The sequence below is a fragment of the Adiantum capillus-veneris genome, chromosome 1 (genome assembly GCF_014529385.1).
Source record: "Adiantum capillus-veneris isolate H3 chromosome 1, ASM1452938v2, whole genome shotgun sequence".
Lineage (NCBI taxonomy): Eukaryota > Viridiplantae > Streptophyta > Polypodiopsida > Polypodiales > Pteridaceae > Adiantum > Adiantum capillus-veneris.
In genome coordinates, this window is record NC_140931.1 from 126,410,445 (window position 1) to 126,482,533 (window position 72,089).

Consider the following 72,089-nt stretch of genomic DNA (forward strand, 5'->3'; position numbering starts at 1 on the left):
ACTTGCATACGCCATGACTGGACACAAGGCACATGGTGCAATAATTTATAGCAAAGTTCTTCCTGTCTTCAGAGATGCATTTCCACATTCCCCTTGACACTTGCATACACCATGACTGGACACAAGGCACAGGGTGCAATAACTAGCAAAGTTCTTCGTGTCTTCAGAGATGCATTTGCACTGGAGCTTGCATATGTCATGCTATTGCGAATCACAAATCATCAAAATCTCCAAATTCTCAATCTAGCAACTACTGATATATTTCACCCTGTTCCACTTCATATTATACACGGAACTCATTAGGAAAGTTTTGGTGGCAAGTTGATCATGTATTCTAATAGTTCACAAAATTTTCATATGACTTTGTTTTGCAACACCTGTGCAAAAAATAATCTATAGATATATAACTGATGTATCAAGAGTTCTTCCATGTTGATCTTTCGAAAGTATCATTAACTTACACACCACTCTTTATAGCATTGTCTTGTGCTCTAATTCTGTCTCAATTCTTATGACCACTTTCTTAGCGGTTCTGCACAATTCTATTATTGGTTTTTTCAGTATGAACTCTAATCATGTCACCATTGCAGGCAACATAGATAACCAAGAATACAAAATGAGCAATTCGAAGATATACTACTCTACAAAACATATCACATTATGTTTCTTTAATGCACACAAAATACTGATCACATTTGTATAACCTTGCAGAGACTTGTTACCCTTTTCAAGCAAAACATTGCCTCAAAGAAAAACCCCCAAATTGAACCACGTAAGTATCCAACTGAGAGGCAAATGCACCTGCTTAACCTGGTAGGCTGCCACCCAGACGCTTACATCAAGGGTTTTGAAAACTATGTAGAGTTGCGATTGTTAATAGACAGATCCGTAAAACAGCTCGAACATGGCACATGTTCAATGGCACATGGTTTCACAAATCCACATTCCCCTTGACACTTGCATACGCCATGACTGAACACAAGGCACAGGGTGCAATAATTTCTAGCAAAGTTCTTCTTGTCTTCAGAGATGCATTTGCATCGGAGCTTGCATATGTCATGCTATTGCAAATCACAAATTATCAAAATCTCCAAATTCTCAATCTACCAACTATTGATATATTTCACACTGTTCCACTTCATATTATACACAGAACTCATTAGGAAAGTTTTGGTGGCCAGTTGATCATGTATTCTAATAGTTCACGAAATTTTCATATGACTTTGTTTTGCAACACATGTGCAACAAATAATCTATAAATATATAACTGATGTATCAAGAGTTCTTCCATGTTGATCTTTCGAAACTATTATTACTTACACACCACTCTTTATAGCATTGTCTTGCGCTCTAGTTCTGTCTCAATTCTTATGACCACTTTCTTAGCGGTTCTGCACAATTCTACTATTGGTTTTTTCAGTATGAACTCTAATCATGTCACCATTGCAAGCAACATAGATAACCAAGAATACTGCTCTATAAAACGTATCACATTATGTTTCTTTAATGCACACAAAATACTGATCACATTTGTATAACCTTGCAGAGGCTCGTTACCCTTTTCAAGCAAAACATTGCCTCAAAGAAAAACCCCCAAATCGAACCACGTCAGTATCCAAGTGAGAGACAAATGCACCTGCTTAACCTGGCAAGTTGCCGCCCACACGCTTACATCAAGGGTTTTGCAAACTATGCAGAGTTGCGATTGTTAATAGACAGATCCATAAAACAGCTCGACAAAACAAGAGCATGGGTATGAAAAGAGCGATAGGTTAGTTCTATACACACATCAACATGAGTGTAATTTTATCTTTTTTTCTTCTTCTCATTGCTTTGCTATCTACAATAAACAGTAAAAACATGCTTTTTTACAAGAAAAAATAAATTTTTCTATCCCTTCTAATACTCTTTTTTTCTAGGTCTAATGAAAAAAATAATTTACAAACTATCTATAGAAATTGACGTGCCTGAGGATCTCATGACAATCGAGGACGGTAATCGTTTGCTTCAATTGAAGACACCAATAAAGCCCTACATTCTTGAGATGTTGCACTATGGCTACGATGTCGCGCTCAAGGACCTGTTAGATACAACGAACAATGACGCAAGTGAGATCTTGACAAGCTTCAAGGGACAGTGTAATGACGAGCCACCATCAATTACAGAGCAAAAGCTGACAAATCTGATGTTCTGTCTGCTAACACAACATCCTATTTCTCTCTTTTTCCTCAATTATTGTGCACAAAAACCAATTTTCAAAATTCCTATCAAGTAGTCTGGTTCATTCATTGTTAAAAAACTCATATCAATCTCTATTGTTACATTTAAAACAATTTTGTATCCTCTCATTAAAAAAAAAACATAACACCAATCCTCTATCTTTTCTCAATTATTGTTTCCATATTACATTTGCAAAATTTACATAAACTATATTGGCTTTTTCATTATTAAAATATTCATATCAATCTCCATCATTTCATTTTTAAAACAACTTTGCATCCTCTCGTAATAATAAATGAAAGTAATAATTTTACAATCATCCCTAAAATCTCTATTGATTGAAGCATTAAATTCTGTCTCTTCTAGGAAAAAATAACATTTCTCAAATGTATATATCTCTTTCACACAGTGCCGCCATTGCCAAATTAGTCATTCTTCTGTTTCGTTCAGTGCACGATGTTAAATGTCAATTTGCATAATACTAGCTTGCGCGACACGCCTACCGGCGGGTCTCGCTCGCTCTTATTATGACACAAATTAAATTAATGACACACGTGCCAGAACTCTGAGCGGCTCTCTCTTTGGATGGGTGTTGTCACACACACACACACACACACACACACACACACAGAGTTTTGTATCCAGTTCTCATGGGTGGTCCTCTCTCTCTCTCTCTCTCTCTCTCTCTCTCTCTCTCTCTCTCTCTCTCTCTCTCTCTCTCTCTCTCTCTCTCTCTCCTCCAGTGTTAAATCACTCGTGCACCTATGTACTCTCTTCAGTTAACATTGGAGAGCAAGACGACGTGTCACGTCGTGTTCAGTGGCGCTCACCGTGTGCGCATGTGTGTGTGTCGTGCTCGTTGTTTGGTCGGGCCGACTCAAAGCACACTCGCGAGATTTTTTCCTGCGATAATGGCCTGCAGTGCAGGTTGTGCGTCCGTGCTGTGTGCGCGTGCCTAGCTAGGCTCAAGACCAAAGGTTGAGCACATAGGCCAGCACGTTCAGTGAGGCAAAAGTCGCCAAGGCAACAGGGCAAGAGCAGAAGATACATCGTCTCTCTCTCTCTCTCTCTGATGCAGTTGAGGCAGCGCCACTATGGACATTGGACGGGCAATGCAAAAAGGGGGGGCGGGGCGTGCTATGTACGTTCTCAAGGAGGGAGGTGGGGGTCCGGGGGATACTGTTCCAAAACCACACAAAGCAGGTATTCTCTCTCTCTTTTTGAATGCAGCAAAGGCCGTTGTGTGTCAGACACCTGGACACTGTGACAGTCGCCGGCTCAGATTCACAAAGAGAGAGAGAGAGAGAGAGAGAGAGAGAGAGGAGAGCGAGGCTTCTTTGCCAGTCTGTGCACTGTTTTGCCTCGTTGTTTACAGGGCACACATGCCAGATGTAAAAGCTAGTACCCTCATTGGATGCCCACTCACCAGATGCTTGTTCATTTGCCGGCCAGGTCCTTTGCAGGACCTCTTCTTTTGCCACGTGGTGGGCCAAAACCCTTGATGTCTGTCCTCCTGATGCGTGGCAGGGAGAACCTCTCTCTCTCTCTCTCTCTCTCTCTCTCTCTCTCTCTCTCTCTCTCTCTCTCTCTCTCTCTCGATTGTCTGGACTTTGGCCAAAGGATGCAAAGGATGACACGTGTCCATCGAAATCACAGTCTACTTAATGTATAGTATAGATAGTATGGCCGGCCACCTCCGACGGCCTCCCTCCCTCTCTCTCTCTCTCTCTCTCTCTCTCTCTCTCTCTCTCTCTCTCTCTTTCTTGTCGCCAGGTGGATGTGGGGGGCGAAACTCCTCCCCCTAGTTAATTAGAATGTGAGGAAACCTACAAATTTTAGAGAAATTTAGTGCAAAAATTTTCAAATTTAGTCAATTTACCTTTTCGCAAGTTCTTAACAACAAAATAATCCTTCAATACCTAATGAGCTTTCTCTTAAGGGAATTTTGGAGAAAGGAGGAGTGCTAGAAAAAAACTGGGTCCAAGGTATTTTAATCACCTAAAATTGCAAAATCCTGGTTACATTTTGAGCTTGCCTTTAAGAGAACCGAGAAATCTACGCATGTTTTAGTGTAATTGATGGCAAAAGCCTGACCTAAAGAATTTCAAGTTTGCCCTTATTTTTGCCAGTTAAGGAAAATGTATGTGTCTAACCTTGGTGTTGACCTGCAACCGTATACGCCATACGTAAGACTCTCTCTCTTTCTCTCTCTCTCTCTCTCTCTCTGTGTGTGTGTGTGTGTGTGTGTGTGTGTGTGTGTGTGTGTGTGTGCGTTCGCACGCTGTCTCGCCTTGCTGCAGGGCAAACTGGTCGGATTAAGGAGAGTACGCCACGTATCTCTCTCTCTCTTTGCGTTCGCACGCTGTCTCGCCTTGCTTCAGGGCTATTCTCTCGAGTCCCAACCCTGTTCTCTCTCTCTCTCTCTCATGCGTTATCTCTTGAGTCGTGTGTGGGTTGGGTTGCAGAGAACACTTGCCAGAGCAAAGAGAAATTGCCACGTGGTCACCGAAATTCCTGTCTCTTTCATATGTAGTATAGATAGATAGTATAGAAGTATAGATAGATAGTAATAGATGTGGTGAAAAAGAATGTCCTAATCTATTCTTTGGAGCATATAAACCAAAGGCCACCTCTGAATTCTCTTCATCAACATAACCGTGCTAGTTGCCAATGAGGAAGCGGGGTCATGTCTAACCTTTGCTAGAATCTGGACCAACGTTTGCTTTGAAATGTTGGACCAGGCAGCTTTAGGAGAGAGAGAGAGAGAGAGAGAGAGAGAGAGAGAGAGAGAGAGAGAGAGAGAGAGAGAGAGAGAGAGAGAGAGAGAGAGAGAGAGAGAGAGCATAGAATAGAGAGGATCGGTTCTCCTTTCCTCAGTACTGCCCTACATGTTGTGCACCAAATGTGGTGTAGGACACAATATTCATGATAGGAAGCTTGGCATACGTGTTGACGTGGAACAGAAGGATCATGGTGGCAACAATATATGTTGTAGAAACTAATAAGATATAGCCTAAACGTGGACCTCCACCTATTCACGCTACTGTCACCAATCTCGTGCAGGCTTGCCGCCCGCCTACAGGCTAGCTCCTGCTCCCCTTCTCTCAGCGGTTGCAAGGAAGCAATGCAGTTAGAACTCAGAAGAGATAAAGGAGCAGTGTGAAGGGGGCGAAGAGGGATGACATTTAAGCTCACCGACTCTCATGATCACCGGGGCTCGTGTAGAGTGGGAGTAAGTCATGAGTTGCTTGGCATCCGGCACTTCAAGAACTCCAAAGCCTACAATGTGTGTGAGCCCCACCATATTTTCTCTGACTGTGAAGGATGGCCCAAAATGGGAAGAAGGGAGGGGCTTGTTTGCAGACATTCCATGCGGCCAAATGGAGCTCTTGCCCGCAATTCAAGAGCAGCACCTAGTTTGGTAAGCATTGTGCTGCTCTAGGACGTGAGAGTGTCGTGAGCAGCCTAGCTTGGTTGGATCGAAAGTAACTGGAAGAGGAAGGCGGAGGGCCTCTCTCTCGCTTTCTCTCTCAAAGAACTTACTCAGAGTTCTCCGCAGGTGCTCTCTCTCTCTCTCTCTCTCTCTCTCTCTCTCTCTCTCTCTCTCTGCTCTGAATGATTCCCCTCTCCTTCTCAACTGTTCATCCCACCTGCCTCTTTGCCTCCCAACATATTGGAGGTAGAGATGTTGTGACTGTTCACCTCCCACCTCCAATCGGCTTCCCAGGCTCACGTACCACCCCCGCACTCACTCTGTGTGTGTGTGTGTGTGTGTGTGTGTGTGTCTCACTGTTTTGCATAGATCACACTGCCGGATAGAGGAGCTTGCGCCACATGGCAAGCCGGGATCCGGAGGTAGAGATGGTGTGACTGTTCACCTCCCACCTCCATTCGGCTTCCCGGGCTCACGTACCACCCCCGCACTGTGTGTGTGTGTGTGTGTTTTGCATAGATCACACTGCCGGACAGAGGAGCTTGCGCCACATGGCAAGCCAGAATCCTTGCTTGCTTAATAGATAGTATAGATAGCAAGGCCCACCAAGCAAGACTAGTTGCAAATTGCAATGAAGGCTTGGAAGCTTTTTATTTCACACGTCAGAATCACAAAGGATACCTTTAGGAACACTCTTCGCCGCGATGGGAAAATTTAAGATTTGACAAATTTTGCAGTCGACAGGGAAAATCTATTGCTACGACAGGGACGAGCAAGCTGGTACCCGCATTGCTCGTCTTCACTGCCTGACTTTCTTTGGTAAGCTTGGTCGCGATTTTGTGTTACCGTAAGCTCCGAAGCTTCCTGCTTTGCTGTTTTTCTAAGCCACTCATTCAAACAGTTACCACTCCCTGGAGTTAACCCTTTCTTGGCAATGCTTAAAAGTTGGGTTTAGGATCAGGGTTTTGAAGGAAGCAGAGAGCTCCCTATTTTGCTTTAAAGGAAGCAGACACTCCTATTTGCGTTTTACGTGCTACTTTGAATCAGATCTAACTCTTGAGCACACCCAGGGACACGAGGGGACAGTGCCATTCCACATTTTGGTAGTTATAAGGCTTGATCCAAGCAGGGAGTTCCTCTGCATCACAAGTTTGGAGGGTGATCAGCATCTATCTTTGACTTCTGCATCAAGAGCCTCGTCACAAGAGTGGTCATCCTCCATTATGTTGTGAGAGCTCTAGCTGGTGGCATACAATGGCCTTCTCTTATTCTCCAGGGCCTTGGTCAGCACAATGTTGTACAATGAGTGCTTGTTCAATTTTGATCAGCCATTCACTGCTTAACCCTCCATGTTACCTGCACGGAACCAAAGATTACCTTCTTTCCTGATTCACAAGTTGTTGGATATCGAATCTCATCTTCTACGATCTACGGAAACATTCACTGCATCGTCCTTTTCAGGGAAAGATCCTTGCTGTTTCCATTGTTCACACTGGAAGTCCAACATAAATTGGTGAGCACCCTCACCCAACCTGTTTACCTATCCTGTATCTAGCATTGAAATTCCATGTTAATCACAATCTAAGGTATGACATGCTTGATCCAAAGCCATACTTATTAGAATTTTTCTGCTCAGCATTGTCATCGATGTGAGGTTTCCAATTAAAAGTAAATTTGTTAGTTTTTCCCGCTTCTAGTTTAAGTGGTAGGTGGTCAATAAGGTTAAAAGAGCCACAACATATTGTGTGTGGGTGACTGTGAATTGGTCTCTTTTCCAGACCTTTGTCACGCAATTTGACTTGCTGTCAGTCAACATAGAGGGGGATGAGCTATCCATATAATTGGTAAAGGGCTGTTTTATTTTCAAGGGCGAAGTGAATTTGTGCAATGGGAGGCTTCACTTCAACCACTGCCTTTGGCTCTAGCAAATCCATGCGCTACAATTACAAACTTTGTTTAGTAGTATGCCATTAGTCATTGATTTTTATTGTGTTACTACGACTTTTGTACCGACTTTCCATGTTTGTTTGATATTCTATGCCTATCAGATTGTATCTTCAATAAATATGTTAGCCTTTCGTATTGCAGTGGCAGGAAGGGCGGTTTATCCCCACTGAAGTGATAATTTTCTGTTGGAAATTCCTTACTTTGTGTATCCATCAGTAAAGTGGTTTAGTGCTTCCAAAATGAGGCGCAAAAATATTGATCCATGGCGTCAACAACGAAGACGCTTTGCTCGGGGTTATCTTGTTGCTGCTGGAGGTAGGTCAATATGCCAAGAGCAAGATTTTCATTTTTGCTGCAGGAATGTTATTACTTGTAGGGTGCTTTCTACTTAAGCAGCTAAAGTGAAGGCTTTGACAACAATTATCTGATGTACCCTTGTTAAACGTTCTGCAGGTCTTGTTGTGATCTTTTTATTGATTATTGTTGCTCAGTACCATCATCCAGGTCTGCCTTCTCCATCTAAGCGGGTATGCTCTGAATGGAATGCCATTTGGAAGGCAGTGTAATTGTTTCACTACTTAAGACTCTGAACTTGATTAATCCTCATAACACAAGATCTGAGATGATGGCTAGTTTTTGAATAGGAGGAGCATCCTGCCGTAATTACTTCTTGCACTTGCATTTTTGAACGCACATCTATAAAACAAGACAGAAACTGAGAATGCAGGCCTTTATAATGATGTATTCTCATCTGCGTACATGGTGCGTGTCTGCTTGGGAGCATATACTGATACCTAATTGTACACCCACTATTGGCCATTGACAAGGCTAGTGGGGTTATTAGTCAATGTTATGCATCATGGAGCTGATTGTTATTTTGTCTTGTGGATGACTATACAATGAGTAAAGGTGTAAATAGTAAATGTATATTTAGGTTATATGTTCATGCAGCTGTAAAGCAAGTGCATAAAGCAACTGTACCAACATTGTGAGAGGGGCGAGAGGGGGGAGAGAACTCAAGGACATTGTGCGTGTAACTTGCATGGGTAGTGATTTAGTCTGTTACAGTAAGCTGCCATTGAGTGTCCTTACATGCAGTAGTTAATATTCATGGGTATTTGTGGTCCAGGAGTCTACAAATTTCCTACCAAACCACGCAGGTTTGTCCTTGAAAGTGGTCGTTTATGTGCAATTAATGCTTGCAAGTGAAGAGTCCATCCCTTGAATAGTTAAGTGAACATTGCAATAAATGTGTGTGAGAAAAAAGTCCATTCCTTGACAAACCTCGATACTGGAATGATTGATATAGGAGTCGCCTCAAGTTTGGTGCTCTTTACTATACGAGCACCAATGACATCATATTCAAATCTTGGATCGAACAAGGCAAGAAATTGCATACCATTCACAGAACCAAAACATTTATGTAAATCACCCTTCTCTGGATGTCCCTTGGGTTAGCTTTGAGTGTGGCATTTACTTGAGCACCCACTCATTAGTGGCTGCTGTATTAGAGCTAAGTTTGGGACACTCTTTCTTTGTGTGCCCTAATTTCTGGCAACGAAAACACCTACCATCTCTCATACACTCTTCATCTTTGGTAAATCTACTTGCTAAGAAATTTTGTGAAACTCTCTTCCAAAGTGAGCCAAACTCATCCTAAGTAGATGCAATGTTCTTTTCCTTGATCTTAGTTTTTTCCTTAGTTGTGGATGCTTCGGAGTCACAAGATTGAGACTTGTGCTTACCATGACTATTGCTTGTGGTCTTCTTTAAAGTCGTCGGACTCTAGAGGATGAATTAGTCTTCAATGTAGTTTTGTTGTTCTTCATCTCTCAAAGTCTTGAAGTTGAGCCAATTGAATAGCCTTGACAAATGTTTGTGAGTCATTGGTCCCTATGTCAGTGTTGCATAGAAACATGTTTGAATAGGTACTTTTGGTCTCTAAGAGTGGAACTTTGCCACTCTATGTGTCCTGGCTAGTGTTTTATTTGAGTTTAGTTGGTGTTTTTCGTTAGTTTTGCACTCCCTTATTGGGTGAGTCACTGGTTTGACTTTGCTCCTGTGAAGAGTCCAATCCAAATCTACAGCAATGGACCATGAAAGTAGCACCTCCTGACGATCAAGAGGAAGAGGATTATGAGTATGTGGGAGAGGAAGTGGAAGAAGAAATTGGGGCTGATGAATGTGACGACAACGAACAAGAAGAACAGCATGAAGCTCTTGATGATGAAGGCAAGGAGGACAGTTTGAGACATAGCATGCGCCACCTCACGTGGAGAAGGCTCGGAAAAACGAAGTCAACATCCTCATGGATTGTCTTCTTGCCTATTCCGGGGATCCACTTAATGTAGAAGTAAATGAAGGTCAAGCTTATGAACCTCGTGATTCAAGAATGGAAGGGTTTGTGTGGTGTGGGTTTGTTCGGGGAGTGTTACTGGGGCTTTGTAATGTTTGAAGTTTTGAAGTGTCATATGTAGGCTGTTTTTGGTGTCTCGCATGGAATCCGACCATGGAATTCTTATGGGGTTTGAACCGTACTTGTTCCGAACTTTCGTATCTGTTTGCGTCCGACTCATGGAAAAACTATGCACCAAGTGAACGATCTTTTGAAAAAGGGGTCGATCTAGCATAGGTCTTCACCTTTTTGTTGATTAGTGCTACTTGTGTAGAAGAAAGACAAATCTTGGAGTATGTGTATAGAGTACAGGGCAACCATGCTTATTGAAACACCTACTGACAAAACAAGAAAACACAATTGTATGTATGAAAGTTCTATTCAAAGCATCATAAGAGTCTGTAATTAGGCAGGTTGCCCACCCCCTGCATCACTTGTTGCCATCTACTTGGATCAAAAGCAAACGTTGCTTTCCACAAGCAACATATACCATCTCTTGAATCAAACAAGTAGCTTTGGTCACAACCGATCATCATGTGCTGCCTCACCCAAGCACTGACCCGTATCTTCCAGCTTTTTCCAATCATTGCATTAGCTTGTAGATTAGAATGAGAAATACATATACTTGATCCTCCCTTCCAACCATATATTGGAATAGTTTTTTTGCAAAGAACCACCTCCAAAGGTTTCCGTATCTGGTGCATAACTGCTTCAACAATTGTCTCTACATGCATAACCATAGTAGCTAGCAATTGCTTGCTAGCACAATCTTGCATTTGATGAGAGGCAAGCCCATGTATAAGCTTTATCACACACCAAGTATCTCGAGATCAACCACTGGGTTATCAAACCCCTAATCAACATCATCATCAAGGCCTGCATGATTAAAAGAGCCCTCATGTGGCTTCATCACATTGATGTAAGCATCTGAAGCTTAGAAATATACCACAGAACGTTATAAAAAGCCATGCATAACATGCTCCTTGCCATAAGACCTGTCATAACATCTCCAAGGACAACAAAAAACATCCAAAGCTTGCAAAGTAAGCCTCTCGTCCACAACAAGGGCTTTACTTGTATTTATAGCCTCATGAGAACAATCCAAAGATACCTTTACTTGCTCAATTGCTAGCGCATTATGAAAACAAGAAGGTTGCTCTTGGCTACCCATAATATCATTTGGCACCACAAAATCACCACACTTAGCATGAACAAAGCCCTTGTTATCACAAGGAGTATGACAAATGTCCACATGAGTCTCAACTTGAGGAATGGTAGGCTGGTCGTCAGTGCTCTGCATTCTAACATATTCTCTTTGACAAGTGGACACATAAAAGCTATCAACTCTATCTATACTTGCAATAGGTTGAGGCTTTTCCAAACCTGCTCGTAGATGCAATTTTCTCTCCTGTCTACAAGCAATATTTAGTACCTCGTGCATAGTGCAAGGCTTTTCCAATTAGACTTTGCTTCCGAAGGGCTCCCACAAAAGACGCATAAACAATAACTCATTGAAAATTAGTACCCCCAAAGAAAAGTTGCTCTCTCATCTTAGCCTTATAATGGAGCATTGACTTGATCCACATTCGCTTTAGAGCATCAAAACGGCTCCAAAATTGAGCCGTACACTCCTTTTTATGCATATACAAGTCCTCGAATGGTTTGCTGTAAGGGGCAACGGAAGTGAAAGTTGAGTGCTCAAGATGAGTGCTCCGAACTGTGCTCAAGGGTTCCTTTTACTTACGGAAGGGGAGCCTTCCGTTCTTAGAGAGAGAGTGCAAGTGCAATGATCACAAACAAAGTGAATGCTAGAGAGAGAGAGAGAGAGAGAGAGAGAGAGAGAGAGAGAGAGAGAGAGAGAGAGAGAGAGAGAGAGAGAGAGAGACGACACCAAGCGGTTCTCAAACCCTCCTCCAAGGGCCCCCCTCTCTATGGCGTGAGGTCTATGCTATAGATTGCACAAATATGGTACAATGGTCTAGATGCTGTGATACTTGGTGATGACTATGTCGACGACAACGATGGAGACTATGACGATGACGACGATGGTGTCGTCATCAAGTCCGGGACTGCGATGAAGGTGTCGTCATCAAGATAGGGATCTGCGATGACGACGATGATGATAAAGGTATCGTCGTCAAGATAGAGACTTCGATGACGACGACGATGATGGTGTCGACGCCGACGGCGTCAAGGCTGAAAAATTAAAACGCTAGATGCTCTGCTGGGGATTTGCTACTATGGCGGTGATCTGCAACCGCCAAGTCGAACTATGGCTGGAAATGCAAAACGCTGGCTGATCTGGCTGAATCGCAAAAACGCTAGGGCTGTTTTGGGCTGAAAACTCAAGGTGGCACTTGCGGCAAGGATCTACTATTGGATCGGGTCGGAACTGACGAGGTTAAGGGCTGAAAAGCAAAAACTCTGGGCTGTTTGGGCTGAATCTGCAAATGCTAGAATGTCTGCTGAAATCTGAAAATGCCAGGCTGATCTGCTGAATCTGGAAACGCTAGGCTGACCTGCTGAGTCTGGAAACGCCAGGCTGATCTGGGTCTTCTTCTTCTTCTTGAGGAAACGCTAGGGCTCCTGTTGAGGTGCTGCCTGACTGTTGGGGGCCTGTCTCCTTGTGTCCCTGCTTCTTCTGCTTCTACTGAGTGATTCTTTTATATTTCTTTAGCAAATTGCTCTACTTACTTTTTCAACATAAGTCACTTATTAATAAATAAGTGAAAAATGTGTATTTTGGCAAAAAGGGGTCAATGCTCTGGAAAATGCTCATGATAAGCCCTGAATGTTGTGTTAATGATCATGCTGCGTGCAATCAGAATATATGCAACTAATCTAAGTGCCTAGACATGCACGACCTGCGCACAGGTTCACAAAGGTGCCAGAACACTTCCTAGGCTGACCTTGAACCCTAGACCTGAGATAGCTTGTCTACATGCACATAGGGTTAGAGATGTGCACGTGACATTTGCCATAAATGCTTGGCTTTTCCAATTAACATACTTTTGCAAAAATGCATCTTGAAAAGCATCCCAATTATCTTATTGTAGATGGAAGCTTTGCATACCACATGATGCACAATCACTCACAATTGAATAGTTTAACACCACCAAGCAACCACAATTTCTCCAAAACTTTCCCAATCTCTTAACTTCTCTCTCCTTTGCTCACAATAGATCACATCGAGGGAGTAAAGGAGAATTTGCACAAAAGCGAGAGAGAGAGAGAGAGAGAGAGAGAGAGAGAGAGAGAGAGAGAGAGAAAACTTGAGATGACACAATAGAGAAAAATCGAGGGCCATGTCACGATGATTTGCATTAATTGGATGTGTACAATGCTGAAGCTCTCCTCTTCAAAGACTGTTCCGTTTGAAGCTCCTTTGCGCCGCTCTTCTCGATCCAAAAACCGCCAAAATAAACACCCTTCTCTTTGAGCTTTTCTTCCTCCTCTTCCCAAAAACCCCCCCTCAATGAGAGCAAAGAGAGGGAGGGTGTTTTTTCGGTAGTTTTTCTTCTCTCCTCTCGAGCTCATGCAGATTGAGAGCCACATCGAGTCACTGTTTGGTGGCAATGTTGGCATTGGTCGTGCTTTGGTTGACATCGGTGGATTGGAGGCAAGAGATTTAGCCAGGGCGGTGCAGACAAATGGGTTTGCGACTCTGGCCACCCCTCTTCATAGAGGCTCTTGACAATGCACACTACTACGTTTGGCTTTTCCTCTTCGGAGGATGTTTTCAAGCAAAGATGTTTAGTCTGGCTTTCTCTCCTCTTGGAGGACTCCACCTACTAATAGGATATCATCCGATTGTTGTCGGTGGAGTCCTATTGTTGAGTCTAGCAGCATATGGTGTCGAAAAAATTGCGGTCTAGCTAGGAAGGTGCGAAACTTCTTGTAATGTGCAATAGAAGTCATTGATGGTGAATGCTCAGGATGAGTGCTCAATGCGTACTCAAGGTTCCTTTTACTAAATGAGAGTTCCTTTTGCTTCATGAGAAATGTGCAAAGATTATAGAGAAGAAGAAGAAGAAGAGGATTTTAACGTCGCTGGAAACTATCCCAAGAGAGGAGAGAATGATAATGTGAGTGAAGGTTCTGTGAGTGAAAGAGAGAGAAAGAAGACTAACACCAGATGGGGTCCCAAGCCCCCCTCCAAGGCTCTCCCCTCTATTGCTAGAGAGGTATTTGCTTTAAATTGCACAGATGCTGATACAACGGTTGTAGATACTGATATACTGATGGGATCTTGCTAGTGATGCTTGGATCCGTGAGGCTAAAGGCTGAAAACTGAAAATGCTAGGGATGCTGAATGGGCTCTGTGGCTGTGACGAGGCTATGGGTTGATCTAATGTCGCCGATGGGCTCAAAACTGAAAAACGCTGGCTGATATGAGGGCTGAATCTGAAAATGTTGGTACTAATGGCTGGATCTGTGACGGTACGGCGAGGTTATGGCTGAAAACTGAAATTGCTGGTGCTGATTGGCTGATCTGGTGTAGAAACGCCAGAGATGCTGAGGTACTACGGGTACTCGAGCTGGTACTTATGCTTGAGAAGTGACCCCTTATATAGGGAATCAAAGCTGGGTCGGGCAACGCCAGTAAAGAATGCCATGATTTCTAAAAATGGCACTTAATAAACTCACTTATGCTCATGTGCAATCAAAGGGTATGCAACTACTCTAAAGTGCTCGGACATGCACGCCCTGCGTACAAGCTCACAAGGGTGCCAGAACACATCCTAGGTTGTCCTGAACCCTAGAAATAGGAGTTACCTTGTCCACATGCACATAGGGTTAGATGTGCACGTGACACTTCTAGCTGTGAGAGTTTGTGATGAGAGTCACAAACACTTAAGTGAAAATGTTTTTATGGTATTCACCAACCCTCATCCTAAAGATAGTTCAAAATCTTAGAACGTTCATGACAGCTAGTGTGTCTCCCTTAGTGGCAACTGATTGCATGGTATTTTTAGATCACCCATTTTTGGGCTGGCCGCCCATTTTATGGCTAGAGCCCAATTTTTGCCCATCTAGTTTCCGGGCATCCCTATTTATTTTTGTAGGGTTTGCTGGATGATTTTCCCTACCTACACCTTTGACTCCTGCTACAAAGGCAAAAGACCACGTCGTAGGCTAGGAGCCCTCACATAGTTTAAACTTTATCTGCCACCTAGTGGCTCTCTACGGTTGATGGTGGTTATGGAGGGCTGGCTAATCAACCCCCCCTCCTCCTCTCTCTGTATGTGTGTGTGTGTGTGAGAGAGTGAGAGAGAGAGACAAAGTTTTGACGATGCATTACCGCACAGAACTAGAACAGGAGATGAGCCGACTCCCGAGGGGGTGCAACAACGGATAAGAGGACCCAAGGTGTGCGGAAATCACGGGGGGGAATTTCACATGGGTGATGATGTGGCACATGGGCGCAACTGCTTTTCTGGCCAGATATTGAAAAAACGTTGGCTTTTTGAAGTGCTAGAGCTTTTGAGCAAGTTTATGAAAGTAGTTACGACGATTATTAAAAGCATATTTTTTTGGCGCTTTGCTTTTAGGAGTCTTGCTTTTGACCTACGGTCTTTAATTATGTGCCCTAGGGGTTCTGAAACGTTTCGTATAAGTTAAGAATGGATGGTGAATCACAATCGCAAACACTTCAATATATATATATATATATATATATATATATATATATATATAGAGAGAGAGAGAGAGAGAGAGAGAGAGAGAGAGAGAGAGGAAGGCGGAGTTCCTTCCCTAGAAGCGTTGGCCCTCAAAATGAGTGTCTTTGAAGGGTATTTCTTTTATCTTGCAAAAGATGGCCAATTCAAGTTGTCACAAGCGCTCAAGGCCTTCTTGATCGTCACAAGTGCTCAAGTCTTCGTCATCTTCAAGAAAGCTCAAAAGCCTTGATCGTCTTCACAAATGCTCAAAGAGAGATCGACCAAAAATTGGTGCTCCGTTCCTATTCCTTACATGCTCTTGAAGGAGTCTCTATATAGGTATTGGCGTAGCTTTTCGAGTGCCCCTCACCCTTGGTTTTTCAATTGGCTCATCTTTGGCTTTTCATTTATCCAACCTTTGGCTTTTCATTTATCTAACCTTTGGCTTTTCATGTGTCTTACCTTTCGCTTTTCATTTGTCTGATCTTTGGTGTTCAGCTATCCAGTCCCTTGGCTTATAAAAAAGAAGGGTTGATTTGTGACATACCCCCCGTTGAGAAAATAGTAATTGTCCTCGATTACATATGCAAAACAGATCGAGGGTAACATAACAATATTTATCAATGAACCATGTACATGCATCAATGGTACAAACCACATGGCATGCATCACATGTGTCTGTCTTGAACAATAATTATCTAGTTCAATCACGAACTCTCAAATGCTCCTGCATTAGAATTGAAGTCCACATATGTCTTTGATGCACTAGAATCAATTAGATTTCTATCTAGCCGTCTCATCCTCATCAAAACTTTTGATATCATGGAGTATCAATATTAGCCATCACAGCTAGATCTCACCGATCTCTGACTGATGTTTTGATGCACTAAAACCACATTTCTAGTTTATCTCATCCAAATTGAAACTTTTGATGCACTAGATTTATCCATGCTAATCATCACATCCAGCTCTAACTTGAACTCCACGGATGTCTTTGATGGATTAGCATAATCATCCAAATAGAATGCTGCAATCATTCCATCCAATCATACAGAATCAAATAGTAAGACATTCTTGTTGCAACTTTCATCAAGATATGTAGTGATGGCAGAGTGCCACGAGCTCAGCATCCTTGAAAGGATAAAACCAATCAGTAAAAACCACTATCAATCGTTTGTGTTGATCTGTGACAAGAGAGTGGAGTAGCTCTCCTCTGTGCATGTTACGTGCACATGGCTGTGTGTGCCATGTGAACATTCTTCATCAACTTGCAGAGCCAATTTTTCACCTATCCCTAGATAGGAGTGTCTAGAATCGTAGGAGGATTAGTACCGGCAATTTTGTGAGACTATTCGCAGGACGTGCATGTCCAGATGAGTCCATTAGATTATGTTTTCCAATTTTCGAACCCTCTTGCATAAATGGATTGTACAAGTGTTTTGACAGATGTTGTTACACTACGGTGGGCATCTAGCATGACATTCATGTAGTTTTAGGCTAGAAGAATCCAACGAGCCATTCCCTGGGTCAATCGGATTCCTGGGTGGACAGATGTGTGACAGTTTCACCCGAAAACTTCGTTTTGGGCAAGTTTATTAATAAGTAAGGGTGAATCTGGGCTTATCATGGATTCAGCTAGGTATATAAAGTTTATTAATAAGTCATTTTTATGATTTATTTTAATAAACTTTGATAGAGGGCTTGTGTGGATTACTGGACTCTCAATAAGATGACGGTCAAGAACAAGTTTTCTATGCCTTGCATTGAGTACATTTTGGAGCGTCTCAATGGGGCTATCGTGTTTTTGAAGATCGACTTGAAGAGTGGCTATCGCTAGGTAAGAATCGCAAAGCGAGATATCTACAAGATGCCCTTTAGGATCGAGCGTGGGCATTATGAGTTCATTGTTATGCCGTTTGGTTTGACGGATGTGCCTGGTACGCTTAATCATATGATGATGCGTATCTTCATTGTCTTGGTCAATAAGTGCGTTGTCGGGCGGTATAAGTTCGAGAGGTGAGTTGGGAAGGCATTGGGCCTTTGGCTTTGAGAGATGCGTGAGAGAGAAAATAACACACACATAGCTCTAACAATCACCTAATGGTAAATAAACCTTGGGTAAAACGTAATCAATAGCCAAAGGGAGCCGTTAACAACACCTTAACTTGGATTAAATGAGAATTAAGGAGTTTCAGCTCCTTACAAAAGTCTAAGCGAAGTTATTAGAGCATAAGCTATGTGAGGGCCAATAATGAAGGAGAGAGCGATGGAAAACTTTATAACCTTCCGCTTTCCCTGTAGAACTCTCCCTTCGTTCCTCCGTTGCTCCAAGAACTTCCTTGAATTGCAAAAAAAAACAGCCCTTCTGGATGTGTGTCCTTTTTCTATTTTAAACTACCTTCTATTTTTATCTTTCACCTTGCATGGTAATCAACCTTTTCCATTTTTGGCTCCCTTGGAGATCTCGGATGCACGAGCCCACCCTTACTTGTCTGGTTGTCACAGCGACGTTACAACCCAAGGGGTGCATGTGCACCCCCTTTTCCTTACCAAAAGGGGAGGCCTCATGGGCCCCCGTGTGAACCAATATTTATCCGCCAACGGCAGGGCCACATCATCAAGTACTCCGTGATGCCGTCGTCATCGCCACGACACCACAGCGTTGGAGGGTTGCCTGCAGCAGTAGCACCACTGCTGCCATCTGCCATAGCATGGCTCTTAAGAGCTCCATGCCCTTCTTGTGATGCTTCAAGAGGCGCTACCCCTCCACTATAAGAACTACACACTCCTAGTGCCCAAGTCTGCATGTGGGATTATGCGGCCCTGCCACGTGGCAACATTTGCTCGACTGGCCACTCCAAGGCTTTTAAAGTCACCATAACAAGCATAAAAACTCGTTTTTCTCCACCAACTTTCCCAACTTGCCACATGATGTCTGACACTTGAATCACTGAGCTGCAAAAACCGGCGAGAACTCCCCTTGCCGACTCCAACCTATAATAACTCCACCGCACTTCAACTTTGCCGGGCCCTCGAACAACGCGTTCCAAAATACCCAAAAAACCATCTGGCACCACAGTGCCAGCAACTACCGCCAACTTCAACTACTTGTATCTCGGCCTTCGTAACTCTGATTGACTGTACGGAGGCTTATTTGGTGGGCTACTGCCTGGCACCAAATCTATCGCATGGTCCTCGGGTCTCTCTGGCGGTAATTGAGACGGTAATGAATTAGAAAAACAGTCACTATATTGTTGTAAAAACATTGACCTTTCTTTATCTAGCACAGATAAATTTGATTCATCACAATGTGACACGTCACGTGCAAAAACCAAGTACGCAGAAAGATGCTTTTTCATTACAGAAGTAATAGCAGAAGCTGATACAGTGGGAATAGACTCCCCTTTAAGCTTTACATCCAGAATGTGAGTCTTTCCCCTGCTCTGTACAGTGATCTTTTTGTTGTAGGCATCCATGATTCCCTGTACACGAAATTACCAAGGAATACCTAACAACACATCACATCCGTCCAGTGGCATGATGTAAAATTCTTCAGCGTCTACATAGGATTGTATATGTAGGTGCAACTTTCCGATGATGGGTGTCACAACCTCTGTATGGCCAGGACATGCCAAACCTGCCTCTGCTGTATACCCCATCTCTTCAGGTATGATTCCCAACTTTGAAGCCAATTCTGGGGAAATGAAGTTGGCTTTGGCACCTGGATCAAAGAAGATAAGCACTGTTTGATCCCTGACCTTTCCCCATGCTCTGCGAAGCTCACTTGCATCTGAATTTGGCTTGTCGCCCACCATATCTGGCACTAGACCAGCCATGGGCTTCTTTCCTTTCCTGTTCTCCTTGTCTTCAGAATCAGCTGGCCTTTTCTTTGTAGGACAATTGTAAGCAATGTGGCCAGGCTGCTCACAGATGAAGCATTTGTTCTCTAATCTCAGGACCTTCTTTTGCTCTTTCGACTTGCGAGAAAAACGTCTTTTCCATTTCTTTGTTGGTCCCTTTTCTGATTCAGCCGTAGCTTTGCCTTTCCCTGCATTGGCTGGCTCCTGAGTCCCTTTAGGAACCTCATTGGGAACGTGCTTCTTCGCTAAATTTTTCTTGGCTGATCCTTCCTTGACGCCAGTATTGAATTCACAATCTTCTCCCTTGAGCAAACCATTGCCAGTGTTTGCTACCTCGATGAGCTGCGTCAAAGTAGTGACTTTGGTCTTCGTGCAGTACTTTCTCAATCCTTTGGGTAGGCCACAACAGTATTTTTCAATCTGTTATGTCAATGGCACAAACCTATAGGAAGTTACTGGAAGTAGAGCTTTCCAAAACTTCCGATTGTAGTCATCGAGATTTTTGCAAGTGGCAGCATTAAGCTGGTACCATTCTGTCATGACATCTGCTTCAAAGTCATTAGATAACCATGCTGCTGCAAAAATCTGCTTGAAGTAAATCCATGTGGACGGAGCTTGCCCTTGTAGCAATAAAGTTGTCCACCATTGTCCCACATTCCCTGTCAAGAAAGTGGCTGCCTTGCGGACCTTTGAAGCCTCTGTAAAGTTCCCCCCTGCATAAGCCTTGTCAAACTGCTGGAGGAATGAGAGAGCCTTCATCCTGTCATCAAACCCTGTAAAGGTCGTGAATGTCACACCTTTGCCACCTTCTTTGTACGGAGTTGGCCTCTCCAGCGGCGTTAAGTTGTCATATGGAAGTGACTGAAAACATGGGAACACTGTTAGGGTTCATTTGTGTTCCCTGACCGCAATTAAGTTGACCTGGAAATGCCATATTTGGCTGCTGATTTGTAATTCCAGCCATACCAAAATTTGCCGGTGGCATCCCAAATTGGCCCTGAGTGCTTTGAAACCCTGGTAGCATGCCTGTAACACCATACATGGGGTTAGGCATCATCGTTTGAGCACCCCCGTACACTGTTCTTGGCATGTAAAACTGATTTCCAGGTGCATGACCAGCCATGCTCTGGAATACCGATCCACCTCCAAAATAGCTAGGGTGTATTGAAGGTGGTGGGAAGACTTGTTGCATGGCTTGTAGGTTGCTTCCCTGCCCATTAGAACTAGCTATAGGCTGCTGAAAAGTGGCTGGCTGAACTCGTATAGCTTGAAAGACTGGCATCTCAGCCACTTGTTCTTGCACCTTAGGCACAGGTTGTGGAGACTGCATGTTCTCCGTCAAGTGTACATGTGTTTCCATTGACTCTGCAGTATGAATCACCTGTGTTGGGAGCCTTAATAGGCTTTGGAATACGATCCAGTGACCCAACTTGTTGAGACGGAAGAGGAGGTTGCAAAAAGGCTAAAAACCTCGGGTTCTGCATTACTTGTGTGAACATAGCCACAACAGTAGCCAACTGGGTCTTGAATATATCATCATCCGTCTGTGGTGGTCTTGAAGACTCACCCACTTCATGTGTCTGTTGACCCTGTGAAGAGGAAACCTCTTCAGTCACATCATCTGCTCTGTCAGCCATAATTGCAATTCCCTGTGTCTGGTCTATGATCCCCTGTGTCTTCAAGCCCAAACTGACCAAGGCTCACTTCTATGGGACAAAGTGATTTAATCTCGGCGATGGAACCATGAAACCGGCTTGTACTTTCGAAAAGGGCGGTAGACCTTAGACTTGAACCTTATTTGCTTTCACCCCTTTAATTTGTCGCCCACTTTACCTGTACTTTCAAGACACAACAAAGGGGAGAGGGATACAGGCTGCTAGATTGCACCTGTATGAGAAGACCGACACCAGATTGGCCCCTAACTTAGGCGCCCCTTTCGGTATTTCTTTATTGTTTAAAAGAGGGAATAAACGCAGTGGTTTTCTACAAGCTGCCCCGCACAAGCTTGGCTGAATTTCAACTGTTCCGGCCCGATTTCGGCAGCATAACTGTACTAGGACCCTTCGCAGTCAGTATTCCCACGCATCGAATGACTTTCCCGACGCATACGGGCACTTTGCAAAACCTGGCGAGAATCTGCAGCACGCTGAATTCTCTGTTTTCAGCTTCGAAAATGGGCCAGATCACCTGTACAGCGGTCCCCTTGCGTCCCCGAACCTCCTGGTGGTATTAGGGACCGTTTAGGGCCAAAACCCTAAACCTGCAAAAATACACAGCAGGCTGTAATTTACTGTTTCGGGCTCCGTTTCGCGTGCCGATCGCATCCGTAGCAAGTCCTCGAGCTCCCGCACCTGTAGGGCTACTTGCCCTTTGAATCGGACGAGATTTCTGGCGTGAAATCTCTCCGAATTCACCTGTACCTGCGGGGGATTAGCCGCTAGCTAATCCAGTACCTGTGCAAGAGGCTCTTGCCTCGGCAATCGCGCATGAACCCACACAGCTGTATATTGGTCAATTGAAAAGCCCACTAGAGGGGCATAACATACTGCCATAGGGGAGAGAAAGGGCAGTGCGTAGCGTGCAGGGCATCACTCCTGGCACCGCACTGTACATAGGAGGGAAAGGAAGCACTCCATAGCTCTTAACCTGTGACCAGATTGCAAAATGAGCCTCCCAGCTATAAATTCAGCGCCACTTCTTGTTGCATGAGGAAAGTGCACAGAAATGTGCCACTTGGCGCATTTACAAGCTATTTCCCATTTCGGGGTTGCCGCCTAAAAATCTCCCGACCGGTTGCCTGGTTGACTTCACTGCAGAGTAATAAAATGTTCCCCTTGTCATTCCGGAGGTAATGACACGAACACATTTTTAGGTCCCAAAATAGCAGTTCCCTAAATTTTAGGAGATGTTGCCATTGTATCTTTCTAGGTCATCTGACCCCCTTTGTACACTGCAGCCACACCCAAAACTGAAATGTAGCCTCTGTAGCAAAGGATTCCACTTTGGCTAGTCAATGACCCCACTTTGGCTAACCATAGTCCTTGTCCAACCTTAGTGCTCTCTTGCCCTCAGGCCTGGACTCCTCTGAACAGTTCCACACTAGCTATGCAATGCAGGGCAGTTAGATTTCCCGAGGGGTGTTTCCAAAGTGAAAGTAAATAAATAATAAGAAAGAAATCAACAAAAAGGATAGATAGTAGTCACACGCTGGTGACATCACGTGACACAATTAACCTATGTGTCCGTGGACAAGCTATAGCATGACCAGGGTTCAGTTCAGTCAAGTCAATCTAGAATAGGAAGTGATCTTGCACTTTTGTGAGTCTGTTCGCAGACCGTGCATGACCAGTCACTTAGATTAGATGCATATCCTCCTGTTGCACACGGCATGACCATCTGATTTCCACCAGAACCCATCAGGAGCATTTTTACAGTGCATAGATCTATTTTCCCTATTTTTGACATTTTTCACTTATTATTTTTAAGTGACTTTTGTTGGAAAGTAGGTAGGGCAATTTTGCTAAGTTTGTATATAAGCAAACCTAGCGCTAGCACTTTCTGGCAGAAGAGGCAGCAGGAGCATCGCTCAACATACACCTTCTCAGCATGACCCCCAACAACATGGCCTAACGTTTTTGCAACTCACATCAAGCTAGCGTTTTTTGCAAGAACAGATCAGCCTTGGCGATTTTGCATTGCAGAGGAGCTTCGGCATTAACAGACATAGCAAAACCAATTCACAACAACAGATCAGCCCTAGCGTTAATGGATTTTATCCAGCAACAGATTTTCAGCCCTAGCGCATGTTGCGTTTTTGCATCTACAGACACTTTAGCATTTTTGCAGATCTTTGCGATGGAATCCCCACAAGCATCAGCGTTTTCAGTTTTCAGCAGTTAGCACTCGCAGAAGAAGTCCCGAACCTCGCAGATCTCACCTTCCCGTAGTAGATCCTCACCGCACGGTCAGATCCCACAGAGTTCGCAGATTCGTCCCGAAAACGCAGATTTCAGCATCCGCGTTTTCAGCACGTCGTAGTCGCATCGTCGTCATCGACAGGCGTCACCGACATAGAGTCAGAATTCAGCAGATAAAGATTTGCAGATTTCAGCCCTTAGCATTTTCAGATTTCAGCCTGTCTCATCGTCGTCAACATCGTCAGCAAGTCCAAGCATTGTAGAGATTTGTGCAATCATAAGTAGACCGCTCTCTCCATAGAGAGTGGGGCCTTCGGAGGAGGGTTTGACAACATTCTGGTGTCGTATTCTTCTCTCTCTATCTCTCAGTTTCAGCACCTTCATTCACAGTGTCCATTCACTTTGTTTGTGTCCATTGCACTCTCTCATTAAAGAACGGAAGGCTCTCCCTTCCGTAAGTGAAAGGAACCTTGAGCACAGTTCGGAGCACTCATCTTGAGCAAAGTTCAACATTCACTTCCGCTGCACCTTACATTGGTATCAGAGCTTTGGCAGTGTTTTGTATTACCTCAAGGAAAGAATCATAGAATTTGTTTTTGCTTGTTGCGGTCTCACGTAACCCAAGTCCACTTGGGCGTGTCGATTCCTAATCGTGTTTTTGAAGAGTGACAGGAATCCCAAGAAAGAAGGGCTTGTCCAACCTCCCCTTGTGCCTCTTTTCACTCATTGAGAGCTAACCGTGCACTTAGCGGCTGGCCAATCGACGTGAGGTGGGAAAAAGCAACCTTGGTGTGAGCGCAAGGCCGCCAAGGAGTGTGCCCGCGGAAAAGAGCAGAACTCGGGTGAAGAGAAGATCCTTCTCTAACACAGATTGCAAGCTCAAGAAGAACCTCAAGAACCTCAAGACCCTCAAGAACCCCAAGAACCAAGACCGACAAGAAACCAAGTTCCTTGTGAACTTAAGAACCCAAGACCACAAGAACCCTAGACTTCAGTGGATGGTCATCACTCGAAGCGGAATGGATACTGCGCTTGGAGGTGGTGAGCATGGGAGTGGCAAAGAAGAGTTTTCCCCACTAGGAGGTTTTTCCGACCCTCCCCCTTCCCCATCTACGCCAAGGATTGTACTAATTCCTATGGAGGCTTTCGACAAGATGATGATGGACAAGAAGTCAGAACGAAAAGCATAAATAGAGCGTGAATATCAAAAAAGAATGGCAGCCATAGAGCGTAAATACACAGAAAGAATGGCAGCCATAGATCGCGAGAACAAAGCAAGACAAGCAGAATTTGATCGCGAGAACAAAGCAAGAAAAAGAAAGAGCAACCAACACATGAAAGAGTTCTTGCGACTCTTTTCTATTGTGCAGGCGCAGTTTGCACAGAATCAGGAAAAGGAGACTCTCTCAGTCTCTTCTTCTCCAAAGCACGACACACGTGATTTGGTTGATAATGACAAGCATGATGAGCAGATGACACTGACAAGCATGATGATTTGCATGATGATCAAGATGTGATTTCTCACAAGCATGAAGATTTGCATGAAGATGATGTGATTGTTCACAAGGATGATGGTTTAGTTGATGCTTTTTCTAGCGAAGCTAACCTCGTTGCAGATTCGATCGATCACGAAGAATCGACCTTGGCTTTCGAGTCGAGGTCCACAACAAACCCCTAGGCAGATTCGATCAAACACGATGAACCGATCTTGGCTCTCGAGCCTAGGTCCAAAGAACCCTTACAAGAAGCAACACGAGAGATCGCGCAAGACTACGAAGCACGAAAGTCGCTTTTTTTCCCGCGCAAGAGCGACAAGTATCTATTGTGGATTCGCCATACGAATTGTTGTCGCGTGTTTGCGTGTGTGTTTGCAGGTACTTCATCCGGAAGGAGAAGCGAGAAGGCTTCGGCCTACGCTTCGGAATTCCGTTATTGTCTGTGGAGTCTCGACTCCGAGTATAGACAGAAAAAGGATTGAGAGCTCGTCTCTCAGATTTCCCTTACGTGAAGGAACGACCATCGAGTCAGAGAACTAGAACGGAGGGGTTTTCTCTGGTTCTTGTGCTTGTAAAAAGATTCTCCCTAATAAAGAATTCTCTTTAAGGGGGGGGGACCAACCCATCTTCTGGTCCCCAGTACTGTTCCGATCTTCTCACTCTCTATCTCTCTCCCTTTATCTATTTCTCTCTATATACTCTGGCTTCGGTATTAAGTGATAAATTCTATTTATCCGAATGTATTTTATATTGTTATGCGTTGTTTGTGACAGTGGTATCAAAGCATGGTCTCCTCTCTTTTTCTGTAAAGGAGGACAACTCTGGGAAGATACGGGAAGAAGCCATGACAAGCCAAGAGAGAAGTAAGCAGGCGGAACCCTAAGCCCTGCAAGAAAAAGCTCGCAGAGTTGGAATTTTTTTTTTCTCTCTGCAAGAAGTTGACACAAGACTTGGGATTCTCTGAGAAGGCAACAAGAGCATGATGCTCAAGAACCTAGAGAATCCAAGGAGCGGAATGCTCGAGATACTTCAGAATCCAGAAAATATCCATGAACATCAATCCATAACCATAGCCAAGAAATCCCGTCATTCCGGGAAGGATATGAAGAAGGTCTTTAGACCTCAGAACACTCCGGTTAAGTTTGATACTTTTGACGGAAGGGAAGATGTCCCAAAAGCTAAAGCTTTCATTCGACAGTTTGAAGTTGCCTTTGCAAGTGGCAATTTCTGAAAAGCGTCGAAGGTGAGACATGTGACCAAACACTTCAAGGGGGATTGCAAGTACTTGGTGGTATACCAAAGCTTTGCAAGGAACTTACAACAAGACTTGGATTCAATTCAAGGCTGAATTTTTGGACAAATTTTTTTCCTCTACGCTTTGAGGCAGGCATTCAAGAAGATTGGGATTGTTTTGCCCAATAGGAACACGAGCGAGTCAAAGCAAGTAGTGGTTCACTCTTGCCAAGGTAGCTCCACTCTCGACCCTCTCTGAGGGAGGAAACATGAAGAAATTCAACGGAGGACTTTTGCCCGAATATTTTTAAACGCATCCGCAAGATACTTTGTAGCGGATGGTGGAGTCAGCAGTACAAGCTGAAAGTGTACACCTTAGTGTACATAGAATCCAATCCCTGTAGTGGGACGGGAACCATTGAACATAAAAAGTTTGGAGTAAGGGAATTCAATCTAAGTCTTGAGTTATGGAATAGAAGACCCTTGAACTTTAAGTGAGAGGGCATGTTTTTAATCAAAGTTACATCTTTGAGGAAATCATAAAGTGTATTATGCTTGTTTGCTCTTTTGCACGAGGTATGGTTGTGTCTAACTAGGACAATCACTCTCGAGTGTTTATGAGAGTAAGGTTGAGTCAGAACATTGTTTATACGATGAACTTCTTTGCTTAACCATTCGGAAGGTCCATGATTGATCTGGTATCCGGTAGTTCTCCAACAAATTACCTGCTATTGCGGGTAGGAAATTATGAAGAAACCATTCTGAGTTTTCAAGCAAAGAAAAGAAGCTTGAGTACTCTTTAAGCCCACACCCCCTACCCGGTAAGGGAAGATATGGTAGTGCTTTTTGCACAAGTGAATGAACACTCTCTTTACGTGGGAAGGAACAAGCGACGACTACGGCCTGCGCTCGAGGAATCCAAGGATTGAAATCCTAGATTATTTGATGAGTGGGTTTTGCTCTAAGATCGAGCCAAGGGATCGTCAAGTTAAGCGTCTTCGCTCTAAGGATCTTACGAAGGGAAGGAAATTTCCCAGGTTCATCGAAACTCTAACACAGCTTAAGAATTATGTACATCTTTGAGTACATGGATAACACATGAAGATGCAGACCTATGCCAAGGAACTGGATGAGAGTTTGTTATACTCTCTTGAGCGCCTTTTTGCACGCAAGGATATTCCGACACGAGAATCTCTATTTGAGATGTGTTCGGTAGAAGGAATTTGAGTTTCTCTACGGAGAAGAGGTTTTCTTATGGTCGTTGATCATTGAGTACGCTATGTGCTTTTACCATTACAGTAGCAACTTTTGGTTGCGGTATATGTTTCTCCATGAGCAGGTCAAGTAGCATTTACATGCTGCTGGAATAAATTCGAACTATTATGTTCATAAGAATATAGTTCGCCAACCGATTCAAAATGGTAAGAATCAAAGAGGGTTCACTCTATCGTGAACGGGGTTTGAACGTACGTTCAGAAAATGCTATGGTTAGAATCCTATCTGCCTAAGATTTTGCAAGGCATCATTGATGCTCGCAAGGTGAATCATTTTTGATGATTTTGTAAGGAAGAGACTCTAATGGGCATATGGAAAACACTGCTGGTGGTATTAACTCGCAGGAGGAAAAGATTGGAAGGAAGTGCCGCTGTGCACAAAGAATCTTCGGATTGGAACCGTTCGCCTACATTGAATACCGGCCCGAAACAAGAACCTTCTTTAATGTTATCGCAAACTCTGTTTGTGAAAGAAAGACATCGAGCTTAATGCTCTATGACTTGGGCATTCCCTATGTGGGAGGACACAAGAGGTTTAATACCCTCTGGACTAACAACAAAGGATTATGCGCAAGGACAGATACCTAGATTGATTTCTAGGAAGATTATTCTTCTCGAATTTGAGAAGACGGAATCAAGTTAACAAAGTCTCGGATAAGGAAACTTTGGATCAGAACAATTGGCCTACCCAAAGCAAAGGCTCCGGAATAAGAACTTACTTTGGTAAGATGGCACACTTTGTCTGCCACAGGAAGATTCACATGAGCTTAATGCTCTCGACATGCCCTATGCGGGAGGACAGAAGAGGTTTAATATCCTCAGGACTAGTAGCAAGATTATGCGCAAGGACATAGACCTAAATTGATTTTTAGGAGGATTATTCTTCTCGAGATTGAGAAGGTGGAATTGAATTAACAGATTCTCGGAAAGACACGAATGACGAGTTCTTACATGGCTCGTAAGTTTGATGAATGGTGAAGGATATCCTCGAAGTACTAGAGGAAGGACATGAACTGGTAAGGTAAGTATTGAATTATGAAATTTTTGTTTAATTTACTTTTTAAGTTCTGTACTGAGAAAGGACCTGCTCAACTCACCATTGAGCAAGATTTGGAATTTTTTCGGCTTCTCCCCGGCAGTTCAGTTGGACCTCTACAGTTGAGGACAACTGTTTATAAGTGAGAGGGATGTTGCTAAATTGGCTTTATCTGACATAAAAAATTCTAAATGAATTATTGGATTTATAAGTGAGAGGGTTTTCTCGCTTGGAACACCAGGAAAAATAATTCTAAATGAATTATTGGAATTTTAAGTGAGAGGGTTTTTCTCACCGGAGACATCCAAGTACAGAGTATTCCTAGTGCGTCATTGAAAGTAATGACGGGAGCACTGAGAATGGGAATATCTGTAAGGCCACCAGGAACGGGTACTTCAGATGCGTCACATCGGATGGGTGATAGGGAGCATCGGAAAGAAGTATATGACCATCCGAGAACGGACATCTCTGATGCATCATAGGATGGGTGACATAGAGCATCGTGAAGGGGATTGTACCGTAAGTTCGGTAGAGAAGGACTAGGTGATGGGTATTCCTGATGCGTCACAAGGTGGGTGACGGGTGTATCGGAAAGGGCATATCCATAGTCGAGAGGAAATCCGAACTGGAAAAGAGGAATACGCGTAAAGACGCAAGCACAAGAACAAAGATGGGTTCTGAGAAGCCTTTCTTAAAAAACGGAAAATTTTAACGAGTTTTTCGGGAAGAGCAAACGCTTTCCCGCGAAGAATCTATGTCTGCATTGCATTTGTGCATGTGGTTGCATCCAGGGACGCCTGGGAAGTGTTGTGAAAAGCATTGTTTTAAACTTATAAGGTTTTATTGAGTTTTTGGGCAGGTTCAATTTAAAATATGCCGGCCGTCCACTTAATAAGTGGGCAGCCACTTAGAAAATAAAGCAACAAAACCAGCCAGTGAATTCTCTCCCCCTATTTCGGGTAGAACAAAAAAAAAAAAAACAGCCGCGATCTCTATGCGAGTAGCTATACGTGCCGTGGTCAAGGAGCTATAAAAGCACCACATGCCCTCACTGAAAAAGAGTTACCAACGCAAGCAAGAGAAGACTCTCCCGCCAGAAGACACGAGAGATCGCGCGAGACTACGAAGCACGAAAGTCACTTTTTTTCCCGCGCAAGAGCGACAGGTATTTATTGTGGATTCGCCATACGAATTGTTGTCGCGTTTGCGTGTGTGTTTGCAAGTACTTCATCGCGAAGGAGAAGCGAGAAGGCTTCGGCCTACGCTTCGGAATTCCGGGAACGGAATTCGGAAATTGTCTGTGGAGTCTCGACTTCGAGTACAGACGGAAAAAGGATTGAGAGCTCGTCTCTCGGATTTCCCTTACGGGAAGGAACGACCATCGAGTCAGAGAATTAGAACGGAGGGGTTTTCTCTGGTTCTTGTGCTTGTAAAAAGATTCTCCCTGATAAAGAATTCTCTTTAAGGGGGGGGACCAACCCATCTTCTGGTCCCCAGTACTGTGTCGATCTTCTCACTCTCTATCTCTCTCCCTTTATCTATTTCTCTCTATATACTCTGGCTTCAGTATTAAGTGATAAATTCTATTTATCCGAATGTATTTTATATTGTTATGCGCTTCCGTTTGTGATAGGAAGCACTTTGTGTTCGAATGATTTGTCAGCACGCATTGTACGAGTGTTTCATTCGTGTTCGTTTCCTATGTTTTAGTTAGCGTCTTTATGTGATCCCTTTTCCTAGGCATGACATATTGTATGTTGAGCACGTTTCGCTCGTGAATGAGCACGGATGTATGCGGATTTCTCATGAAAAGCTGAAAAATATGCATTCAAGGGAGTCACATTCCATGTCTCTTCCTTGGCACGACGCAGTTGTAGAACGAACACAAGAAAGTATGAGCACCAAACATGGGCATTTCCGTTGTGATTTGCCACAGTTGATTAATTTAGATCATAAAGATAAGATTCGATCTCCTTGTTTGCGTGTGTGTGGTGAACGGTTTGGCACTCCGTCTCTTTGTTCATCTACATTGCATGCACGGTCTTTGAGGAAGACGAGCTTTTCCACTCACTTTACATGGAATAGGTATGTTCATGTTTCTGTGTTGGAAGTGGTTTCAAAAAGAAGCATGACTCTAGACGAAGATGAAGCATCGAAGGAGCCACAAAAGACTTTCTGTCGCTTTCGGCGCGGCCCAAAGAAGCAAGCGTTGCAGACCTTTATGAAGTTTAAGTACCGCACGACCCACACATTAGAGTGGGTCGGTGAAGAGTCCCTTCCAGGATTCCGGATGCTATTGGCGATCTCCCTCGACGCCATAGAGTTCGGTACCAGTACCTCACTTTGAAAAGGAGGGGATGTCATGTGACACATCCAACCCTATGTGTTCGTGGACAAGCTACAGCATGACCAGGGTTCAGTTCAGTTAAGTTAGTCTAGAATAGGAAGTGATCTGACACTTTTGTGAGTCTGTTCGCAGACCGTGCATGACCAGTCACTTAGATTAGATGCATATCCTCTGGTTGCACACAGCATGACCATTAGATTTCCATCAGAACCCATCAGGAGCATTTTTATAGTGCATAGACCTATTTCCCTATTTTTGACATTTTTCACTTATTATTTTTAAGCGACTTTTGTTGGAAAGTAGGTAGGGCAATTTTGCTAAGTTTGTATATAAGCAAACCTAGCGCTAGTACTTTCTGGCAGAAGAGGCAGCATCGCTCAACAGGCACCTTCTTAGCAAGACCCCCAACAACATGGCCTAGTGTTTTTTGCAAGAACAGATCAGCCTTGGCGATTTTGCATTACAGAGGAGCTTCGGCATTAACAGACACAACAAAACCACTTCACGACAACAGATCAGCCCTAGCGTTAGTGGATATTACCCAGTAGCAGATTTTCAGCCCTAGCGTTTTTGCATCTGTAGACACTTCAGCGTTTTTGCAGATCTTCGCGACGGAATCTCCACAACCATCAGTTTTCAGCAGTTAGCTCTCGCAGAAGAAGTCTCGAACCTCGCAGATCTCACCTTCCCGCAGTAGATCCTCGCCGCAAGGTCAGATCCCGCAAAGTTCGCAGATTCAGCCCGGAAATGCAGATTTCAGCATCTGTGTGTTCAGCACGTCGTCGTCGTATCGTCGTCATCGACATCGTCACCGACATAGAGTCAGAATTCAGCAGATAAAGATTTGCAAATTTCAGCCCTTAGCATTTTCAGATTTCAGCCCGTCTTGTCGTCGTCCTCATCGTCGTTGACATCGTCGGCAAGTCCAAGCATTGTAGACATTTGTGCAATCATAAGTAGACCGCTCTCGCCATAGAGAGTGGGGCCTTCGGAGGAGGGTTTGACAACATTCTGGTGTCGTATTCTTCTCTCTCTATCTCTCAATTTCAGCACCTTCATTCACAGTGTCCATTCACTTTGTTTGTGTCCAATGCACTCTCTCATTAAAGAACGGAAGGCTCTCCCTTCCATAAGTAAAAGGAACCTTGAGCACAGTTCGGAGCACTCATCTTGAGCAAAGTTCAACATTCACTTCTGCTACACCTTACAAAACAACTTTGCCATAAGATATGTTTTAATCGTCTTCTTTACAGGATTAAAATGAGCTTGCTTATTAAACCTGTCTATAACAATCCGTATGCCATCATGCTTACCCTGTCTTCGGAAGATAAAAGATAAAGTCCATAGCAATACTCTCCCATGGTCAATCTGGAATCGACAAAGGTAGCAGGCTACAGTAGTCCTCGTGTTTTATGTATGTTATACTTACTTTTGGGCATACCCAACATATACGCACAAAAGTGTCCACATCTGCCTTGAGTTGAAGCCAAAAGAAGTAAGTATCTATCGCTTTTCATGTAGTCTCAATTCCACAATGTCGTGAAAAAGGTGGATTATACGTTCAATCAACACTTTTGAAGTTGTTGAACGTGTGACACACAACTTGGTTGTCTTTTTAAAGAAAGGTTCTTTGAGAGCATAATGTGAACAGCCTCACCATCCTGTAAGCTGTCATAATTGCTTAGAAAATCGAGATCTATAGCATATATTTGTCGCATGTCATCCAAATTATGATTAAAAATAGCAATGATTGCTGAAATTTGTGATTTGCGAGATAAAACATAGGCAACCACATTCTTCTCCTCCTCTACGTAAACAATCTTAAAAATGAAAGACAAAAGATTTGCCTATCTCATCTGTTTGTCCGATAGCTTTGGTTGTGACAAGAAGTATCTCAAAATATGATGATCAATATGAATTATGAAATTAGCTACAAGAAGGTAATGTTTCCAAGTAGGTAATGCATGAAAATTCAGCCCTAGTTTGCCCACGTTCCTGATGGTCAATCGTGATGAAAAGTATATGGGCGCATGTGCAATCTCTTGTATTATCATCCTGGAGAGTTAGATAACTTTAGGTGCGGTGAAATGTGAATACAACGTAAAATCAACATTTCAATCATATATGTTGGTGAATCACAACAATTCAAGCACATCCATGTTATCCATATCATTGATGTTGTTCTCCTCTTCATATTTGCATGAAGTTGACTCTGAAGCCATCGCACTCTTCTAAAGTGGGAAAGATCGGATTGTTAGAGAGAGAGAGAGAGAGAGAGAGAGAGAGAGAGGAAGCCAGAGTTCCTTCCCTAGAAGCGTTGGCTCTCAAGATGAGCGCCCCCAAAGAGTATTCCTTTTGTATTGCAAAAGATGGCCAATACAAGTTGTTGTAACAAGTGCTCAAGACCTTCTTGATCTTTACAAGTGCTCAAGCCTCAAAGCCTTGATCTTCTTCACAAATGATAGATTCCTCCAGGTCCGCACAAATCTTGACGGGTTTTGGTTTGTCCTGTTTCTCAAGATTTACTTCTTGGATCAAAGAGAGGTCACTCAAAAATTGATGCTGCATTCTTCTTCCTTACATGCTCTCGAAGGAGTCTTTATATAGGTATTGGCCTATCCTTTTGAGTGTCTCTGACCTTTGGCTTTTCATTTGTCCGATCTTTGGCTTTTCGATTATCCAGTCCCTTGGCTTATAAAAAAAAGGGCTGATTTGTGTTATGCGCCTCACTTCTAGGGTTGATTTGTGACAAGTTCTCTTTGGTAGATCAATGCATTGGTGCACGATTGCAGTCTCTAGTCGTGGTTGTAACTAGGAATTATGATTACAAAAAGGACCGAAAGGGGTGCTTAACTTAGGGGCCAATGCTTTTGGGAGTGGAACTTCGCCACTCCTTGTCTCCTGTTTATAGTATGATATTTCTCTCTCAAGTGGTTGTTTCAGTTCAATTTAGTGACTCTATTGCCTTGCTAGTGGCTTGCCGGTTACGCTCTCTCTCTCTCTCTCTCTCTCTCTCTCTCTCTCTCTCTCTAGTCAAGACTCTAGTGAGGCATGGAGGCTTTTCAATGAGCACTCTCCATCGCCAGCCATCACTTCCACAGAGACATGGGGGGAATATGCTACATCTCTCTATATAGCATCGGGGCAGCCACCTTTGCCTGACCCTCCAGAGGCATACCCAGAAACATGTACTTTCTTTACTACTGAGAGGGTAAGGAAATCCATTGACAGGATGAAGACAAGAAGAGCACATGATCATGATGGTTTGGTAACAGAGCATTTCATCCATGCCAAAGATATGCTTGCAGAGCCTCTTGCTATGATGTTTAATATGTCCACGACTGTGCCTATCGTCAAGTCGGGAGATCCTATGCTTCTCGGGAATTACCGCACCATCATGGTTGGTCACACTCTGGTTAGGCTATATGCATCAATTCTTGAGCATGAGTTGAGTGGATGGGTAGAGAGAGAGGGCATACGGGCAGCAGGTCAGGCAGGGTTCAGGAGACGTTTCTCCACTCTTGACCAAATTTTGACACTCGGAGCCATTATTGAGGAGGATAGACACCATGGCAGGAGGATATATTGTAGCTTTGTGGATTTCCGCAAAGCCTTTGATACAGTGCCACAAGCCAGACTCATACGCAGATTGCAGGACTGGGGGGTGCCCACAGAGCTGATTTGGGGGATCTTAGCTTTATACAGGACAGTGGTAGGACAGATACGCAGTACTCAGGGCATGTCCGACATGGTTCACTCCACCATTGGGGTGAAGCAGGGCTGTCCCCTATCTCCGACGCTCTTTGGGATATACGCAGATTGTTGCAGGACATGGGGGTGTTCATAGAGCTGATTTGGGGGATCTTTGCTTTATACAGGACAGTGGTAGGACAGGTACGCACTACTTAGGGCATGTCCGGCATGGTTCACTCCACCATTGGGGTGAAGCAGGGCTATCCCCTATCTCCGAGGCTCTTTGGGATATGTGTAGATGAGTTTTTAGATTATGTACAGTCAGAGGGTGATAGAGTTGCTCATCTTCCAGGGACATGGATTCTGTTGCTATTATCTGTTGATGATATTATGCTGATCTCAGATTCTCGAGAGGGGATGCAACGTCATTTGAATGCACTGCATGTATTTGCACGGGACAGTGGATTGTCTGTGAACCTTGGTAAGACCAAGGTAATGGTGTTTAACACTACGACGCATTGGGTAAGGGGGCGGTTTTCAGTGGTCCAATATTTTCCCTGAGACGTGCAACAGATACGCGATTGACTAGAGTCTATGCAGCATTGGGGAGACTTAAGAGGATATGTTCGCAGGTTCAGTTACAGGAACCTCGGGCAAAGCTTTGGCTCTTTGACACTTTGTGTCACAAAAATACGGAAGCGTAAACTGACGTTTAATTGCACTTCAAATACTCAAGAGAATTAGAGAGAGAGAGAAAGCTTGACACTTCATTGGGGACCAGAAGATGGGCTGGTCCCCCCCCATAAAGAGAATATCTTTATTACTAAGGGAGAATCTTTACAAGCACGGGAACGGGGCGAAAGCCCGTCCCTATTCTTTCTTGGCCTTTTTCTGCTTCTGACTGAGAGAGTAGAAGAACTGCTCTCTGACTACTGAGAGGATCTATCCTTTTCTGCGAGATTTTGGGAAGCTCTCGTAGGGGAGAGTCTACCTTCCACAAAACTCATCGGAAGCTCTCACGAATGAGGGTCTATCTTCCGCTAACTGTGCCACTTTGGACGTAATCATTCCTGCAATTAACCAACCACAGAAACATGCAAAACACACACACACACACACACACACATACGCTTGCTGTAATTTTCTGCACATAACCAGAAATTGTTACCTGAGCGTGTTCCAATGCCAAATTGGAGGTCCTTTTCGCGATGGAAATGCTCCAAACTTGGTGTATGTGTAGAGTAGGTAGTGGGGAATGAGATTCTATTAAGACTTTGCTGAAATTCACCCTAATACAAGTGATTTGGGGCTGAAAACAGGAATTTGCAGCAACTAGACAAGGGAGAAAGAGAGTTTTCTACTACTTTACGCGATGAAACTTCTCCCAAAGCTGCAAGCAACCATGAGAGGCCTTGTTCTAGGTGATGGGTGCTCAGAGCCTCCACATACACCACAAGGTGCTGCTCTCAAGCTTCAATGGAGAGCTTCACTGCGTAGAGGATGGTCAACTTGGAGGGGGTAGTGCACTGCCAACCTGGCAAGAGGGGGAGGGGCTGCTCTCTTATAGCCTCCCAGAAGAGGGGGCGCTAGCATGAAGAGAGGGAGTGAGGGAGAGAGAGAGAGATTGCATGGGAAAGTGTGCCAAGTGGCACACTTACTTTAAAACTTAAAAACGATTCAACTTTTGACTTTAAAAATCCTTTGCTAGTTAGTGAAATGTGCAATTAAGTGCACAACTGCACACATAGATGCAACAAATGAAAATGTTAGCTGCTTCCTAGCGCATCACCGTAACAGCACTGCTCTGGCATTACCTGTTCGCACTTGTCCTGCCATTTGGTCCAGCGTAGACAATTTAAAATAATTTAATTGACTTATCATAAGGCCGTAAAATAATTCAGGTCTTAGGATTATTGTTGTTCTAAGGACCCCATCTCATTCCTGTGCTTGCACTAGCGCGCGTAATTTTTCTGAGCCTGAAATCTGAGGCTACTATCTACCCCTTCATTGAAGACCTGATTTCCCAATCGCTAGGGCTTCAGGTATTTTCTGCTAGGGTCTCCCTGAGGTGCACTGGCCCAAACTTGGGCGCACCTGAGGCCCCATAACTGCTAAATCTATTCTGATGTGCACACAACTAATTAGATAATTCTTTTCTCGTAAATAAATTAATTATTTACAAAGTCTGAGATAGTTACATCCCTCTTGGTTCTAAACAGTTGACCTCAACTGTAGAGCGTCAACATAACTATGCAAGATGTGTGGGTAGTCCTTAAGATCGGACTCAGTCATCCACTTTGCATCTAAAGGAGTGTAATTCTTGAACTTGACTAAATAGTTTCGATGTAGACTCCCCGACTTGAGTTGTCTCTTCGAGTGGTGTATTATCTGTTCAGGTTGAAGGATTTCCTCAGTCTCTTCGACTTCTGGAGGATCTTCTTGTACTTCTGGAGGATCTTCTTGTACTGGCGCCACTGGAGGAGGTCCAACATATGGTCGAAGGAGACTGACATGAAAAGCATTATGGATGCGCCAGTTAGAAGGCAAATCCAATCGGAAAGTCACGTCATTGACTTTATCTGTAATTTTGAAAGGGCCGTAAAATCTATGGGAAAGTTTGACAACTTTCCCTTTGCCGACCCGCTTTTTCAATCTAGCTTTCTCAAACCGAAGCAGGACATATTGTCCTTTTTCAAGATTGAGATTTCTTCTGTGTTGACTGCTTTTCTCTTCTGTTGCTCTTGAGTACGAAGAATCGCTTGCTTTACTTGTTGATGGGCAATATCAATATTGCGCACAAATTCATATGCGGCGAAGATGTTTTCTTTGGTCACCATAATAGGAAGTAAGAGTGGCTTCCCATAAATAATTTCGAAGGGAGCTTTACCAGTTGAGGAATGTATGGTATTATTATACGCAAACTCAACTATTGGTAAGTACTGTTCCCATTCGGATTGTCGTTCCGAAACATAGCACTTGAGGAGATCTAAAACAGTGGCATTAGCGATTTTGCCTTGACCATCTGTTTGAGGATGATAAGCTGATGAAAAATCAAGCTTAGTTCTCAAGTTTTCGAACAATGCCTGCCAAAATAGACTAGTCATGCGGGGATCTCTATCGCTGACAATATCTTTGGCAATCCATGGTGTTTAAAAATCTGAGCTAGAAATATTCTAGCCACGTGATCAGCTTTGATCGTCTTCTTTACTGGAAGAAAATGTGCTCGCTTACTGAATGCGTCTACTATAGTCCAGATTGCATCATTTCCATTCTTGGATCTAGGAAGATCCGTAATAAAATCCATGGCAATACTTTCCCATGGCGTGTTAGGCAAAGGGAGCGGCTTAAGCTTGCCATAAACTTTATGTCTGTCATATTTTACTTTTTGGCAGACTAAACACTCACGTACATGTTTTTCAATGTCCGCACGGAGTGTTGGCCAAAAGAAATACCTTTCAAGGGCACTAGTGGTGGAAGCAATTCCCCGATGGCCGGTATGAGGAGAATTATGTGCTTCATCCATCACCTTCTGTCGTAAGGGCTGAGCTATGCATATTGCTTGTTGACGATAGAGCGTATTATCCCTAATGGAATAAGGTGGCCTTGAGTGACCAGCTTGAAGATCTGCCCAAATTGTGGCGAAGTTTGGATCTTGAGGATACATCTCGCTGAGAGATTCTAGTTCCTCATGATAAATTGTTGTTAGTGCATTGATCTTTGGACGCCTGGAGAGAGCATCTGCAGATTTGATGATAACCGCTCTTCAAGTCTATACGACCAAAAACATTTGCTCCTTGTTAACTTTTCAAGAATGTCGTCAATCCTAGGGATTGGAAATCGATTCTTGATTGTGATCTTGTTTAGAGATCTATAGTCTATGCACGTGCGGAATGTGCCATCCTTTTTCTGTACTAGCAAGACAGGTGAACAATATGGAGAAGTACTAGGCCTTATTAAGCCCTTCTCCAAAAGTTCGTTAACCTGCTCGAGAATTTCCTCTTGCTGCATTAGACTAACTCGATAAGGGGACTAATTTGGAGGAGAACTTCCTGGGATCAAATCAATTGTATGATCCTCAGGTCGCGAAGGTGGGAGTTCATTTGGAAGTTCATCTGCAAAACAATCTTTATAACTTTCTAATAGCTTAAGTCTTTTTTGCTCTAAAGAGGAAGAAAGTTGTGAAACAGACACATCTCTCTCTCTTGCAAAAATCAAGTACGCTGAAACACACTACTGAGAGGATCTATCCTCTTCTGCAAGATTTTGGGAAGCTCTCGTAGGGGAGAGTCTACCTTCCACAAAACTCATCGGAAGCTCTCACGAATGAGGGTCTATCTTCCGCTAACTGTGCCACTTTGGACGTAATCATTCTTGCAATCAACCAACCACAGAAACATGCAAAACACACACACACACACGCTTGCTGTAATTTTCTGCACATAACCAGAAATTGTTACCTGAGCGTGTTCCAATGCCAAATTGGAGGTCCTTTTCGTGATGGAAATGCTCCAAACTTGGTGTATGTGTAGAGTAGGTAGTGGGGAATGAGATTCCATTAAGACTTTGTTGAAATTCACCCTAATACAAGTGATTAGGGGCTGAAAACAGGGAATTTGCAGCAACTAGACAAGGGAGAAAGAGAGTTTTCTACTACTTTATGCGATGAAACTTCTCCCAAAGCTGCAAGTAACCATGAGAGGCCTTGTTCTAGGTGACGGGTGCTCAGAGCCTCCACATACACCGCAAGGTGCTGCTCTCAAGCTTCAATGGAGAGCTTCACTGCGTAGAGGATGGTCAACTTGGGGGGGGGGGGGGGTAGTGTACTGCCAACCTGGCAAGAGGGGGAGGGGCTGTTCTCTTATAGCCTCCCAGAAGAGGGGGCGCTAGCATGAAGAGAGGGAGTGAGGGGGAGGGAGAGAGATTGCATGGGAAAGTGTGCCAAGTCGCACACTTACTTTAAAACTTAAAACCCATTCAACTTTTGACTTTAAAAATCCTTTGCTAGTTAGTGAAATGTGCAATTAAGTACACAACTGCACACATAGATGCAACAAATGAAAATGTTAGCTGCTTCCTAGCGCATCGTCGACCAGCACTGCTCTGGCATTACCTGTTCGCACTTGTCCGGCCATTTGGTCCAGCGTAGACAATTTAAAATAATTTAATTGACTTATCATAAGGCCGTAAAATAATTCAGGCCTTAGGATTATTGTTGTTCTAAGGACCCCATCTCATTCCTGTGCTTGTACTAGCGCGTATTTTTTCTGAGCCTGAAATCTGAGGCTACTATCTACCCCTTCATTGAAGACCCGATTTCTCAATCGCTAGGGCTTAAGGGTATTTTCTGCTAGGGTCTCCCTGAGGTGCACTGGCCCAAACTTGGGCGCACCTGAGGCCCCAAAACTGCTAAATCTATTCTGATGTGCACACAACTAATTAGATAATTCTTTTCTCGTAAATAAATTAATTATTTACAAAGTCTGACATAGTTACACTTTGGTCACTTCGGCCATGTTGTATGGAGTGGAGATATGGGGCTCCTCGGTTGATCATCATAGCAGAGTGAGCAGTACTCATGGATGGAGATGTATGGAGAGGCCCTTGGTGTCTATGATTTCTCGGATGATTAGGGCCAAGGCCTCAATACCACATGACATTTTTAGGACGGAGCTCACTGCTCCTCCATTGGTAGTGGAGGCACTCACTCGATCAGTTTCATTTATGCATAGCACCTAGGCTCTCCCTAGAGACAGATATGCTCGATTAGCACTAGATAGAGTCTTCGCGACAACTGGCATTACAGGGAGATAGATCATGCTGGTATGCAGAGATGGCATCTTGGTTTCAGTTACATGGCTTTAGTATGGATGGGCTACCCCCATTTCAATACTCTTTGGATGCACCCTCCATCTCCCTCACTAGGGCAGAGATTACCAGGCTCATCAGACAGGACTTGATTCAGCTGGATACGAAGAGGACATGGATACAACCTACACATGAGTAGGGTAGAAAGATGACTTTCTATAGAGAGGATCTTCTCTAGCTCATGGAGGATGGTTTTGTGATCAGGCCAGGATACATGGATACTCATCTATCCCACGGGATACTCATACGCTGTGCTATTGGTCAGATATGCACATCCTCAGATCAGCTAGAGATCGAGACAGACAGATTTAGAGGAGTACCCGTTGAGTCCAAGATTTGTCACGTGTGCCAGATAGAGTCCGAGACAGAGCTACATCACATATGTCACTGCCTAGTATACTATGAGATAGAGGCCGCTCTCACTGTCTATTTAGAGAGGGTTTTGGACCACTTTCTAGAGTCATGAGATACCAGGATCAGAGATGCCTCGGATTATACTAATTGGAGATTTGCAAACACAGAGAGGACCTCTTGAAGAGGGGTACAATGAGAGAGATCCAGCGACAGTGGAATATTACAGATTTCTTTGAGTTCGAGCAACCCCCACAACATAGCAGCACCAGAGGCATACTGCTTGATCGGGCGATAGAGTTGGGGCGGTCCCGTCGCCCACGGATGAGGGGGCTCTCTCGACATCGACGTAGATTGCGATAGAGAATCCATACCATACTAGCGCAACATAGGAGCCGTCCTGACAGAGTGCCTACCTTGGAGGACATTCAACCTATATAGCCTTTTGGATACTGATGTATATGTATATGATGCCGCTAATGTTAGAGAGCTCCATTGTATCAGCTCACCCTTTGTATTCCCTTTGTATCAGATTTCACCCCACCCCTACCCACTATTTTCTTTTCAATTCTTAGTACTTTTTGTACCCAGACCTGGTATTATATTCACCACATGTAACCTTTTGGTCTTATAGGTCATTTTGGCCTTTTGAAGATGTTAATATTACATTTCATTTCATCTCTCTCTCTCTCTCTCTCTCTCTCTCTCTCTCTCTCTCTCTCTCTCTCTCTCTCTCTCTCTCCCCCCTGCCCGCACTCAGTCTCATGCGTTTGAGCATCTCAAGGAAAAGCGTACTACAAGACCTATTCGGTGATACCAGATCCTTAGAAGTCTTTTGAAATACATTGTGATGCATATGGTAGCCTTTTGGGAGTCCAAAGTAGTATTACAGTAGGATGGGCATGTGGTTGCCTATGAGAGTAGGTTGCTCACCAAGGTAGAGATAGTAGTATAGATTTACGAAAATGAATATTTTGGCCCCCATGCATTCTTTGCATTATATACTTGGGGCTAATATTACTGTTCATACAGATCACTAGAGCTTGAAGTACTTTCTTAATCAAGCTAAGTTGTCCAATAAATAGATAGAATGAGAAAATTTATTTTTTGTTCCTGTTTCAGATTTGCTCATGTGTAGCGAAAGAAAGAATGTGCAAGTTACAAGTAAGAACTTGCAAGTTACAAGTATGAGCCATCGCTGCTATTTGAGTTTAAGGATATGAGAGTTTAACATGCTACAGATCCTGATTTTGAGGGTGTGTTTGATATGCCTCACAATGAAGAGACAATCCCTTTTTTCAAAATGGAGAGATAGTCTCTGGTTCTCTGTCAAGGATGATGTTCGGATGAGGCGTTACAGGTTGTGTGTTACACAGAGGATGACTAGTTTGTTTTGGTGAGCTCTTTGTGAGAATCCGGGAAGTACTCTCGAGTTCTCTTCATCCAATTCCTTAGGCAGATTGTCAGTCTGTGATCACAGATTGTTGAACTGTTATGTTGGATTTCCAGGTGGGCAGAGTGCGGCAGTTTCACCGAGAAACCGACCCCTTGGCCAAACTTATTAATAAATCATTTAATGATTTACCAAGAAACTTACCCCCTGGCCAAACTTATTAATAAATCATTTAATGATTTAATTTGTTGGGTTGGTGGATAGTTTACCCCACCTCGACCTATAGGAGTTTATAACCAGTAAACTTGGCCTATATGGTATAACGAGAGAGCCAGCACTTTCTCTGAGATGGTCTAGTGCTAGCAAAGGAGAAATCAGCCCTAGCGTTTTTTCTCCCTTTAGCACCAGCGTTTGTGGCAGAGCATCACCAGCGTGTGCAGATTTCAGCCCTAGCGTACTCTAAGCCTGCAGATCAGCCAGCGTGTTCAGTTTTCAGCCCTTCCATTGCCGGAAGTGCGCAGGATTTGCCATTGCTAGCCTCTTTGTTGCAGTCCAGTACTTCGGCAGCCCATCGAGCCTCTCCTCGGCCATTCCCTCGATGTCATCGAGTGCTCCATTGCTGTCCATCATCGCCATCATCAAGATCTGTGTTTTCAGCCCTTCATTCCTCTCACATCAGGGGAGCAATTTAGCCCCATATCTACCCCTTGGTGGCCATCCGCAGTCCCACATTGAGAAGGATTCGAAGGTGCATCAAATCAGCCCCGGAGGTGCCTCATCTTGAGGAGTTACCGTAGCGATAGTCATCATTCGAGTCAATAGAGTCTGCACTTGAGGTATTGCATGTCTGTACATTCCATTTACGCAATCAAAAGCAAATACCATATGAGCAACAATGTGGAAGTCAACCCTTGAGAGGGTTGGTTGGGACCCTGTCGGGTGTCATTCTCCTTTTCTCTCTCTCTCTCTCGCTCTCTCTCTCGCTCTCTCTCTCTGTCCCTCTACACATCTCTATGGCACTCTCTCATTCCCTCTCTTCAGGGAAAGGTAAAAAGAACCATCATTCGGGCTAAAAGGAATCACTACCGCAAGGAAAGAAAGGAAAGGATCGTGGAAGTGTAAAACCTACATCTTCACCATTTCAATTCCGCTAAACCTGACATCGTCTCTTAAGAGTTCCTCAATGTGCAAGAGTAATAAAAGCCTTTGCTCAAAGGGACTATCTCACCCTCTTACAGGTTTGCCATGATGGCAACCTTGTGTTGATTAGTGTTTGCGTTCTGCCACGCTGGAGCAGACTGTTCATATTGGTGGATCCTGCCTTTCCTCGAATGGGAGGAGTCCATTCTCAAAACACATCCAAAACACAAGATACAGGAATCAAGGGGGCTAAGATTAGCGAGGTTGCCATTGCTTTGATACCAAACCAATGCGCAACAGATGTAAGAACAACTCAACAGGTTAAGCCCATCATAGTGTCACGTGAAAGTCACATACTTAACAACTGAGAGGATTTTAAAGAATTAGGGAGGCAGGGTTTTAATTCTGCTTTGCAAGTGTGTGGCCTTTGGCTTAATAAACATGAGCCCAAACAGTGTGCCTCTTTCATAGGATTTAGGCCATACATATCAACTTCTTGGTGCAATTATTAGTATGCTCAGATCTTTTATATCTAATTTCATTGCAATATGAACTTCATATATGGTGAAGGGTGCATACATTTCGCTATTTTTCTGTAGTAGTAACATGTACTAAATTATGTCATTAGAGGTGCAGGTTGTCAAGGAGGTTTCAGCTGTAAGAGCAAGTGCAGATGCATTGAACTTGACAGAGGAGATGCTCAGTGCAAGTTCTGTAACTAGGCAGCTTGGGGATCAGATGACTTTGGCGAAGTCATATGTTGTGATGGCAAAGGAGTACAACAATCTTGAATTTGCATGGGAGCTTAGTGTACAAATACGTGCTTGTCAGGAACTTCTGTCCAAATCAGCAACAAGAGGCTATCCATTAACTCTACAGGAGGCTGAACCTGTGATGCGAGAGCTTGCATCACTGCTATATCAGGCAAAGGAGCTACATTTTGACAGTGCAACAATGATCATGAAACTCAAAGCTCAAATTCAAGGGTTAGAGGAGAGAATTAATGCAGCTACCCTACAGAGCACCACTTTTGGTCAGCTTGCAGCTGAGGCTGTTCCGAAGGGTTTGTATTGCTTGGGAAGCAGGTTAACAATGGAATGGGCCACAGATCCAGACCTTAGGAATCGGGTGGCAAGGCAAACTCATTCTCCTAAACTCACAGACAACAGTCTCTATCATTTCTGTATTTTCTCAGACAATGTGTTGGCAACGTCCGTAGTCGTCAATTCTACAGTTCTGAATGCAGAGCACCCTGAGAAGCACGTGTTTCATGTGGTCACCGACAAAGTGAACTTTGGGGCAATGCAGGCATGGTTTGGAATGAATGACTACAAAGGGGCAACTGTGGAAGTGAAAGATATTGACAGCTTCACGTGGCTGAATGCTTCATATGTGCCAGTGATGAAGCAGCTACAGGATGCAGAAACTCAGAGTTATTACTTCAAGGGAGCTCAGGATCCCAAGAGTGCAGTGAAATTCCGGAATCCAAAGTATTTGTCGATGCTGAATCATCTCCGCTTTTACATTCCAGAAGTTTATCCTGCCTTGAAAAAGGTTGTTTTTCTTGACGATGATGTTGTGGTTCAAAAGGAGTTAACAGAGTTGTTTTCTTTGAATCTGCATGGTAACGTCATTGGTGCCGTGGAGACTTGTTTGGAAACTTTTCACAGGTATCACAAGTATCTGAATTTTTCGCATCCCAAGATCAGGGCAAACTTTGACCCTGATGCCTGTGGCTGGGCCTTCGGGATGAATGTTTTCGACCTGGTAGCCTGGAGGAAGGTCAACGTCACCAGCAGGTACCATTACTGGCAAGAACAGAATGTGGATAGAACTCTATGGAAGCTTGGCACATTACCTCCAGGTCTTTTGACATTCTATGGCTTGACAGAGCCGCTGGACCGTGAATGGCATATATTGGGCTTAGGTTATGATCCTAATGTCGATCCACAGGTCATTGAATCGGGGGCTGTTGTGCACTATAATGGAAACATGAAGCCATGGTTAAAGTTAGCAATGAGCAGCTACAAGCCTTTATGGGAGAAATATGTGAACTATCATCATCCTTTCGTGCAGCAATGCAATGTGCATTGAGTCGACCTTTTTGCTCTATGGCTTTTGTTTGGCCTTCTGTGGATATTCTGCAGGCATATGTCGGAATCTTTATATCCATGACTTAGGCTCAGAATTCTGGCAGCAACACCGATTTTGAAGGTGCTGGCTATGTGCATAATTTATTCCGGACTACGGATAAATGAGTTAATTGGTTGCATGAGTGATTTGACCATGCCATATGGCTGCAAAACGCTCTGCTTTTTGGGTGGAGGGTTTGGGAGTACAGGTTGACCATCTTTATGCAAGTTTGTCACCACCAGCTGTGGCTATTATTTCACCAGCAGGCTTTCCAGATCCTGAGAAATGCGGCTGATTTTTATGCTTTTAAAAGCTCTGTGTTTGGAAGGTGCACCAGATCTGGGAGTTATATCTCAACATGGTCCTGTTTGCACAAAATCTTGCAAATTTTTTGCTTCAATTGATGACAGGCACATCAACAATTTGTGCTTGTGGCTCATCAAGGGATGAAGAAGAATGTCTCATATGCAGTTAGCTCAGATAGCGACATTCAAGGCTATGTGAAAAGGCCCGTACATTTTATGCAGCAGTAATCAGATTGTACCTTTTTTGGACATTAGCAGAAGGAAACAAGTATGCAAGCTGTGTTGGCGGTGTAAGGATATTCTCTGTATGCTGACACTGACAGCTCAGTTCTAGACAACAAGATTCATCATTGTGAGGCATCGATTGATTGCCTCAGTTTTGACATTTTTTGATGCTATCATGGTTACGAAAATTGAATTGGTGTTTGCAATTGCTGCTGGTGTGCATTAAATTTCCATGGAAAGTTGAATGTTATGTCTTCCTCTTGTTCAACATATGCTACAATGCCGTTGCATTGAAAGAAATTAGTTTGGTATTCTCATGACTGGTAGTGAGTTCTTGCTACCTTTCATTTGTGGCTTGAATTGCTCTTTTTCCCAAATCATAGGCACCTACTACTACTGGCAGCTTCGTAATCTTATGAGTCCTCCACGGTGGCATTGTCTCACATACAATTTACCTCGCAAGCAAAAATGCGCTACATGTCGCATGTCCAGCAACTGAAAATTGAATTCTGATGGAAGTGCGATAGAGCATGCGTCCTGACCATCCCACCTTCAAGCACCTGTTGTCCATCGATCAAAGCTCATTAAAAACAATTTAACATCTCCGTCCTTTGTTTGGGGGGAGCCGGCAGTGGGTCCCCCCCCCCCCGCCCCAAGGGAGGTGGCAGGCGCAAAGTTCATTGAATGTTTTTAAAGTTGACGGATCGACGTCAATTGCAGCTCGACAGGTTGGCGCATGTGGCAAGAATTATGTCTTGAAGGCTTTGCACGCTCAGGGACTTCAGTTCGATTCTACACCATCCCGTTTACGGGGTAAGGTTCTTATTAGCGGGAGCGATGAGATTTTGTAGGAATTTTCAAAATGTGTATTGCATACTACTGGCTCTCCGTTAAAAAAAAAAATTCCAATAGTTCATAGATTCCTTTCCTCCTCGCCCCTTTCTTGCCCGCTTGTGCGTCGCCCTTGCACCTCGCTTGCCTCTGGTGCACTTGAAACGCTGCTATATCCTTGTGGAGCCTCTCCTCTGTAGCATCGTTCGGAAGCCGAGCCGCCTATTTCTCTAGAACCCTCACCTCGCCCTTTTACCTCCATGGCGTGCGTGCGCACGTGCGCGTGCACACACACACACAGAGACTATTCTCACCCCGTCTTTGAGAGAGAGAGAGAGAGAGAGAGAGAGAGAGAGAACTGATGTTCTGGCGGCCTCGCTTACAGTTCCCCAGCTTACCCATGCGAATTGATGTTCTGGCGGCACGAACTTTTGGCGGTGGATTTTACTTAGCAAAGCTGCACAGGGCGAGAATCACCCTTGATTCTCCTTTTAATGTCCTTTAAAACAATTGAATCACCTACTAGTGTAGAAATGAATATAATAACGAAGCTATTAAATATTATTCTGGATAGGAGAGGTACGAGGGAGTATCGGTTTCTATGTTTGGACCATGCTTGAGGCTTGAGTTCTCAATCATTAAGGTAATCATGCGTATATGTTGCATGCAAAGCATTGTGTACGATGAAAAAAACCTTAAAAATCTCTAGAGTTTTTGAGGAGGAAACTCTTCTTTAAGGGAGAAGTAATGTGAGAAAGGGTCCAATGTTTGATTTGGGACAAAAAGTTAAGAGTTGCGGTAGGTGGTAAAGGTTTCAATTGTGTCTATTTGGGTTTGGCCGAGGTAAGATACGAGGGATGGAAGCAAGCAGAGAGAAGGAGAAAGTGCCCAATCTACAATGGAGGTTAAGTTCTAAGAAAATATTAAGGTTAGCTGCATCTGCTATTGCAAGGGTTGAGTTGGGAGATTGAGAGAACAAATGCCTAAACTATTCAATTTTCTTACACACACAACCATCAATCTCTCACCATCTCTCCCAAAATTCAAGTACACATAAGTAGACAAGGACACCACACACATACACATATAATAGACTTGATAGTTAGAACATGTAAGAGAAGGAGATGTAGACATAATCTTTACGCACACAGTTTAGTATAAGAGTTGAGAGAGGAGAATCCTGCACAAGAAAGACTTAAAATTCTAGTCTCCAAACTTTACGGCACCTCTGGTAGAGTTGAAACCTATTTTAAGTGCCAAGTATTTGAGGCCGCTCTTTACACTTTAGTCCATGACTAGTGGCTATCACCTATTGTATGACTTTTTATCAAGAGTTCTCACTAGATATATACAATGAAACCGATGTAAATTTTGTAGTCCTTAGATCCAAAAGAATAAAAAGTAGAAAAAATTATAGAAAAAAAATTGAAAAACCCAAGCAACCAATGCCAAACTAATCAAGTAACTTTATTCAAAAAACTCATGTGATGAGGTCTTAAAAGATGAGATACTAGGGCCTCGCTGTATAACAAATCATTGTAATTTGCATTGATTTTTTAAAGATTTCCAGCTTTTCAAACATTAAAAAAGCATTTACTAGTACCTATCGACCTCCAATAAATTATAATATCTCCCTTTCTTCATGCTTTTTATGTAAATCAAATCTATATTGTGTCCTTTTCTATCATTGCCCTTATTAGTTATTTTATTGGGGTAGACTTCTATAGACCTGATTTATTTAAGGAATGGGACTTTTTGACACTTTTATGGTCGAGTTTGACTTTATTCTTTTTACATGGGAATTTTCTTTTCCTGAAACTAAATCACGTGTGTTAAACATAGATATCACACAGATGAACACCTAAGTATATCATTTGACATTAAGCTTGATTTTGATCTTTGTGGTTTTCCATTATTCTTCACATATGTTAAACTATTTGTTATTTCAAATAATAATTAAAAACCAACAATGCTTAACGTACAAGCTCCTATGGATTCAAAGCTCGATTGTGTATAAATTACCTTTAGCTAAAGACCTCATTCATTCGAAATCTATTAAATTAGTGGAACTACCTCTAGAGACTGTAGATTTGAGCAGACAAAAAGACCAACATTAGATTTGATTAAACTTAGCAATGTTGTGGCATCCTATTCTTGGTATCTCTTAGATGAATTACTTTTAATCCTTTCTCTTTTTATAGCAAGGTGTGTATACTATTTGGTACACAGTCACTGAAAAAAGGTGTTTATACTATTTGGTACACAGTCACTGAAAAAAGATGTGTATACTATTTGGTATACTGTATACTGTTTGGTATACAGTCATTAAAAAAAGGAAAAGATGGGGACGATGAATCTAACAAGAATGGGTTACATGAAACACAAGGTATAATCAATTTTTGGATTAGCCTTGGTGCATCGTTCGACAAAAACCTCTTTTTGAAAGGTTTTTTGGCCTTTTCTTCCTCTTTGGGTATTAAAATGAGGCAAGTAGACAATCATTTTTTAGATTTTTGGACGCAATGAAAGTGACAAAAGTTTTAAATTCTACCACTGCTTGATAGTTTTGGGATTGTTTTGATTTTATTGATGAGAAAAGCAATGTTGAATGAGCAAAATCCACCTCATGAAAAAGACACTCACATTGAATAGAAAGATGATCATTTTCAAGGACTGTTAGATTATTGAATGAGTGGGTGATGCTTTTTCATATTCTTGTTAATATTGACCTTTTTTTTTGCGTAACATTGACCCTTCTCTCATTAGAGGAGCTCTTTTTTCTCGCTCTTCTAAATGGCCCTCCAAAAAACCTCAGAAATATCCAAACGTGACTGAATAGCTTCATTTTTTTTGGGCTCTATATATTCCCTTTTTTGATACAATGTGTCCCGAATATTCAATTTCAGATTGAAAAAATGAGCTCTTTTTAAGATTTAGGTATAGATGGTTCTATGAAAGAAGGTCAAACACACGTGTTAAATGTTCTATATGTTCTTGCTCAGATTTACTAAACACCAGAATATTATCAAAAAATCACAACGACAAAATCTTGATGGTCAATGAAAAGTCTATTCATCATACGAGTGAAGGTGGCTAGTGTATTTATTAGACCAAATGGCATGACAATTAATTCATTGTGTTCTGAATGTACCTTATAAACAATTCCTTAAATATTTTGACTTAGTGGTATCCCGATTTAAGGTCAATTTTCTTGGAAAGGCTTCCTCATTTCAGTTTTTCTAACAGATCATTAACTCTAGGAATATGAAACCTATTTTTAATGTTGATCTTGTTTAAAGCCTTGTTGTCAATATGCACATGAAAGGTTCCAGTTTTCTTCTTAATAATAAATACTAGATCTCTGTATGGTGAATTACTAGGTCTAATAAGCCGTGGGTCAAGTAAGTCAATGATTTGGTTTTGTATCTCCCTATGTGTGGTTGGGTTTATACAATAGGGTGCTCTATAAGGAGGTTCACTACTCAAGATAATATCATTTTGTTAACCCTCACGGCTCACGGACACCCCATCACCTACGACGAACGTGTATTATGTATTTGGTAGAGTCAGATACCGGGCTTGTCAGACCAATAGGAAAAGGGTAAGAGTGATCGCCGATGAGAGGCGCACTCTAACTGGGACATTCAAGGGATTAGTTGGCTAAGCTTGGGCGCCCAAGTGTGAATGGGGTGAGCTCATATAAAAGCCAATTAAACCTAAAATTCACTCATTCTCTCATTTGTGCAATAGAAGAGTGCTCTTGCTCCATCTCCATCTCCATCTTCTTCTTCTTCACCTCCTCGTGTGTGTGTGCATGTGAGAGAGAGAGAGGGAGGGAGAGTGTGTGTACGATCGAGCATTACGAAGGCACGACGGCGACGAAGCGGTTGAGCACGGCACGACTGTAGCTTCTTCTTCATCGCGACGAGGAATCCTCCACGGCAGGAGCATAGAGCGGTGAGTGACACACCATTGCCCTCTTTTGAGCTTGCTAGATTAGTCTTGTTGTGTGCTTGGAGCCATTTGTGGCTCGCACACGGTGTATCGGCAAGTCCCTTGCTTCGACAGTGCGGCAAGGAGCGCACATTCTTGGCGCCGTTGCCAGGGAATCGCCCTGCACTAAGCCCAAGAGGCACTTTGTGCTTCTCCTATGAGTTGTTTGTAGTAGGAAAGAAGAGGAAGAGGAAGAGGAATGAGTTGTTTTTCTGTAAGTTGTTAATTTCTGTGTTGTCTGTAAGTTCTGTGATTTCTGTATAATGTTGTGTTTTCTGTTTGCACACAGTCTTTGCACAATTTGTAGTCATTAGCTTGTTTGCAGTGAATGAATAAGTAGGAAGGCAGTTAGCAATTTCTGTTTGCACACAGTTTTCTGTCAAGGTTTACTTGCACACAGTCTTTGCACAGTAAGGTAGGGAGAGAGGAAGTAGGTGGACAGTTAGCTCACTGTCAGTAAGCAGTTAACAGATTAAGTAGTAGATTAGTTAGTGGTTAGCAGCACTGTTAGTAAGTAGATAAGGTAGTGAGCTGTGAGCTGTTGACTGGGAGGTTAGGTAGGTGACAGTGTGTGTGGCCAAGAAAGGGTCATCTATACCGCGCGCGGTCATCGCCTTAAAAAAAATAAAAAAAAATATAATTAAAATTTAAAAAAATTCTATAAAAAAAATAAAAAAACCGAAAATATTTAAGCGTGAGTGACTGGGGGGCTACACTAAAATTTTGATCGGGATCGGGATCGGGATCATTTCTCCAAGCCCAAGCCCAAGCCTCAGTCTTATGATATATGCTGGACTCACTCTTATATATATACCCTACCCCCTCAAGAGGGAATGAGAGCATGTGGGGCAAGTCCTCCACTCTCCTCCCTTCTCTTCCCACTTGCACCCTTAGACTTTCTAATTCGGGCCTAGTTCCCTACTAGAAATTGACGGTTTTAGGGATTCCGAGGGCATAAAGTGACCAAACGGAGGGCTATAAAGCACGGCATGTCCCTCTGACCGAGACGCTCGTTTTGAGCTATCATACGTTCTATTCTATAGCTAGGTCAGAAAAAAAGGACCAAAAAATCAAAAAATAAGAAAAGACTTGGGTTGCAAAACACCCAAAATTACTAGGTGAGCAGCCTTCACGGGCCCTCACTGACACTTCTAGGGGATCCAAGTCATATGAACCTACGCTCTGGACGAGTGTTAGAGCACGAGCATATTGGTAGTGCCTCCATTTACGCGGGCACCCATTATTCCTCCACCCTAGGTTCTGGACCTTCGGCCGGAACTCAAGGTAGCGCGATCCAAAATCCTCATATCGCGTCTAGTGATTCTTCCTCTGACTACGAAGTCATGGAGGGGTATCCTACACCAAATCCTGATAGTTCAAGTCAAGACATGCATGCCATGGGCCCACGGCCCGGGTCCAGCGTGTTTAGCCGCTTAAAAGAGACCCTTAGTAGAGCTACTCGCTCCGAACATGTGGTTAATGAAATAAATGAAGGGAGTGGGGAAGTAAATTCTTCATTCATGCCTAAAATGGACCCTATGCTTCTTGAGAGTGTGCATGTGAATGTTCCATCCACTGCACCTCCTGATCCTTTAGGGCTATCTCCCTCTGAGGTTTTACTACCCGATGGTAGGAGTCTTGCCGAAGTACAAGAGATCGAACGCTATATGCAAGCAACAAGGGAGAGGGAAATTGAGAACCTACGAAGGCTAGAACAAATTCGAGCCCTGAAAGCAAAGGCTCCTATGACAGCAATCATGCCAGCCGAGCAACCGAGTGCTCCCAAGGTAGCAGTCACGGAGGGGCAAGCTATGGGGAGCAATAATGCTTCCACTTCAAGGGAAACCTCCAGCACGCCAGGCCTAGATGGGATATTCCTAAACGAAAATTGGGAGTATGACCTACAAGCAGAAGCTTTAACTGATCGGTACACAGGACACACCTATCATGTGGGTTGGTTAGATGTTCTACAATCCACATCGGGTGCTACTAGCATAGATGAGCAACAACAGAAAGTCTGTGATGTCCTCCATAGGATTGTCAAGTTAGAAAGACAAAACACAGGGATCAACATGCCTTCAACAAGCCTAATGAGATTCTTGGATACGAGAAAGTCCAACCAACCAACCCTATCACAAATGGAGACTCCCTCAGTGAGCCCCATTGATCCTCCATATGTTGTTTCGCCAGGAGCCTCAGTACAATCTGAGCCCACAAGTGGCAGCTTTACCTTCCCAGATCTAGCTCATCTTTCTACAATGCACGGGGGAAAAAACCTCCTAAAGAGGGAAAAAATGCCCCGGCGGTCCTAGTGTGTTCACACACATCACTACCACATGTATATGATAACAAATCCCCCCTGGAGTGATGCGGTGAACGAGAGCTGGCACATGAGTAAAGGGAAGTGCCATGCCCTGAGGACAGGATCAGTCCACAAAGGGGAGTAAGCCCAAAGCTTTGCCGAAAGCTTCAAGCTTCTCACGAGACAATGCCTTTGTGAAAAGATCTGCAAGGTTGTCCTGTGTTGGCACATAAGCCAAGCTGATCTCTCCTGCTGAGAGCCTCTCCCTGACATAGTGGTAATGCACCTCAATGTGCTTTGTGGGAGCATGAAAAACTGGGTTCCTCGCAACTGCCAATGCGCTCTGACTGTCAGTGTAGATAGTGTTGGCAGTGTCCTGTCCAACACCCAAGTCAGCCATAAGGCGTCTAAGCCATACACACTCAACCGTAGCTGTGAAGACTTCCCTGTACTCAGCCTCACAACTCGAAGTGGCCACAGTAGGTTGCTTCTTGCTCAACCATGATATACATGAACTGCCAAGCATGAAACAAAAACCACTTGTGGACACTCGCGTGTCAAAACAACCAGCCCAATCTGAGTCCGAAAAAGCATGTAAGTCTGGCGGCAATGATCCCCCCTTGGGATAAAACAAGCCAAGATGTAAAGTGCCACTAAGGTAGCGGAAAATCCTCTTGACAGCCTGCCAATGCTTAGACCCTGGGCTATGCATAAATCTGCTGACTTGCGAGACTGCAAACTGAATATCTGGCCTCGTGTTGCATACATAAATGAGGCAGCCAACAACAGTTTGGTAAAGAGTGACATCAGCAGGATCGCCAGCATCATGTAGACTCAACTTGAAACCTGTTTCCATGGGAGTGGCAATAGGTTTTCAATCCTCAAGTCCAAACTTACATAGCAATGTCTCTATGTAACTTTTCTGACACAAGGCAATACCACCATCACACTGCTTAAACTGTATACCCAAGTAATGATGCAACAGCCCCAAATCTTTCATCTTGAAAGTAGCATTCAAATCAGCCTTAAATTCAGCAATATGTCTCTCATTTGGTCCAGTGATCAGCAAATCATCAACATAAAGAACCACAATGAGAAATACATCATCCTCACGCTTTACATACAATGTGCTTTCTGTTGGACTGTTACGAAAGCCTCGTTTAACCAAATGAGTGTCAGCTTTCTCATACCAAGCACGAGGAGATTGCTTCAACCCATACAAAGCCTTCTTACATTTGCACACTTTGTCCTCTTGTCCTTTTATGACAAAACCGCGAGGCTGCGTTACATAAACTTCCTCAAATATGTCACCATTCAAGAAAGCAGTAACAATGTCTGATTGATGTACATCCCAACCAAAATGAGCTGCCAATGCACATAGAAAACGCACAGTAGTCATACGACAAGTGGGAGAAAAAGTCTCTTCATAATCTATGCCTTTTTAATGTGCATAACCCTTTGCAACAAGTCTAGCCTTATGGCGATCGATCTCACCATCCGGCTTGCGTTTCAACTTGTAAACCCACTTCGTACCAATGGCCTTTTTGCCAGGAGGCAAATCACATAAAGTCCATGTGTCATTCTCTATAAGTGTATCATATTCTGATTTCATGGCAGCAATCCAATTTTCTGAATTCTGTGCTTCATCAAAAGACAGAGGCTCCTCAACATCATGTAAACTAGACACAGCCAAAGCATAACAATCTGATGCATAAGATGCATGGCGAGAGCCTGAACGAGTACGACTAGATAAAGGTGCATCCAATTTACTGTCACGCAAAGTGTGCACCAGCCATTTTGGCATACCTCTAGCCTGCTCATGTTCAGCCCTTTCCTCATCAAGTACATCATGTACATCTGCATCAGTAATAGGCTGTTCTAAAACATTTTCAGAAACCCCCATAGGCTGTACATTTGCCTCATTGGAACTTACATTCGTATTTCCACCACTGAAAAGAGGCAACAAAGTGTCATAAATGTCCTGTGAGCTTACATTACTGTCTCTAGTACATGACAGCAAGGGCTGAACAGAATCTTCCACAAATACTACATCCCGTGAAACCAGAATACGTTTTGTTTGCGGATGATACAACCTGTAACCTTTGCTTTCAGCACTATAACCAACAAAAATACATTTGACAGCCTTATCATCCAATTTTCTGCGCTGCACTTGTGGCACCAAAGCATATGCCAAACAGCCAAAAACACGCATGTGCTCAATAGAAGGCTTTCTATCATGCCATGCTTCATATGGAGTAATAGACTGCAAAGCTTTCGTAGGACACCTGTTAAGTACATAAGTGGCACACATGATGGCCTCAAGCCAAAAAGAATGCGGCAAAGCTTGACTTTTGACCATACATCGTGCCATTTCCGTTAGTGACCTGTTTTTCCTCTCAGCAACACCATTTTGCTGAGGTGTATAAGGCACTGTACATTGGTGTTTTATCCCACGACTAGCCAGAAATGCATTAAATTCATGAGACATATACTCCCCCCCTCGATCGGAACGGAGGGTGCCCATAGTACATTTTGAGACATTTTCAGTCATAGCCAAAAATTGTTTGAAGCACATAAAAACTTCGGACTTCGCTTTAAGCGGAAATACCCATGCATGCCTGGAGTAATCATCAATGAAAGTCACGAAGTATAGGTAATTGCCCAAGGACGGAGTTTGCATGGGCCCACAAACATCACTATGCACAAGCTGCAACCTGCATGTGGCCCTAACTGAACCATCCTTTGGAAACTTAGAACGCTGCATTTCACCCAGAATACAGCCTTCACAAACATGTTTGACAGGTGCTTCAAGAGGCGGCAAAGAAGCAACCATATCAGATTTCTGCAAACGCAGCAAACTGGCAAAATTCAGATGACCAAAACGTGCATGCCAAAGTTTTGCATCTGAAATAGCCCTTGAATCTGCAACAGCATTTGCAAAATTTTGTCCACACTTGTCATACAAAGTGAGCTTATACAGCCCACGGCACAAAAGCCCAGATGCAACAATTTCATCACCAAAACTGAGATCATGAACTGTACATCTGTCATCCACAAATTTGACTACAAGTCCAAGTCTAGCAAGTGCGGATACAGACAAGAGATTCTTCTTGATCCCAGGTACATAAAGTGCATCAACAAGTGTGAAGGAACTGCCATTAGCAGCAGTGAGCACAATCTTTCCAACTCCCTGAACTGGATAAGAGGCGTTGTTGGCACAAGTGACTGAATTCCCATGAGGGACAGACTCAAGAGAGGTAAACAATTCACGATGTGAGGTAATGTGCTTTGTAGCACCACTGTCGAAATACCACACATGTGAATCTGCAGCAACTGACAAGCATGCATCATGGACAGCAGGATTGTAAGTGCACTCTGCGCTAAAAGCCCATTCTGCATCAACATCAGCATCACAATCTCCTTTCACAGAAGACTCAACAATGGCTGCATTTGTAGTGGAACCAGCATTTGCAGTGGAACCACCCTCTTTCTTCTTAGCCTCTTTGGCCTTCAACTTAGGACACGACTTGATCAAGTGATCATTGGCTTTACAATAATGGCAACGCATCTTCTTTTTGCCCTTATCACCAGAATTGCCAGACGAAGTACTGCCAGCAGAAGCATTAGGAACAGAATTTTTGCCACTCGCAGCAGAACCATAAGAAGTGGCTGCATTACTGTTACCACCCTTTCTTTGAGAAGCAATAAAAGCCTGTTCAACTGCACGCTGCCTAGTCCTGTTTTTTCTAGAAAGCGACTATTGCAACAGCAATGTGCATAATGCATCAAACTTGACAACTTCAGGATTTCCTTGGGTCATCAGTCTCCAAGTACTAGCAAAAGTCTGGTAGGAATCTGGTAAGGCATCAAGAACAGTCTGCACAAGGGAACTGTCCCAAATGACTTCACCTGCAGAAATGAGTTGCTCATTGATATCCTTGACACTAGCAAGGAAAGTGTCCATATCATCTTCCTCATGCATAATCTTCGACTCTAGCTCTTTACGCAGCAAAGCAATTTTAGCCTCATTGCGGCTTGCATAAAGACCTGCTAGAATATCCCAAGCCTGTTTTGCAGATTTTGCTGAACGGATGTGAGGAATAATGGTGCGCTTCACAGACAACGCAATCAATGCATGAGCCTGCGCATCCTTAACATCCCAACGAGCTTGTTCTGCCGTAGGCAAAACAACTCTAACAGCTGCAATCCTTGCAGCAAGACCTGCAACATCCTCAACATCGCCTACATCTTCAGAACCAGGAGGTACATCAATGCCCTGCACAATGTTCCAGACACCTTTTGACACAAGAATATGTTGCATCATATAAGCCCACATAGGGTAGTTGTCCCCATCCAACCTGTCCTCAGCAGCAAACATCTTGAACACATCTGTGTTGTTGTTGTCAGCCATGGTAAATGCTGCACCTGATGTGAAAACTGCCCGAAAATAGGAGAAATGGAGCGGGAACAACTTGTGCTATATAGCACAAACCGTAGAAGACTATAAGGCACCTGTTATGCAGAAAACGGAACTGACAGAAAATCTGCACAAAATGACGAAATAGCCTGTGCAGTACTGCCTGTAGTGGAAACGGAGGCCAAAATGAGCCCAAATCAAAATTTTGAGCAGACCTGCGAACGCTCGCCAAAGCTGACTGAAATCGGAGAAAGTGAGCAGGCGTGTGCTGGAGCAGCTGGCGACTAAGCCCGGGAGGACGTGACCTGCTCTGATACCAATTGTTGGAATTAGGGTTGCAGAGAAACACACACAGCTTGGAGAAGACGAAGGAAGCTCAAGGCACACAATAGAGAGTGTGTTACTTAGTGTGCAATGGAAAGATAGACAGCCCTAGAGTGATGGGCGTATATACAATGCACGGGGAAAAAAACCTCCTAAAGAGGGAAAAAATGCCCCGGCGGTCCTAGTGTGTTCACACACATCACTACCACATGTATATGGTAACAGGGACAGGAGAGGATCCCGTGTATATGAATGACCCTGAGGATGACTCAGATTCGATAGAGACCACGGAGACCAAAACTGTTACTACAAAGGAAAAAGCCAGTGAGGAGGATCACGAGAGGGAATTACGACGAACACCAAAAGAGTATTCAAAGTTAAACTATCCAGTTGCGAACCCCCAAGATAAGCCACGAGAGACAAAAAATGAGGATTGCAAGAGAAAGATTGGAACCTGTCCAAACCCAACAGTGGAAATTGAACGAGTCCAACAACTGAGGGGTTTGGTGGAAGAAACTCAACGAACATTAGAACCTGAACCCAAACATATCCAGATGTCGGACACAGTGTTCCCCACACAAGTTTAACCTCACAAGAACTACAAGCCGTTAGCTATACCCAGTATCATTCGGGAATAGAGTGAGGGTAGGACATATGAAAGTGGACACACACCTTTCCTACTAGAGAGAATGTTTGGTGAGGGAATGCCCGACCCCCTTGAGGAAGTGGAGATTCCATCTTCACCATTCTCTTGTCAGGGTCCTACGTCCCACAAGATGCCATTAAATGTTGCCAAATTGATGGATTTCATGTCTTCAGAGGTTAGAACCACCATCATGTCCAAACTATATAAAGACCCCGAGCTAGTCTCAGCTCTTCGAGCCTTCCTCAATGGAGAATTACAGGCCGGATTACCACAGTTTGCACATATGAACAAACCTGACTCGGTAATGAATGATGAGGAACATTTAGCACCACCATCTGACCTAGCAGGACATGAATCTGTAATTGAAGTACCCGTTAACAAGTTGGGACAATACTTTGAAGGTGATGAATCTAATGCTACTCTGCCAATCACTACTAAAGGATTAACTGTAAAGGGAGTCCTTGACGGTGGTGCGGGAGTCAGCATGGTGACAAAGAGTTGTTGGGAGTCTATGGGGCGACCTCACCTTGAAGCCACAAGCGTAGTGGTAAAAATGGCTAATGGATCTATTGTTACGCCTATTGGAATGCTAAAGGATCTCAGAATAAAGGTCTTGGGACACAAGGTAAGGCAAACTTTCATTGTTATGGATTTTTCCAAGCATCCTATGTCATTTGAGATGATCTTAGGGCGTCCATTCATGAGGGAAGCAAAAATGGCGCATGACTGGTCCAAAAACCACGTCTACTTATAGTTCCAAGACTCTGTCATTCGAGTTGATCTTTTAAGTGGTCGAACGCATCCTCTAGGAAATAAATTCATCATTGATAATCGATCAGACACAACAATTCACTCAGCTCCATTACAGTATTGTTACACGTGTAACGAAGACACGGATATTGGGGAGAACTCTCCTTATATGGATATCCTACCCGGAATGGCGGAGTCAGACAATGTCGATTGGGTACACCTAGTGGCAACTATAGATACATGGGGAGCTAGAGGAACAACCTGGGTAACACCAGATGGGGAAGAGATACCACACATTGCACCAGTAAACATGTTAGGTGTAGCGCATGTAACATCCGATGATAAGAAAGAGGCACACCTACCTGAGAGTGAAACCGATGATTCCTCAAAGGCTTCAGGCCAATACACATCAGAAACGGAATCTCAGGGAGAAATGGATTCAGAACCTGAGGAAACATCGAGTGAGCCAAGTATAGAAACTGAACACTCACGGTCTAGTACGACCATCTATGGTAATTTATATGAGAGTGAAGAAGATACAAGCGAAGACCTATCAAGCGAGTCAAGTTCAAACATTTACCAAAATCAAAACCTTAACAAGAAACAAAGGTCATATAAGAGATGACGATATCGAGCAAATGTGAGAGCTAGGATAAACAAGGAAAGATCTATTGCAGAATGGCTTAGCTATCTAGGGGCATGTGATGCTCATCGAAAGCTAGTAGACAATTGGGGTGAACATCTCCAGAGTGTCATGTGGTGCAGCCCGCGACCCATTGACCTCGCTCAATTGGAGGTTACAGAGCCGAAATTGAGTCAAACTATAAGAAGACGTCAAAACCGAGAGTTAGCACAACAACAAAATGAGGCAGAACTAAAAGAAAGGTCTCCATCAGGACAAGAGCCTGCTGACTTACATACGGCTCCTGAACATCTTAAATCTTATACCACGGGGGAGCGAAAGGTTGTGTATGCCAAGGCCCAACGAATACCTACCAATGAAAGCAGTGGAGTCTATGATGGTCCAGCGGTAGTTAAAGAGATAGAATTAGCAAAACCAGGTGAGGAGTCTAAACCAGTCTTTATTTCTCAAGACCTTACTGAAACTGAAGAGGCTGTACTTAAGGAGCTCCTCAAGGAATACAAGGATATCTTTGCTTGGACATATCATGACATGAAGGGCGTTCCACCTTCTGTGGTGCAACATACAATTCCCATGATCAACACTGCTAAACCTGTCAAGCAACGACCCTATCCAATGAATCCTAAGTACGCCAAAATTGTACAAGAGGAGATTGAAAAACTTATCCAATGTGGATTCATATACCCTATTGAGCACTCAGAATGGGTTTCTCCAATAGTCATTGTGCCAAAAAAGAATGGGAAACTAAGAGTGTGCGTGGACCTCAAGAAAGTTAATGCAGCCACTAGGAGAGATCATTATCCCTTGCCATATTCAGAACATGTGCTTGAAAGAGTTGCGGGCAAGGAAGCTTATAGCTTTTTAGATGGGTACTCTGGTTACAATCAAATCACAATTGCATTAGAGGACCAAGCTAAAACTGCTTTTATCACAGAGTTTGGAGTGTTTGCATTTCGTGTTATGGCTTTTGGCTTAACGAATGCCCCTGCAACATTCCAACGATTAATAAACACTGCGTTTAAAGAATTTCTAAGGGAGTTTTGTGAAGCTTTCCTAGACGACCTTTGTGTTTATTCTTCTTGGGAGAAGCATTTGTTATATCTACGAAAAATATTTGAAAGGTGCAGATTTTATCGCATCTCATTGAACCCTTTCAAATGCCAATTTTGGGTTAAGCATGGAGTCATTCTAGGGCATATAGTGTCCAAGAACGGGATATCCACAGATGAGAGTAAGATTAAAGCCATTGCCGATTTGCCACCACCTACGAACTATAAAGGAGTTCAAAGATTTATGGGCCATGTTGGTTATTATCGAAGATTTATTTTAAACTTTGCCGAGATAGCGCGTCCATTGTACAAGCTTCTTATCGAGTTTCATTGGACGGAAGAATGTCATCAATCTTATGAGTTATTAAAGAAGGCCCTAACAAGTGCTCCAATCCTGCGAACACCTGATTGGAATGTACCTTTTCATGTGCATATTGATGCATCAAATTTTGCTATTGGGTGTGTTCTAACTCAACCAGGAGAACATAAATTGGACTACCCTATTAGCTTTGCAAGTCGCCAATTAAATGATGTCGAGATGAACTACACTACTACAGAGCACGAAGGTCTAGCTATGATGTACGCAGTAAAGAAATTTCGCTATTACCTTCTTGCTACCAAGTTTGTGTTTTATGTTGATCATCAAGCATTGCTATATTTGGTAAACAAGCCGTGTTCCACAGGTCGAATTACACGATGGTTGTTAATTCTTCCTGAGTTTGACTTCACCGTTGTTGTGAGGCCTGGGAGGAAACATGTCATGGCAGATCATTTATCTCGTATCCCTAATGGCGAAGCTCCTACGGGGGTTGATGATGAATTGCCTAATACTCCTTTGTTCCTTGTTGAGACAATGCCTGAATGGAGTGAAAAGATTGTTAACTTCTTAGTTAATGGTTTTCCACCCAAAGAACTGCGAAAAGATATAGCTCGAAAATTAATCAAGGAATGCGAACCCTATTGCTTACTGGCTGGAAATCTCTATAAGAGAGGAAAAGATGATGTTCTTAGACGTTGTGCCCACGAGGATGAGTATTTATATATTCTACAAGAGGCACACATGGGCGTAGCTGGTGGTCACTTTTCAGGAAACTTGACTGCCCGAAAGATCTTACAGTCAGGCTATTGGTGGCCCACTCTGTTTAAGGATGCATCACTTTTTGCAAAGGGATGTGATGAATGCCAACGCTTCAACAAGCCAGGGATAGGATGTCTCTACATCCCATCAAGGTAACCCAACCATTTGAAAAGTGGGGCTTAGATTTTGTAGGACCGATTAGTCTGGCTGCACGTAACATGCAATCACGATATATCATTGTGGCTACCGACTATGTAACCAAATGGGTTGAAGCAAAAGCAACACGAAAGGCAGATGCAAAAACAACAGCTAAGTTCCTCTTTGAGAACATTATCACACGTTTTGGATGCCCCTTTGAACTTGTGAGTGACAATGGAACTCATTTTATAAATGAAGTAATAAAAGAACTCACATCAAACTTCATGATATCTCACCACAAGTCTACACCCTATTATCCCCAAGCAAATGGCCAAGCTGAGAGTACCAACAAAACTCTCATCTCCATTTTGACAAAGACAGTTGAGGCTCATCGCACTGATTGGGACCTAAAGCTTACATCAGCTTTATGGGCTTATCGTACTGCGTATAAAGTTGCTATTAATTGCACACCGTTTAAGATGGTGTATGGCCAAGAAGCAGTTATGCCATGGGAGTTTGTCATTCCTAGTCTTCGAGTAGCTTCTCAAGAAGGTTGGGATGGTAACCCTTTAGTGGAGCGATTATATATCCTGGAAAATCTCGACGACGAGGATAGGGGTTTAGCTTTAGGGTTTCCCCCCAACCTCTACAATATCCTATTCCCTTGACTCTCTAGGGGGAGTGCAAATAATTAAGTTAGAATTCCTTATGTTTTTTGTTGTGTTCAATAAGTGTTGGTACCTTTTTCCACTAATGTGCCTCCTGGAGATATTCCTTTTGTTTCTTAGTATGTACAGGAGCGTGTTGCTATTGGTAGGATTTGGACCTTCATGGAATCTTTATCTCGACTCACTCTTCAAATCAAGCGCGACCATCGACACAAACAGGTGTTTCTTGTCCATTAGCATTGCCCCTTATCTTTTTTGCATCTATGATTGTCTGCTTTAATTGTGATTGGTAGCCTAATATTCACCGCATTTGCTTAGTATCAAACATTTAATTCAATGTAATTTTTTGTCATAATCACTTGTCTAGGTTTAAAAATCAAGCAGTCCGACAAACTAGTTTGACCATGTTAGGTGTTAGAAATCTTCTCTTAATACCATGGGGAATGCCTTCCTAATAATTAACGGTTACTTAGGTTCTTAATCCGATTTAGGCAGCATTGTGTGAAATGTACTAGGGCTTTCTAGTGGGCTTGACCCTATTGACCTTTAGCTTAAGTATTATAAAGGGAGTTTACTAGTGTGATGAGCCTGGGGAGGTGTATCAGTGTTATATAACCCCCCAAAGTTACAAAATTAAAATGTTGAAAATGAACAAACAAAAAATCAAAGTGCCACACTGTAAAATCTTAAGCTGGAAGAGAAATCTCAGGTTGATTTGGTACTTCACTCACATGTATTGCCTATGGTACTAGAGCCCTAGAGGTTCCCCGTATGGGCGCTTTTACTTGAAAAGCAAAAAACCCAAGGCATACAAAATAAGCACACACATCAAAATTGAATCACTGTGAAAAGACTTTGGGGGGTCAAAGAAAAAGTAATCAGTCAGGCGATGATTTCATGAGAAATTCCTTTTATGGTAGCTTAACTACAAGGTCTTCTAGATATAGCCTCTAGTCAACCCTCGAACATGAATACTTGGCTCTCGCGATTAAACAACTTAATTGACCACAGAAAATTAAGAAGCTTACCCATGGTATTAATATTCGATCTCTAGTGCCTTTCGACCGTCAAATTAGCGACCCCATACTTGTTTAATTTTTTTACCTTTACATCTGTTTATGCATTTGATTACATTGCAATTTAATGTTCATTGCTGACAAATTGTTTGAAATTCTTTTACCAATCAATTTGTCTACCTAAAACTACATATGCTTTTTAATCACTTATGAGAATGCAATTACTATGCCAATGTTGTTTGATTTTGTAGTGACTGAAGAAGGCTAAGGACATTCATCTCAAATGCTCTTCCACCTCGACGAACGAGCTTCAACTCAATAGCTTCCGAGGACGGAATCTACATCAGGAAGGGGGGCATGTTAACCCTCACGGCTCACGGACACCCCATCACCTACGACGGACGTGTATTATGTATTTGGTAGAGTCAGGTACCGGGCTTGTCGGACCAATAGGAAAAGGGTAAGAGTGATCGCCGATGAGAGGCGCACTCTAACTGGGACATTCAAGGGATTAGTTGGCTAAGCATGGGCGCCCAAGTGTGAATGGGGTGTGCTCATATAAAAGCCAACTAAACCTAAAATTCACTCATTCTCTCATTTTTGCAATAGAAGAGTGCTCTTGCTCCATCTCCATCTCCATCTTCTTCTTCTTCACCTCCTCGTGTGTGTGTGCATGTGAGAGAGAGAGAGAGAGAGAGGGAGGGAGAGTGTGTGTGCGATCGAGCATTACGAAGGCACGACGGCGGCGAAGCGGTTGAGCGCGGCACGACTGTAGCTTCTTCTTCATCGCGGCGAGGAATCCTCCGCAGCAGGAGCATAGAGCGGTGAGTGACACACCATTGCCCTCTTTTGAGCTTGCTAGATTAGTCTTGTTGTGTGCTTGGAGCCATTTGTGGCTCGCACACGGTGTATCGGCAAGTCCCTTGCTTTGACAGTGCGGCAAGGAGCGCGCACATTTTTATGGGTCTTTAGGACGTGATCGTGGTATCCCAGGAGGCAAAGCATGCATGAAATAATCTTTAAATTGTGAGAAAAAATCATTGTTTGAGGAGTGATATGGAATTTCAATTTTAGCAGAGATTTGGTTTACAAGCACTAGGTACATTTTCTTTTGCTTTCTAATTGCTCGTTTGGTTTGAGTGTGAGAAAGTAATGGAAATTTTTGATGTTCCAAGACTGCTTAAATGAAGCCGGTTTTGTTTTCATGGGTTAAAGTCAAAGTTTGTGTTTTGTAATTGATTAGTGGGTTAAGTTCATGTCAAAAAGGCATTCCCATAGCATATCAATATCATGCAGTGATGCGAATAAGAATGTATGTGTATGTGAAAATTGACCAATACATTAATATCACGAAAACAAAGAAACCATGCATAGGAATAATTCTATACAAAATCATGTATAGTCATCCATCATATTGCTGAGCAAAAGGCTACATGAGCCACACACTTGATCCTTGTAGATTACAAGCTCTCTCTCGCTCACCATACCTCGAGTAGTTGCTTATAGAATAGCATAAAAGGAGGGACTTTATCTCCATTCTACGCTTGAGTTGCACCAACGAAAGTTATGGTTGTCCCTTCTTGCTCTCACTAGGGCTATATAATTTCCCAAAACAAGGGTGACCTTATCTCATCAGCCCCTTGTGTTGCCCCTAATGCCAAATTCCCTTGGTGCTGGTGGCATTTTCTCTCCTGCTACAAACTATTGTCCCCTATCTTTTCCCCATACACAAGGCCTTCTCATAATTTACAAGGGATTTCCAAATGGACCCTCCTTATACTTCTCTTTTTTATTCCCGTTTTGTCAGAATGATGATGATCTTTGAAGCACTATTTGAGGGCTTTCGCTCCTCACCCACCAAAGATGGATAGCATATCCATCCGTAGGTAGCCACCCAATCATTAGCATGTGAAGATTCCAAAGTCCCAACACTAGTTGTCCAGCCCACATCACTAAATCACATGGGGTCTAAGTGATGGGATGTATGGTGGTGGAGCCACACAAGGATTTCGAGGAACATGTATGATCCCAAAAAAATTGCGATGGAGGAGTTTCAAACTCGGGTCCCTACGGTCCAAGTCTTGTGCACTAATCACATGCACACGTATAGTTCATTGGAATGTATGTGCTTTACTTATGCTTGTTTAAGTTTACTCTCTCAATGTTCGAGTTTACAAAATTTGTTTGAATTTATTTCTTCCAGATTGGATGGAAAATTCCACTAAAGAAAACGATAGAAGACCTTGTACTTGACATGCATTGAAAATTTTTGTTTCTACCTCATTTCTTACCCACACGGTATAAAGCTAAAGCATGCCGGAAGTGGGATTTGATTTGTCAAGGTAGAAATGAAGGTGTGCACGCTTACATTGATCGTTTTTGGAACTGTCTCATTTAGCTTCAAGCCATTGACCATGTCAACCATAGGAAACTAAAGCATAAGTACATATTTAGTGTTGAGGTGGATATGTTTGAACCAGATTCACTATCAATATTAAGTTGTCTTTTAATGCAAAAAAGAAGAAATTTGGACATCAACTCCACACTGATGAACCAACTAACACTAGCTGTAACAAGAGAATTTCTTTCTTTCCTAACTTTGATAGGAACATGAATCAAAATCGTACTTTCTTCAAAAGACACAAATTTGACAATTCTACAATATCTTTTCAACCCCATGGCAACAACCACAACCACATGCAATAGATGGGCAACCAAAATCCTTTCAACAATCGTCATGCTCAACATTTCAACGATAATAAAAAGGTGAAATGTTTTGAATGTTTTCAGTTTGGCCACTATGTAGATAAGTACCAAACAATGCTACTAATAGAAGTGGTCATTCCAATGGTCAACCCAATAAAGTCACACGTAATTTTAACCAAACGCCATTCAACAACATCCGTCCAAATGGTGCATAAGTTAACCTCATCAAAGATGCTATTCTCGATGACAATGAAGTTGAAGCCAATTACGATGAGGGCTATGATGCCAATGGCAACCCCTCTCTAGGTATTCCTACATCTTCATACACTTTGCTCAAAGTGAAAGGCACAGTTAAGAATGAGGATATCACAATTCTCTTAGATGATGGTAGTAGCCATGATTTCATCTCTGCATGATTGACACAACTTTCTCTCTGTGAATTCTCCACCTCACAAACTAAAGATTATTTTTAATAACCAACTTTTCAATTATAAAACTCTAGTCACTGTTGAACTTTTGAGAAATTCCAATAGTTATGTACATTTTGTAAAGGTAGATAGAGAGAGTTCCTCATGAAGAGCCATGTGTTTATGATGACCAAGAGGAAGGAAAGAGGTCTAAACTTTGAACTTTTGGAAGATAATAAGTGTATAGGAGCCTTCAATCATAGATGAAGTCACAAGGAAATTTATTTCTTCGTAGGTGATCCTGAAAGATGGTTACAACGATTCAAAGTCCACCTTTTTGTCGTAGGCAATTGGATCAGGAGTTGAAATTAAAGCTATTTTTTTCTTGTGCTTCAAGAAGAGGCTAAGGTATGGTTTGATGTGCTTGAGGAGGATGTGAAATGCAATTGGGAGAGGCTACAAAATGCTTTCAAAGCACGATTTACTCATTAATGGATGGCCACAAAAATTGAAGCAAAGCTAGCAAACCTACATCAAGATTTGAGGAAGAGCAAAGCTGTGGTCCTTGCTGGAACATATCAAATGCATGCAACGTAATATGGGCTATTTGCAATTGAAGAGATCTTTTTCATGCTTACATCCTTTGATCAGAAACGAAGTGGAGATAAGGATCCTCAAGGTACAAGGTGACCATCGAGTATACAAGGTGTAAGAGCCACAAATATCACAAGAAATGGGAGAAGGGTACTTTTCGTGTATGCTCCAATGCTCATGAGTTGAATACAGGTATTGTTGATGTGTTCAAGGGATTAAGGAGTTTGTATGCAAAAGTTTGTGCTCCTTAGTATCTCTTAGAGGTTAAGATGGTTGCTAGCTATGCTTATGCTAATTTTGCAAGACATCTAAAGGGTTTAGAGTGTGGTTTGGGATTTGTCGGCCCCTATATAGGTTATGATGCTTATAGTTGTAGAAAGGTGGGGTTTTTGTTTGGTATGTACAAAGCAAACAAAGATTCTTATGAAAAATTTGTGGCCATATCTATTCATGAATTGCCTCTTATGTTGATTTGAGATCCTCGTGGATGGTGGCAACTTGATTCTATGCAAAGGGAGATTCATCACTACCCATTTGATCTAGGTGGGGCTCTTGCTTGAGCATCTAGGAGGTGGAGGTAGTACAAGTGCTATGATGTGGCCATTTTTCCATGTCCTCTAAGTCTTTGTACGAATTGTAGAGGTTTCTCAACATCATGCATAAATAGCACTTCAATAAAACTTGGGTCGAGCATGAATGCTCAACATTGGGGTTTGGCGATGATGATAGAGCTCAAGATGACTATTGGTAGGTCCATTTGATGGATTGATGACTCACCATTGGACTACTTTCAATTTAATTTGAAGATAGTAGAGGATGTGCCATATCCACAATTACATAAGCCTTTGAAAATAGCCTCTCAATTAGTGCTCGAGTGTGGATTAGATCATTTGACTTGGATAGAGAGAGAATTGGAGTATGCATTGCTAAGCATCATGATCAATTTTTTTATTTTTACATCTACATTACAGAATGTTTTTTACATCAACATGGTCATTGATCTTTAGATCCTCACAAATGTTGCTGAGAGTGCAAAATAAAATTGTTTAATTACCAACTTCAAGAAAGTCCATTTCGCTTCAAGTGAAAGAGAAAGGGGTGGAAAAAACAAAATTGGTAGGTTGGAAACTTGACATGCAGACAATCATGCGGCTACCTGATGGATATTCTATCCATCTCTAGTGGGCCAAGAGCCCTTAGGTAGTCATTTCAAAACCATCATCATTGCAAAAAATGTGAATGCAAACTAAGTAGAGTTTTGAGTGCTAAGTGGGAATGTGATCTTGAATGGTTTTTTTTTTTTTTGAAAAATAGGATTGCTAGCAACTTGTAAGCTTGAAAGGTAGTAGGCTTCCATATTTGACATGCACTTGTAGCAAGCCATGGGTGAGCTACCTGGAAGGGGGGCTCTTTTAGCACTAGGGATGAGAAATAGAAGGAGGATTCAATTGGAATTTCTTTGTCAATCAAGAAGAGAAGGTCGTTCTAATTATGTTGGAAGTAATGGAACCGCCATGATCTGGTTTCCCATACTATGCATGAGGTGGCTACAAGTCTTGTGGGGGCCATGTGATTAAGCTTACCACCAATGGATGAAAGATCTACATGGGCAGCCAACAACCAAAGAAAGAAGAGTGGCCTTGTTTATGAGGAGGAGGTAGGGGGCCACAATTTGCAGGAGAGAAAAAGACCCCAAAGTTGAGGGAATTTGGCATAAGGGGTAGCATGAGGGGCTGATGAGAGAAGTTTTCCCTTGTTTAGGGAGATTGATTTTTTGGTGTAGCTCAAGCAAAGGATGGAGGGAAAGCCCCTCTTGTTATGCTATGTGTGAGAGAGAGCTTGCAATCTATGAGGACCAAGAGTGCATCTCATGTAACCTTTTGTGAAGCCATATGTTGGATAGTCATATATGATTTTGGGTGGAATTATCTTGTGCATGGTTCTTTGTCTCTAGATATAATCTATAGATTTTTGTGAGGAATATCAATGGTTTTGTACATTTTGTAAAGGTAGATAAAGATAGTTCCTCTAGAATAGCTGTTATTGTTGGGTGGACATATCTATTGACCAACCTACCTCTAATTATGGTGTATGTGTGGCACACTCTTTAGAATGTTACCTTAGATATTTATGCTACCTTACCTATGTATCCTAGAGTGTATTCAAGGCTGGTATGTCTGGAAATTTTTATACTGGGCAGCTGCGCCAGAAAGGCTAATGACCAGGTACGAATAGCTTGGAGTCAGAAGCCAACCCCAGAAACTAACAATGTCAAGCTGTCTTCAGATGAAGAAGATCCATGCAATCAGTTGGCTCTAACTGGAAAAAAGAGAAAGGCCACACAGGGAGAAGCCAACACTTCAAAGAGACCGAGAATTATCTTGGCCAAAAGCACTGCTTTTATTATGCAACTGGAGAATCAGGTGCCTACTGGAAAAGATTCAGCGGGCCAGCCTTCAGCCACAACTGAAGAATAGACTCCAACACAGAACAGTGCTATGAAGGGCAAGCAGGAGGAACATACCCCAGCAGACAGCGGCACTGGAAAGGGCTCCAAAGAAAAGACAAGTGCTGAACAGCCTGTAGTCAAAGATAAGGGAAAGGGTCCAGTACTTGACAGTCCATCAAACATAATTCCTTTCAATGAATTAGCCTTATCCATAGCCAAGAAAGATAAACTGTAGCAATTGGAACATAATCTCCTTAAAGGCAAACTGACATTTTAAACAACTGATTTAGCACACTTACCATACATGGCTCCCATAATGGTTTATGAGCCAGTTCAATTTGACCAGGAAAATGTCACTGATGGCTGCTCAATGCTTATCCAATCATCATGGAACACCATTGTTAACACCTTAGGCCAGATGATGGATGCATTGGCTCCTAGTTAGTAGGTGGTTAAGCTCAAAGAAAGCTTGGAAAGCAGCCAGCAGCAGTAGGTGCAGAAACTTCATAAGGATGTGAATGCACAAAGACTCAGGCATACTATTGCTAAGAATCTCAATGAAGACAATCAATGATCTGCAAACAAAGCAGCTGAAGATAGAAATAGAAAATAGGTAATTAAAACAAGACAAGGCAGCAACTTTGAGAGATGTTGATCGCTTTCAGAATATGCTCCGAATGAAGCGGACATATTACAAAGAACTAATGATAGCTCACATCGTGCTAAAGGCTTCTCTTACAGAGAGATATGTCTACAATAATCTTGCTGATATTCTGAGTCCAGAAGGCAATGTCACTCTGGATATGGACAATATGAAGGCACTAATGGAGACTATGCAGAGTGATCTGCAAGATAAGCTCTTAGAATACAACACAACATTAGCAAATGAAGCCATCATGAATTATATTGAAAAACATAATAATCTTGATGAAGATTCTGAGAGAGAACAATCAAAGGATGAGGAAGGGGAAGACAACCAGGCGGACAAACCAAATGATGATGATGATGACTTTCCTCCTTCCCCACCTTCAGGATCTGGAGCTGGTGGCTCTGCTGCTACAGGGGGCAGTTAGCCCAACAGAGACCAGTGAGACTAGTACAAAGACAAGCCAGACCAGCAGTCGAGGGACCAGCGGTCTGAGGATCAGCAGCCAGGCAGTGGAGAGAAGGGCCAAACCAGAGATTACCCAGTACACCAGTCACAGCACCTTGCTAACAGCAAAGGAAAATCCAAAGCTGTGACTGAGTCTAAAGGGTGATGAGAAACATTCATTATAGCTCCTCACACTAAATAAGAGATTAAGACATCAACACGCTCCTATTACTAGGATGTATCTGGAGGATGATACTCTGATCTTTGATCTGGCACGCTTTTAAATGCTGTATGTTGGAGCTAGGGAAATGATATAGCACTGGAAATCGGCTGCCTTCCATGATCAGGAATTGTGCCAATTGCCTGTGCACCCCAGGAGAATCTAGCTGTTGGAAAGTGTACATGAGTGGGCGCTAACTTCTGATGATAGGATAGTCAATCCACATTGGCAATGACAGTCCAATGCAGATTGACACTCCCTAGCCCTTGAAATAGACTTGCGATTTGGAAACAAGCCTACATACAAGTGTATGAAGCCCGTATGAAGGAAGTCAGAACTCAGCTGAAATAAGTTCTACTTCAGATGCAAATTACCAAAGGAGTTCTAGACCAGAGGGTGCAGGCCATCATTGAAGACCAGTCTTCTAGTAGCAAACGAACTTGGACTCAAATGACAGTAGGAGAATATGAAAATTACCAGAGGAGTTCTAGACCAGAGGGTGCATGCCATCATTGAAGACCAGTCTTCTAGTAGCAAAGGACCTTGGACTCAAGTTCTACTTCAGATGCAAATTACCAGAGGAGTTCTAGACCAGAGGGTGTAGGCCATCATTGACGACCAGTCTTCTAGTAGCAAAGGACCTTGGACTCAAATGACAATAGGAGAATATGCAACTGCTCTCCGAAGACTCTTTCAGCTTGTCCGGGTTACCAAAAAGATGATGCAGTAGGAGAACCAAACTATTTTAAATTTTTTGCATTTTGTGCCTAATTATCCAGTTCTCCTGTATGCATTACCTGCTAAAGAAGCTGAACTGCCCAGATTCTTTCCGGCCTTGTATC

At 43.0% G+C, this 72,089-nt stretch overlaps 1 protein-coding gene across 4 annotated transcripts; it reads left to right on the forward strand.

Moving 5' to 3' along the window:
• Positions 1-6,318: 6,318 nt before the first annotated feature.
• Positions 6,319-46,133, forward strand: LOC147465519 (putative galacturonosyltransferase 10). Of its 4 annotated transcripts, XM_086520493.1 has the most exons (5): positions 6,328-6,472; positions 6,724-7,166; positions 7,742-7,915; positions 8,054-8,127; positions 43,897-46,133. In XM_086520493.1, exons 3-5 carry the CDS (start codon positions 7,840-7,842, stop codon positions 45,352-45,354), a joined length of 1,608 nt encoding a protein of 535 aa, XP_086376619.1. In that variant the 5' UTR covers positions 6,328-6,472; positions 6,724-7,166; positions 7,742-7,839; the 3' UTR covers positions 45,355-46,133. The 4 variants fall into 4 exon arrangements, with proteins under 4 accessions (XP_086376616.1, XP_086376614.1, XP_086376619.1 ...); XM_086520490.1 differs by having other exon boundaries at positions 6,319-7,166; positions 7,727-7,915; XM_086520488.1 differs by having other exon boundaries at positions 6,319-7,166.
• Positions 46,134-72,089: the final 25,956 nt, after the last annotated feature.

What these genes read in the sequence shown, in the direction of transcription:
- LOC147465519 (XM_086520490.1), top strand. Translation starts at nt 7,840, where the DNA reads ATGAGGCGCAAAAATATTGATCCATGGCGTCAACAACGAAGACGCTTT. An exon ending in TTATCTTGTTGCTGCTGGAG is followed by an intron (nt 7,916 to 8,053) that starts GTAGGTCAATAT and finishes AACGTTCTGCAG; the next exon opens with GTCTTGTTGTGATCTTTTTA. An exon ending in TGCCTTCTCCATCTAAGCGG is followed by an intron (nt 8,128 to 43,896) that starts GTATGCTCTGAA and finishes TTAGAGGTGCAG; the next exon opens with GTTGTCAAGGAGGTTTCAGC.